The sequence below is a fragment of the Ricinus communis genome, chromosome 8 (assembly GCF_019578655.1).
Source record: "Ricinus communis isolate WT05 ecotype wild-type chromosome 8, ASM1957865v1, whole genome shotgun sequence".
Classification (NCBI taxonomy): domain Eukaryota; kingdom Viridiplantae; phylum Streptophyta; class Magnoliopsida; order Malpighiales; family Euphorbiaceae; genus Ricinus; species Ricinus communis.
In genome coordinates this window covers 15,665,045-15,736,691 of record NC_063263.1, presented here as the reverse complement: position 1 = coordinate 15,736,691, position 71,647 = coordinate 15,665,045, and the positions used below count along the sequence as shown (strand labels likewise).

The 71,647-nt window shown below is 31.9% G+C and overlaps 6 protein-coding genes across 9 annotated transcripts; 2 read left to right on the top strand and 4 right to left on the bottom strand.

Moving 5' to 3' along the window:
- Positions 1-12,080: 12,080 nt before the first annotated feature.
- LOC8264878 (phosphatidylinositol N-acetylglucosaminyltransferase subunit A) lies at positions 12,081-22,305 on the bottom strand. Of its 2 annotated transcripts, XM_048377715.1 has the most exons (10): positions 18,690-19,199; positions 18,377-18,503; positions 17,333-17,905; positions 15,934-16,088; positions 15,744-15,833; positions 14,549-14,639; positions 14,282-14,398; positions 14,077-14,180; positions 13,658-13,748; positions 12,081-13,503 (listed from the first exon to the last, which is right to left on the bottom strand). In XM_048377715.1, the coding sequence occupies exons 2-10, from the start codon at positions 18,491-18,493 to the stop codon at positions 13,402-13,404; spliced, it is 1,440 nt and encodes a 479-aa protein (XP_048233672.1). In that variant the 5' UTR covers positions 18,494-18,503; positions 18,690-19,199; the 3' UTR covers positions 12,081-13,401. The 2 variants fall into 2 exon arrangements, with proteins under 2 accessions (XP_048233672.1, XP_048233673.1); XM_048377716.1 differs by lacking the exons at positions 15,744-15,833; positions 18,690-19,199 and adding an exon at positions 22,187-22,305.
- On the bottom strand, positions 12,152-12,835 carry LOC8264877 (transcription factor PCF1). Its single transcript, XM_002529395.1, has one exon. The coding sequence runs from the start codon at positions 12,833-12,835 to the stop codon at positions 12,152-12,154; it is 684 nt and encodes a 227-aa protein (XP_002529441.1).
- Positions 19,433-22,324, bottom strand: LOC8264879. The gene is made up of 2 exons (XM_002529397.4): positions 22,187-22,324; positions 19,433-21,678 (listed from the first exon to the last, which is right to left on the bottom strand). Exon 2 carries the CDS (start codon positions 21,605-21,607, stop codon positions 19,664-19,666), a length of 1,944 nt encoding a protein of 647 aa, XP_002529443.3. The 5' UTR covers positions 21,608-21,678; positions 22,187-22,324; the 3' UTR covers positions 19,433-19,663.
- Positions 22,325-44,660: 22,336 nt separating this feature from the next.
- LOC8262033 (ruBisCO large subunit-binding protein subunit alpha-like) lies at positions 44,661-48,714 on the top strand. The gene is made up of 8 exons (XM_002534301.3): positions 44,661-44,849; positions 45,203-45,386; positions 45,873-45,994; positions 46,167-46,374; positions 46,469-46,614; positions 46,718-47,024; positions 47,116-47,567; positions 47,983-48,714. Exons 1-8 carry the CDS (start codon positions 44,796-44,798, stop codon positions 48,268-48,270), a joined length of 1,761 nt encoding a protein of 586 aa, XP_002534347.3. The 5' UTR covers positions 44,661-44,795; the 3' UTR covers positions 48,271-48,714.
- Positions 48,715-61,190: 12,476 nt separating this feature from the next.
- LOC8273256 (P-loop NTPase domain-containing protein LPA1 homolog 1) lies at positions 61,191-66,711 on the top strand. 2 transcript variants are annotated; one of them, XM_002534162.4, is made up of 8 exons: positions 61,191-61,513; positions 61,608-61,760; positions 63,209-63,471; positions 63,973-64,054; positions 64,191-64,616; positions 64,701-65,438; positions 65,628-65,738; positions 66,043-66,711. In XM_002534162.4, exons 2-8 carry the CDS (start codon positions 61,611-61,613, stop codon positions 66,421-66,423), a joined length of 2,151 nt encoding a protein of 716 aa, XP_002534208.1. In that variant the 5' UTR covers positions 61,191-61,513; positions 61,608-61,610; the 3' UTR covers positions 66,424-66,711. The 2 variants fall into 2 exon arrangements, with proteins under 2 accessions (XP_002534208.1, XP_048233676.1); XM_048377719.1 differs by lacking the exons at positions 61,191-61,513; positions 61,608-61,760 and adding an exon at positions 62,240-63,099.
- Positions 66,712-67,081: 370 nt separating this feature from the next.
- LOC8273255 (pentatricopeptide repeat-containing protein At2g28050) lies at positions 67,082-69,684 on the bottom strand. Of its 2 annotated transcripts, XM_048377720.1 has the most exons (2): positions 69,547-69,684; positions 67,082-69,161 (listed from the first exon to the last, which is right to left on the bottom strand). In XM_048377720.1, coding segments are annotated over exons 1-2 (1,119 nt in total). In that variant the 5' UTR covers positions 69,549-69,684; the 3' UTR covers positions 67,082-68,044. The 2 variants fall into 2 exon arrangements, with proteins under 2 accessions (XP_048233677.1, XP_025015724.1); XM_025159956.2 differs by having other exon boundaries at positions 67,082-69,674.
- Positions 69,685-71,647: the final 1,963 nt, after the last annotated feature.

Here is a 71,647-nt window from a genome sequence, read left to right as displayed (position 1 = left end):
TGATGTTAATCCAATGGCTAATACACAATGTTAACAGGCTTTTAATTTCTTTGGTATGTGTCTGATGGTTTCTACATTATTACTTTAAATGTATATGGAGGAATGGTAATGTATGAGTTGTATTGATGAGGCTCAAATTTTAAAAACTTCCTTTGATGAGAGCTCAAATGTATGTTGTGAATATATAGTTGTTATGCATATAAAGATTGCACCTACATGCAATTGGGTATAGCTATTTTCTTCTCCTTTTGACATCTATCTACATAAATCTTCCTTACAATCTTTAATTTTCTTTTTCAAACTATCTTTCTAATTTGAATTGATTACAACACAAGCATATAGCTAAAATAGTGCTTTTCAAAAGTTATAAGTTCTATATCTCAATTCACGAGATGTTTAAATATGAAAAGCGAGCAGAAATGCATATTAAGATATATGATATATTCATAATAAATATGATCTCACATGTTTCTAATTTTAACTTTGAAAATTCAAATTGAATATGATTAAAAATTATAAATTAAAAAAATCATAAAATCTACATATGCACAAAGAGTTGTTTTACTTTATATGGATACTGACATCTTTTTTGGTAGTCCAGAAAGGAATGAACATCAAAAGATTTTATAAATAGAAATAATAAATATATAAGAATATATATGTCAATGACGAAACAGTAAAATAATAATAATTATCTTTAAATAAGTAAAAGGACAAATTGTTTGATTTATTGATATATAAGGAGAGATTTGAAAATGCAACCTCCATTATATAAGTCTTTTGAGAGGGAAGATATATACTTATACATTAAGAAATTGAAAAAAGTTGTATAATATAAACTATTATTGGCACCAAGGTGAACCTCATATTTGATTCAGCATATAAGGATATAAGGATAACATCATAATAATGCCATGTCTAGGCCAAACAATGTTAAGGGACATTTTGGAATTAAAGATTGTAATAAATTTGAAATTGTAACACGCTAAAAATATGGTTGATAAGACAAAATATAATGTAATCAACATGTAATGTAATGAAAATTGCAATTTAATATCATGTATTATTATGTTTGTTTATCACTTTATTGTAAAATATATTTAAATTTATGATGTAAATGTAACTATAGTTTTTATTTTACTTATAATAATTAGTGTAAAATAAAATGTTAAAATAAATTATTTAAAAAATATTATTAAAATCAATATTATTTAAATATTAATAATGATTGGAATCCAGTGTGAACGATGATTGGATTGGGATTTCCAGAAATAAGCGTAAGAATTCAGTTATTACTCGCTATAATCTGATAATTAGTGACTAAATTATGGTCATCAGAGTCTAGTGACAAGACACCAGTGATGATGCAGTTAATGGTGGTTGAAACTGTTTACATCCTGCTAAACGTAGCATGGTATAAAATATAAATTAGAACTTGCATTAACCTAAAAAAACATAGGGCTTTCTCCTCCTTTTCTCTTGACTCTATCATTCAACTCAGTACCTACTACTATACGTCTGAATGAGGAATCCTGAAGTAAAGGTTTGTTGTAAAGAACCTGAAGGAAATGATTCTTGTAAAGAATCCTGAAGTAAAGGCTTCTTGATTACAAGTTAAAAGAAGTCTTCATTCACATTAGTTCTGAATAATAGTAAAGAAGTGGAAACTAAAACAAGAAGGATCCATCTTCTCTTTTTCATATTTTTTGACAACTGAAATATGTTAATTAGTACTTCTTTTTTCTAGAAAATGAGATTTTACTAATTATAATTAAAACACCAAAAGCAAAGACTTACATTTGAATAATATATTTGCATCTAACTCAAATATATCTGAGTTCAAAAATTTCCTACAATAAACTCAAATGTTAAAAAAAAAAATAAAAAAAAAATTCACAAACAATTTACAATTGGTAGAAAGGTATCATTTACAAAATAAAACCATGTCATTAAGCCAACCCTATATTCATATAGTGTCTATGGACTTCTTGTCGCTTGCCAATGTATGATTGATGATTATAGGGTACCAAGGAACTTGTCTTAATGTCTATATCACAATCCAAGTATTAATTTTATTATTGACGTCATTGTTTTAATGAAAAATTATAAAGCATACTCTGCCATCATGTTACAATGTTGTATGATCCATCGGATTAAAATGTTGTATGCTCGGAGCAAAATTTTATATTATTAGAATGCTTGTTATAGGTATAATCCATTATTTTGTAGGTTAAATTCTTCGTCTATATGTTATTTAAAGAATTAGGTTCTTTTCGGACCAACGAGAATGAAAGTAGTTTTTCGATTAGTTATTAAAAATGAATATGAATTTTCAAATTAAAAACTAGATAGGAATACTTAAAATAAAACCATCGGCCTCATTAGATATAACGCCTCATGTTGTTTCATCGAGTCACCAACTTCCCTAATTTTTCGGCCCATATATGCATACTAAAATTAGAAAGTAAGCCAGTGAAGTTTTTTGAGGAAGACCGAGTCCTAGTATTCAGTGAGATAATATTCTAGAAGAAATGGCCACCTAACACTACCGAAAATGAATAAAATAACTGAAAATAATATATCTCTTTTAGATTTTATTTCTATATGGGATGAACATTAACATGGCAAGTAAATTTTAAAATAAAAGGAAAGTTGATAAAAAGTCGGTTGGTGGTGAAATCACAAGCAACTAGTTTAGTTTCGAATAAAAGATCTATGACTATCAATAATTTTTACCGCAGTAACTTTCTCTTATCTTTTCACTCATTGCCATGTCTCCCTACCCCAAAACCACCACCAAGATATGATCTTTTCATCTATACCAACCACTCTCTATTGTCTCCTCTAAAAACTCCACTTGCCATTAAAATTGAAAATAATTAAGAAGAGCTAGTTTTTCAGTATACATACATAATGTATCAATGATGTGTAATTCTTTTAAGATTATTGTTGGCAGCCACGTAAACAGCTTCAATTTGTTTTATGTTGATGGGGATTTTAAAGAAAATAAAATCGAAGTCTTTGAATTTTCAACATAAATCATAGTTGCACAATATTTAGTAAAACATAAAGTTAAATTCAGGCACAATTAGGTAAAATTAACCCAAGAAAAGTAGATATATCAAAAACTTAGGCATTTATGTGAGAAGTTTAGGCTACTCTCCACCAACCTTATATATAAACTAACTACTAATATTTAACTATAGTTTGCCACGTAAAATTATTACAAAATTTATGTTTGTCATTTTTATAAATATTAATTTATTAAAAGAATTATTCTTTTCTCTTTTAATCTATAATTGTGATAATAACAACTTTTTAAATATTAGTTTTTACATGTACTTTTTATTATTATTTTAGTTTATTTTATTTATTTATTTTTATTTTTAAAAATTAGTTGGAACTGGAAATGTGAACCGAAACCGGCTGGCTCTATTGCTAACATCTATTTTTATATTTATATTTGATATATAAATTAACATTAATGGAAAATATTTAACATATATACTCTATTTACTATTTAATTTATATTATAAATTGTATAATTTAAAGTATAATAAGTTTAACCATAAAATATAAATATAAAATTAATTCATAAAATAATATACATAATTTATTAATAAAATATTTAATTATAAGTTATGTGCAGAGCGCGAGTATTAAACTAATTATAATTATCTTTCAAAATTATAAGTTGTTTCTTATTCTATTAGTAATAAGAGTAAAGAATTATCGTTTATAATACTAAAATACCAATACTCCTTATATAATTCTACTTTATGGATGCAACTATCATAAGGTACTATCTAGTTATTATTTAATAAAAATTGAGGATTTTAAAATATATCGAGAATCTCGATCAATAAAATCAAAAGAGAAGCTAAAAGATTATTAAAAAAGAGAAATAATTATAAATTAAATGTTTTAACTTTTGATCTTTTATTTCAATACTTAAATTATTTCTTTCAATAGAATTTCTGAACTTATTAATTTATATATATTATAATGTATTTTACAAGTTTTACAGATTAAAAGAATAATTTAATTTATTTTACACATAAAGTGACATATTATCCTTACTCTTCAATAGTTATAATCTTTTCTATTTCTTCTTTTGTTTCTGCTTTTTCTTTTCTTTTTATTAGATTTTTCTTTTGAATACTAAAAAAGCAAAGATGTTGAATTAATATCTCTCTTTTTTATTGTCTTGAGATGAAAAAATAAATTCTTATTGTTTTTTAGGTAAATGCAAGAAAATAATGAATAAGGAATAAATTTTAATTCTTTTCAATTTATTTATTTGGATGAATAAAAATAAAAGAGGATTTTATTTTAAAATTTTTAATTTTTTGAAAATCTTAAAAAATGATGCTGAAAATAAAAATGAATAAATAGAAAGAAAAAGAAAAAAGAATGAAAAAAAGAAAGAGAATACGAGATTATTTTTAAAAGAGAATATTTAATTAATTTGTTGTTTAAATAAGTCACATAAATATTTTCAATCTGCAAGATCAACTAGAGACATCATATTAGACATTTTTATTAAATTCAAATACTTAATTTAAACACTAAAATAAGAAAAACTGAAAAGTTAAACATCAAATTTGTAATTTTTTCTAAAAAGAGATGGAAGAAAAAGAAATCAAACAAAGAGAGGAGAAAAGGCAGAGAATCATCATCATCGCTGAACAAAATAGTAACTAACAAACTATCCTAATAGTTCTTGTAATAGTAAGTTATCTCTGTATCCTTCAACAACTGGATCTCTTTTTTTCTTTTTCTTTTCTGAAAGCGACAAACTAGACTATTAAATAAGAAAAGCACACACAAAATCCCACAAATGGCTATAGAAGCCATAACATTACTGCTCATTGCATCAAAAAAGAAGTGAAAGAAATGTAAGGAAAATTCCCATCTAAACCATGAAATAACTCAAACTCACCCTTCACATCTTCTCTCTTTTGCTCTAACATTGCTATTCTTGGAGTTTCTGTTTCTGTTGTTGAATGTGTTGATAAAAGTATTAATGAAGTTGAGTCATTCAAGAATCCACTAGAAGAATCAGCATTCTTTAACGAAACATGCAAATGGATTCTTTATTTTCTAATAATCCACCACTCCTCTTCAAGGAATAAGGCAAACAAGATGAAGGAACATGCAATGAAGAGTCAGCTATAGCAGTGGCGGAGGCGGCGGTGGTGGTGGGAAAGTGGGCGGAGGGAACATGGTGGAGGAGCCACTCAATGGTCTGGCCATTAGTTTGGTGGCCGAGCTCACGAGTCAGTTGAAAGATTCTGGTTGTTTTGCATATAAAGATGGAACCTACATGCTTTTCTTCTCTTGTTGAAGATATATATATATATATATATATATATATATACAGCAAAATAACAATAATTATCTTTAAATAGGTAAAATGATAAATTGTTTGATGTATTGATATATATATATAAATAAGGATAGATTTGATAATGCAATCTCGATTGTATGAGTTTTATCAGAGGAAAAATATATATACTTATCCATTAAGAAATTAAACAAAATTGTAATATATAAAATTTATATATTGGCATCAAGGAGAACCTCATATTTGGCTCAACATAAGGATAAGGTTAACATCATAATAATGCAATGTCTAGGCTGAACATAATGTTCAAGGGACATTTAGGAATTTGGTGACTGGCCACTGAATAATGACAGTAATAAGTGGTTTGTGATAGTTGAAAATGTTTACATCCTCCTAAGCATAGCCTAAATTTATGAAAAGATAAATTAGAACTTGCATTGACCTAAAAAACGTAAGGAATTTTTTTCATTTTCTCTTTACTCTTCATTTAAGCTACTACTATAAGTCTGAAATGAGGAATCCTGAAGTAAAGGTTTCTTGTATGAATCCTGAAGGAAATGTTTCTTGTAAAGAATCCTGAAATAAAGGCTTCTTGATTACAAGTCAAAAGAAGTCTTCATTCACATTAGTTCTAAATAATACAAAAGAAGTGGATACTAAAATAAGGAGGATCACAATCCAAGTATTAGTGCATGTGGACTCGTCGTCAGTTGCCAATGTTTGATCGATGTTCATAAGGTACCAAGGAACTTGTCTTAATGTCTAGATCACAATCCAAGTATTAGTCTTATCGTTGACATCATTGTTTTAATTAATGAAAAACTGTGAAACATGCTCAGCCATTAGATTATACAATGTCGTATAATTCATCGTATTAAAATGTTGTATGCTCGGAACAAAATTTATATTATCAGAAAATAGTTCATCTACTTAGATTAGCCCATCTTTCTGTAGTATATGTTGTTTGAGGAACTGGGTTCTTCTTGGTTCAAAGTGAAACGTAAGTAGTTTTCTAATTAGTTATTAAAAGGGATTACAAATCTCCAAAATATTAGATAGGAACATTTAAAATAAAACCATCAGTCTTATTAGATATAATATTTTTTGTTGTTTTATCAGGTCACCAACTTTTTTGACTTTTCGATTCATATGTTTCATATTACTCAAGTTAAATAGTAAGCTAGTGAATTTTTGAAAGAAGACCAAGTTCAAACTATCGGTGAGATATTATATTCTAGAAGAATTGGTCACTCTAACAACACCGAAAATGAATAGAATAATTGAAAATAGTATTTTTTTTTTCTTAGATTTTATTTCTATATGCGATGAACTTTAAAATGGGAAGCAAATTTTAAAGTAAAAGGCAAGTTAATAAAAAAATGGCTGGTGGTGAAATCACAAGCAACTAAGTTCGGATAAAAGATTTATGACTATCAACAACTTTTACTATTGTATTCTCTTCTCTTTTCTCTCATCACCATGTCTTCCTACCCCAAAACCACCACCAAGATATCGACTTCTTCCTCTTTCCATCTACACCAACCACTCTCTTGACTCCTCTAAAAACTCATTTGCCATTAAAACTGAAAATAATGAAGAGCTGGTTTTTGATATACATACATGATGTGTCAATGATGTGTGATTTTTTTAAAATCATCGTTGGCAGCCACGTCAAAAGCTCCAATTTGATTTATGCTGATGGGGATTTTAGAGAGAAAAAAAATAAAATCTTTGAATTTTTAGCATAAATTGAAGTTGAATAATATTTAGTAAAACATAAAGCTAAGTTCGCGCACAATTAGGTAATATTAACCCGATAAAAGTAAATATATTAAAAAATTTAGGCCATATTTATGTGAAAGGTTTAGGCTACTCTCCACCAATGGCAGAGAACCAACAACCTCCTACATAAACTTACCACTAATATTTTAGAGAAATTTACACTATATATGCTTAAAATCTAGAAATAATTACAAAAATCCAACTTATTTTATTTTGTTACACTTTTACACTTTAACATTACATATTTTTTTACAATTTTCCACTATGCTACTTGAAGTGACTCATGTTTCAATATAAGAATTAGTGGACCAGCAAATTCATGAAGTTTGATTTGAGAGGAGAGATTAATTTCATCATTTGAAATAATAGTCACATGTCATGAAGTCCTCCATTTTCTACTTCCTTGTTATGGCAAAGATTAGCAATTTGCTCATGCATAATTATTTTATTAATTTTATATTTAAGATTTTATTTTATATATTATATATTAATTAAATTACTGTAAAAATAATTTTTTTTAATTTTCTGATATCTTTATTTACACCTATATTAATTTTTTTATAAAAAAAAAATCATATTATATATTTTTAGAAAATTTCTGTATGTATTATATGCTAACGTAAATAAATATGAGAAGTATATATATTTATTAATTTTAATATTTTATATATTTTATTGTGATTTTTAAATAGTTAATACTTTATTCAAAATTTTCACTTATGTTGAGTCATCTGGTGAAATTTTTGCATAATCTTTTATTGGTTACTTTAGTATGTTGAGACTGGTATAACCCAATTAAAATCTCGGTTAAAATTGGAGGCTACCCTCTAAATTCTAGATACTAATCTATATTTACTTTACTAATATTGTTTGTCTCTTAAAAAAATATATATAAAATTATAATAAAAGTGAGGAAAGAAATGACTTTACTATTCATTCTTTTTCTTGATTCATGATTTTCACTTGTCATTTACTTTTCTGTTCATCTATGATTTGACCTTGGTAACTCGTATGTGATGTATAAATATATATGGCAGTGATGTGTAAATTGTTGATAATGACACGTCACTCTATTTTGATCGAAATCTTAATTTGGCTATAATTGCAATCAATTAGTCAAATCGGATTATTTAAGTAAAAATTAAAAGGATGGACCGAATTCACAATTGGACGTAGAGATGTGGATTTTTGGTGTCATTAAACCTTAATTCTATAATTAATTGAAAAAAATTATCAAGAAGAAAAGTAACAAAAAAATATATCGATATATTAATTTTTTTAATATATTTATTACTTCAAAATATTTTATTTTAGAAAAATATGAAAACCTCAATACAATTTGTGATAAATGTAATTTTTATTGAATTTAAATTATGAAGGTAAATGAGTGTAAAATATTTTAAAATTAAAATGTAATAAATAATTAAATTTATAAATAAAAATGAAATGATTAGTTACTTCACAGGCTATTATATTCTTTAGGAATCCAAAAATATGTGTCACAATTGCTACAAATATAACGTTTTAATTTGAAAAGATATATATTTAAAATTTTAATTTAATAAATAAGTAAGTTATAGAAAACACTCTAAAGTAAATAGCAGTTAAAACATATCACTATGACAATTTTAGAGTTTCAAGATATCAAGGTATTTTCTAGTTAACTAAAAATCTCAGCTAATTAAAACAAAACCTAACTACATTGATAATATAGGTTTAAGAAAAATATGAGAAAAAAAATGAATAAGTTTTAAAATTTAAAAATAAATGAGTAAAGAAAAAATATGAAAAAAATACTAAAATATTATTTTCTCTAAATTATTAAAAGCATTTGAAATGGAAATATTAGTATGGAGAAAAACAAGTGAAATAGAGTTGGAAATTAAGAGCGTTTTTTTATAAAAGAAAATCAGCTTAAAAAGAGATTTTTATAATTATTTCTTTTTTGAGGTAAAAATATTATTATGTTGCTTTCAAAGCAGTTTTTGTTAACAACTCCAATATTTTAGGCATCCCATAGATTTTTGCTCTTTTTTTCTATTAATTAGCCTCAGGAATTAACTAAGGTGGTGACTGTTCTTGTTTTCTTTTTCTCCCATTGGAACTGTGTCCAGCATTGTTTAATGAAACTTGTTCTGTCTAAAAAAAAGTGGTTTTATACATTTCTTTGTCTAAATATTTTGAAGTAATAAAATCACTGAATTATTATAATTATAATTATAATGATAGTAATAATTTATTAGTGATTGTTGAAAATGTTTAAACATAACCTAAATTTATAAAATATAAATAAGAACTTACAATAATCTAAAAGATATAGGGACTTTTTTTTCTTTTTTTTTACATCGTGTTTGGTTGAAATTAAAAAAAAATTATGAAATTTATTTATAAATTTAAAATTTATGTGCTTTAAATGAAATAAAAATTAATTTAGAATTTTACATATTTAAATTTGTGTAGAATTGGTTATAACTAAATTAAATTCTGATAAAATAGATAGAATTTACAAATAAATTCCATATTAGTTTGTCAATATATTCTATAACACTAAAATATCTTATTCAATTTTATCAGTTTTATTTTTTTTCTTAAATAAATTAAATTTTTTAATAAATTTCAACCAAACACGGTATTATTACTCTATATTCAAACTACTAAAATACGTCTAAAATGAGTAAAGGTTTCTTGTAAAGAATCCTGAAGGAAATGTCTCTGGCACAAAATCCTGAAGTAAAAGGCTTCTTGTTACACGTCAAAAGAAGTCTTCATTCACATTAGTTCTAAATAATATTGGAAAAGAAATGGGAACTAAAACCAGGAGGATCCATCCTCTTTTTGATATTTTTTTACAACTGAAATATATTAGTTAGTACTTTTTTTATATAGAAAAATGAGATTTATTAATTTGCAATTAGAATATACAAAACCAATGATTTTACATATATACTATGAAGTATGCCATTGTAGAACCACCCATGAGGAACTATTGTCATATTACCTCAAACTACTCCAAATTTTTCACACTATATGAAATCTGAAATTTAGATTTTAATAGGTTGAAATTTTCTAAGAAAAAATTCTAATTTCCTTTCTACACTCTAGCACAATATCGCTATTTTTGTCCAGCATAAATCAATTTAAAGTTTTTAAAAGTGATCGCCAAGAATGATTTCAAATAAAAAATAATAATTATGTGTCACTAAATAAAACTCATTAAATCAAACCTAGATTCATGTAGTATCTATGGACTCGTGGTCGGTTGTCAATGTATGAACGATAATCATAAAGGAACTTGTCTTAATGTCTAGATCACAATCCAAGTATAGTTTTATCATTAACTTCATTGTTTTAATGAAAAACTGTAGAACATATACTCAATAATTGTATTGCAATGTTGTATGAACCATCAGATTAAAATGTTGTATGCTCGGAGCATAATTTATAATATCATAATGCTTGTTATGAGTCGAGTTCATCTAATTAGAATGACTCCTTTTTTTAGATTAATTCTTCCTCTATATATTGTTTATGGAATTGGATTCCTTTTGGTTTGAAATAAAAACGATTTTTTTTTTCTCATTAGTTATTAAAAAGATTATAACTCTCTAAAATACTAGATAGGAATACTTGAAATAAAACCATTAGGTCATTAGGCTAATTTTATATAATATATGGGGTAACCAACTTTCTTGACTTTTCAACCCATAAATTCGTACTACTCAAATTAAAATGTAAGCTAATGAAGTTTTCGGAGAAAATGAAGTCCCACCCATCAATAAGATACTATCCAATAGGAGATGGTCATCTAATACCGCGGTAAATTAATACAATAATTGAAAATAATATTTTATCTCTCTTAGATTTTATTTCTATATATGATGAACATTAATATGGTAGGCAAATTTCAAAATAAAAGGCAAGTGAATAATAAGACGGTCAGTGGTGAAATTACAAACAACTAATTTCAATAAAAAAAATTTATGATTTTTAGTAATTTTTACTTGTAACTTTTTCTAGTCTTTTCTACCATCGCTGTGTCTCTCAATTCCAAATTCACCGCGAAGATATCGACATCTTATTCCTCTTTCCATCTACGCCAACCACTCTCTCCTGATTTCTCCATAAACTCTACTTGCCGTTAAAATTGAAACCTTTGCCTCCTCATTTTTTGAAAATCAGAAAGATTTTTTTCAAATTTGAATTTATTCATTAATAAAAATCTAAATTTTCGATATACATACACGATGTGTTAATAATGTGTAATTTTCTTAAAATCACTATTAGCAGCCGACTCCAATTTGATTTATCACGATGGTTATTTTAAAGGGAATAAAATCAAAGTCTTTGAAATTTTTAACATAAATTGAAGTTGAATAATATTTAGTAGAACATAAAGTTAAGTTCAAACACAATTTGGTAAATTAACCCCAAAAAAGTAGATATATTAAAAATTTTAGGCCATATTTATGTGAGTCTACTCTCCTCCAGAGGCGGAGAACCAAAAACCTCATACACTTACCACTAATATTTTAGGCATTCAATAAAATATTTGCTCTTTTTTTTTTTTAATCAGCGTCCCCAAGCCTCAGGAATTAACTAAGGTGGTAACTGTTCCTGTTAACGAAACTTGTTCTCTGTCTAAATATTTTGGAGTAATAAAAATACTGAATTATTACGATGACCATAGTAATTAAATTTATTAAATTATAATCATTTTATTTTTCAAGATGATAAGTTATTTCTTATTCTACTAGTAATAAGAGAAAGAATTGTACTTCACAGAATTCTTATAATTTTACTTTGTGTATTACAAGGTACTATCTAGTTAATAGTATTGAGAATTTTAAAATATATCAAAGAACTTAGATCAGTAAAAACAAAAAGAAAAACAATCGAAAGAATCATTAAAAAGAAAAGGGAGGGGAAAAAGAAAAAAGAAATCAAACAAACAGAGAAGAAAAGGCAGAGCATCATCACTGGATAAAATAGGTTCAAGATTCTAAAACCAGCAAACATTAATGCTCATTGCATTAACAAAGAAGTGAAAGAAATGTAAGGAAAATTCCCATCTAAACCATGAAATAACTCAAATTCACCCTTCAACTCTTCTTTCTTTTGCTCTACCATTGCTATTCCTGGAGTTTCTGTTTCTGTTGTTGATGTGGGTGTTGATAAAAGTAAAGAAGTTGAATCATTCAAGAATCCAGTAGAAGAATATCCTATTCTTGATGTTGATGATGTGGGTGTCGATAAAGGTGAGGACTTTGACTCATTCAAGAATCCACTAGAAGAATCAGCATTCTTTAAGGAAACATGCAAATGGGTATCTTTGTTTTCTAATAATCCACCACTCCTCTTCAAGGAATCAAGAGAACAAGATGAAGGAACATGCAATGAAGAATCAGCTGTAGCAGTGGCGGAGGCGGCGGTGGTGGTGGGGAAGTGGGCGGAGGGAACATGGTGGAGGAGCCACTCAATGGTCTGGCCATTCGTTTGGTGGCCGAGCTCACGAGTCAGTTGAAAGATTCTAGCTGCGCAGTCTGCCGGAATACGCACACGGGTGCCACGGCCTTCCACCTTCCTGTGCCGGTCTTTGGAGCGGGGCTTGTTGATGGAGGGGAGAAGTTGTTGGGTCTTGGTGTTGGTGGTTGTATTAGTAAAGGGTGGGGGTGGTGGAGGATTGATTGGTATTGCTTGAGAAGCCATTGTTAAAAGAAGATGATGGTGGCGTTAGGGTTTATAGAAGCCGTTTGGGATTTGCAGCGGAGAGGGTAAAAAGTAAAAACCAGGTGTTCGGATCATCCAAAACTCAGCTTTTGGTAAAGCATATAAACCCGCGTTTTCTCTATGACCAAATAGCAGTTTTTAATTCTTTTGAAATAAAAGAATTACACCATCGTAATTACTGTGGAAGAAAAAAGGGGGCACTGTTGAGTTTGTCTTTTCTTTTTTAATTTTCGCCGTTAGTCAAATGTAGCCACAATTATATTATAATTTGCACTCATAAATCAATCAAGTATTAGCAGCATAATGGTCCCCTTTATATCTACATGTGGTCTCCAATCAAATAGACCATTCACCCTGAAAGCTATCTTTGTCATCAAGTAAGCAAGTCAGAAGTTTGAGCTCCTCTGCATCTTTTCAGAAGGATGGTCCAGCATCTCAATCACCATAACTGAACTCTACCATCTTCTTCAAAAGCAGCATTCCCTCTTCTCGCAGGGATAGCGATGCACAAGAAAACCTTGTGTTACTGACTTCTGAGTAATCTCTCATCTTGAGCTTTCGCCATCGATAAAACTCATCTCCTCCCCCTCTCTGTCCTGGTGATTTGGAATAGTAAATTCAGGCACCTCTTCAATATCCTCTGCTGGCTAATGGAATACATTACATGCAGAAACAGAGAGTCAAAAATCATACAGAAAACAAAGATTTTCTAGAAAACCAAGAATCAAACTTAAAAAGAAGAAAGTGTTCCAGTATTCACAAGGATAACAGGATAGGAACACATGTAGTAAAAGGTTTTACCTGCCATAATTGCACTAAACGCAATAGCAAAGAATCAATGATCATAACCAAGCAGAAAAGCTTCCCTGCCCAAGCACCACATGAGAGGTACCTAAATGAATAAATAACGTGTGTCAGCAACCCCGCAAATTCTCGATGAACAATTGAAGTGACTTTCAAATGCTTAGACAGAGCATATTAGCAATTATAATGTTAAAGAGATCATATGAAATTATGTGGAAGAATGGATCGTGACAGCAGTTCTAATCCAATTAAGCTTCAGCGGACAACAGCATTGCAATTACATAGTTCAAATACCATAGTTTGGTACCAAATAGAAGTGCTCAAGTTCGCGACATGCAAGTAATCTATAGATGATGATCCACATAGTTAGCACAATCCTACTTAATACTTATAAAATATGAACATCAGTTGCATACCGTGAGAGTCGTTCCAAAAAATTTTGATTGGGACATTTCAAAGCACGGTCATACACAATCTCTGTCCGTTTGGCAACATCATGCCAATTGTAGAGTTTCTTCATCTAGAAGCAAACATATAGCAAAGGTTTGGCCATTGCACAAGATGGAACAGAAAAATAAAGAAGATCAAAGTTATCACAAGTGATTCACTTTATTCACTCACCCGATCATGCATAACTTTTGGATCAATTTTTGGAAGTAGACAAATTGCCTTATTAATTGCCTGTACCATATCACTAGGATCTGGTTCCGCAAGTACAATCATGTCATCAGGCAGAACCTACAGGAGAGGAGTTAACTGGTTAAGTTGTTTAGCATTTCCATAAATCTAATCTCAAACATGCTATGAACAAAATGCTGCGACCAATAGCCATAAATTATCAAATTAATAATTAAATGGAATCAAAGTAAGGTGCATAACAGTACATGCCTCTGGGACGCCTCCTACACGTGTACTGACTGTTAATAATCCACAACTAGCAGCCTCTAAAATTGCTATGCAGAATGCTTCCGTCAAAGAACTGCCAGAAGCGCAATAATGAATATGGCAACCAAAAAGATAACAATAAGAGAAACTTTAATGGACAAACAAAGCCATGCTGAAGAGATGGTACAAACAATATATGCAAAGAAATTATGCAAAATGGCCATTTCATGGATGAAAAGGAATCAGTGGTGGAGGTCTTCAGTCATATAGTGAAGATGTATACTGCCCCCACTCGGAAGCTCAGCTTGTGAATATTCTTCCCAAGAACTAGAAAAGATTGAAGATTGAACCATTCCCAAGATCCCAAATAGCCAACTCCCTATTAAAGAGTTAGAGGGGTTACATCCATCCCATATCGCCCATGAAGCAACAGGAAAATAACTTCCTAATGAGAGACTGTTAATTTGGATTCTCAGCTATCAATTGCCCATATCTGTTTGATATGGACAGCGATGGACATTATGCATCAGCGATGTTTATATAATGATGATATACGATATTTATCAATATTGAGAAATGGCATTCTGGTATATGATTTACCCTCTTGTCTTCTTCCTCAAGAAAGAAAAGGACAGGATCCATTTAGCCTAACCCAGAATTGGGATTAAGGCTTATGATACTAACATAGATGGGTGTGCTAAACACAAGGTGGCGAACCAGAAGTTGAGAAGGACAAGATCACGCATAGCAGGTGCAGGTGTGCGTTTACAAAGATGAAGATCAAAGCAGATATTCTGTCCAACAAACTCTTTCAACCATTAGGTGTTAAGGAACTTGAATTATGTAGATGCTAGTTTCCTTAAAGCTTTACTAGAGATTCTGGAAACTTTAGACTTGAGATCCTAGTTATACACTCCTGGGTATGTTCAGATAAACTAATTGCAACTATCAAGCATTAGAAAAAGGGATCACAAAAATAAAAATTGATTGTTGTTTGCATGTATGTGTGTGTGTGTGTATTGGTCTTCCTAGAAGAAAGCAAAAAACCTTGTAACATAAACACTGTGAAAGCAGTAAACTGGTATATTTTGCTATCTGTCTAAAATTATAGCTAAAACTAGAGGACCAAAAGCTTTTCACCTTTCTTTAAGGAAAATTGGCACACACCACTTATATTTATTTGCAACGTGGACCCTACCAGCTATGGCTGAGTACAATTTGTATTTGCACAAGATGATTTATACTGCATGACACAGGAAGATTAAGCCTGAAGCACCCCAATGTTATTCTTGCAACCAAGCGAAGTGACCATCAGTTACAGCTATGAGCTGATTAAGAACTTAAATGAGACTTTATATTGACCAATTCAATTATAGAAACTTGTATACCTGTTTAAAAATATATGGCCGCGAATCAGGACACATCGTACGCGAGAATGCGGTACAGCACCCAACATTTCTACGCGATCTTGAAGAGAATGCTTTTCCCTCATCTCCTCCAGCCGCACACGTTTAGGTCCATCTCCACCAACAATAAAATGAACCTTAAGACATGTTTCCAGATAAGGTGAAGGGAGCAGAGCGACTAAAGAGATACTATAATTCATGGCTAAAAATATTTTTCCATGTAGAGATAATTTGCAAATATAAGATTTTAAATTCAAAAGAGTTGATATTGAGATCAATACACAATTCATATGTAAAACCTCAGTACCACAAAGTTTTACCAATTACCAAGAACAACTAAGATATGCAAATACCAAAGTCATGAGTACTGATTATTCTATTAACACACTACTACCTTCAAATCTAATATTTTAAACAAGCAGAGGAGAAAAATATAAATCTCCAGAACAAGGAAACCTAATTGAATTGAGAACATCCTATCAGTTTACTCCTACTCACTCCATAGTATTATTCAGGGGACTCCACCAAGAAATTAATTCTCTAACCAGGTAGGTGCCTACCTGCCAAAGGAAATGGAATTCGAACCCCGTGATAAAGAAACCTTATTATTGCACCAAGGTTCACAAATGAGTAAATGTTACATATCGCAAACTTCATGAGAAAATAAAATTTACGTGAAAAACTTAGGGCCTGTTTATTTATAAAAAACTATATCGGTTTTCTAGAACACTTTTCAAACGAAAATAGAAAATAAAACTTTGTGTTTTACTTGTACTATTTTCTAAAATGAAAATAGAAAATAGTTTTTCATGTTTTCAAAATTATAACTAAACTTTGAAAAACTTTTAAAAACAAGTTTAACATGTTTTCTATATTTTTTTTATATGAGAAGTCACTTGTTTTCAAATGAAAACAAAGAGTTTTTATCTCATTTATTTTAAGTCTACCCTTTATACTCAAAATATTACCTAAATAGAAAACAAAATGTTTTTTATGAAGTAGACATGTTTTACAATTTTTCTATGAAAATGAAATTTTTTTACTTTCTTTAAGAACTAGAAAATGAAAATGGAAAAAATTTTCTACAAGTAAACAGGCCCTTACTTCTATGAAGGTTAGACTTAAATTTCCATGAGTCCTACATTTTCTTCAGCTGATTCACAAAGCTTATGTCCTAAGAAATAGAATTTATGAACCATGCTTTACACATTGACTAAAATACCATGCTTTAAATAAACAACAAAAGGATGATGTTTCACACTATTATTAACTGCTTGTTGAGAAGCAGCTATCCCGTCAAAAATTCAAGAAATTCAATCCAAATGAGGTGCAAATGCACAAATTAAATTCCAACAAGGATACCACAGTCTTAACAACTCACATTTGGAAACAAACGGCAAACTTCTGGAATGACTTCAACGAGCAAGTCTGCACCTTTCCGATAAACCAATCTACTTACGACGACAATAACAATTTCATTACCACCAGGTCGCTCCTGTGAAGGCCTGAACATAGCAGTGTCTACAGCATTTGGTATCACAGAGACCTTTTCTGGAGGTAGACCTGATCGTAACACAGTGTTTTCCTTGCTTGTATGAGAAACACAGATGGCCTGGCTCACATCTGCTAAAGTAAACTGCAATACCTTGTTCATGTGGATGCTTCCAACATCAGCAAAACCATACAATGAATGATCAGTAAAAACAACTTTGTAACCCATAGTACGTGCATGCATCAAAGCTTCATGACAAAGCGTCGAGAATGCTTGATGCCCATGCACCAATGATATTTTTTCTCGAATAAGAATAGTCCTTATGATTGGAAGTGTTGCATAAAAGGTTGGTAATGTGTTCTGCATTAGAAATGGTCTCCATGGGATATAGTATACTTTCAGGCCACCAGTCATGTATCTGACTCCAGAGCGATTCCCATAAGCATGAGTCATAACCACCACCTGAAATTCATATTTTAAAGTATTGTGCACAATCAACAATATCTAAAACCAATAAAAAAATGAGATAGGACACTGCTCCCACGTAGACATGAGACTCGACAGCTGAAACATTGAAGGAAAAATAACACAATATCCAAAAAAGAAAAATTGTAGAAGGAAATAAAGAAACAGAGAAACACTAGGAAAATTTTTAATTTTCTTTTAATTAAGAAAAGAAAGCAATTTTTGGTGATGTTCTATTTTTTAAATTATAAAGGGAAAGAAAAAGGAAGAATGCTATCAAATGAAACGAACCTTTTATTTTCAAGAGAAAGAAAGTATTTTATGATATGCACTCCCGTAATTCATTTCCCAATGAAAAGGACACATTTCTAAGATTTCTCCACATTGTCCCCATGTTCTACTAGTGGCCAAATGGACAAACAAACAGAAAGGAATAGCCTTGCAATAAACTGATTGAAAACATCTTACCTTGTGACCAAGCTTTAGCAGGCACTGAGATAGGTAATATATGTGATTTTCCACACCACCAAAGTTGGGATAAAAAAAATCTGAAACCATCAAGATTCTGTGCTTCTGATCAGCCATAATCAAGCACCTGCAATAATTAAAAAAAAAGGATAAAAAAAAATTAAAATCCCTCAACTCACGACAAGGACAGGATGCATGCATGGGGCAGAAACATGAAACACGTGGACTTCAAATTTATGTGCACATAAATCGTGAAATAGAGAGTTTGTTGTCACTCATTGAAATGAAACTCAAATGTTTCTTTTCTTCATACCTCGGTCATGGCATGATAACTTAATTAACTTCTTGATACCTTCGAAATTATAGCCCACAAAATCATCGGTCCTTTCAATTGAAAAAACAAGTTGAGATATTCACTAAACAAGTTGAGATATTCACTTACTGTCAAACGAAGTTTGTGGGTACACTATGAACCAACTTTACTATGCATACATGCGCAACAAAGGTATCAGGTTGTTAATTAATCACAAGGGAAGTTTAGAAGGCACTCATTCGCCAAAAAACAACTGAAGTACCAGATCACCATCTCTAAAAGCACAAGAGTTCAGGAGGGGGCTGGACAAATAAAACCTTGCAATAGATAAAGGACATAGTCCTGATTTTGTCCATTGCTTTCTGACAATCCTGTCCTGTATTTTCTCTCATTCATTCAGGAGCAATGCCTATTAAGATACCTATTTTTCCATTTTCCTCTCTAATGGGTCTCCTCACAGCAACCAAAAATGAACAACTTCAGAATGACATCTTAGCAAAAAGCAGGCACAATATGTATAGCAAATAGAACCACTATCCTAATTTCAGGTTATATTACCAATAGCAAACAGAATCTTCCCCCGGACAATGGAAAATCAACAACAGTAATGAATAACAGTGCTACAAACAAGTTAAAGCAAATAACTAAATAAATAAGGAAGTATCAAGTATATAATATGTTTCTCCCAGTAACATTGGATGATTGCCTCTCATATTATCTTAATCTAGGACACAAGTGGTTTAGCGAAAATTCGAACATAAAAGAGATTTTCTTCTTGTGCAATAAATTTCATTCAGTGAAACAAAATTCTCATAATCTTCTTTTTGCCCAAACAAAGAAAGGGCTACAAAAACATCATATTCCTGGTAACAACCACATATTCCTAATTCTGCATAGATAAGTAGGTTGCAGCAGCTTCAGGCTTCAGAAGATCAAAAATCTAAACCAACTGACCAAGTGACTGCACCAAGACCTCAATTAACTATAGGTTTGCTGTAATAGGCCACTCTTGCTTCAAGCACATCTGGGCAGTATCGCTCTATCAGAGCTTGAACCTGGTCAGCAAATGACATATTCCCATTCTCACCAAGGTGTTTGACCATTTGATTCCATCTCTTTCGACATACCTCACCAGGCCTATGTTCCAAAAGACTGTCCCAGTCCACATCTTCCATACAGCAAGCATCCAAATCATATAGTGCCATCACGAGGTGATAATCATCCACATCAAGCCATTTACCTTCAGCTACCATAGGTGATGTTAATTGATCATACCATTTAATGCAGCACATTGGAGTAGTTCTACTCCCCAGCTTCTCACTAATTGCTGTCCAAGAAATATTATCTCGCAACATTCCATGCTTGGACTTCCTGTTTTCCTCAAAAGCTTTCATACGCAGATCCACATTCACTAGCTCAAATAAAGTCTGGTACTCCTCCTGGGACCATTTTCCTTTCTTCCTATTGATTACTTTTATCCTACGCCATGCATCCTTTACATGAAACCTGTGTTTGCCAAGTGCATCAGCCAAAGTTCTCCAATCAGACCCATATTTTTCATGAAACTTCCGCACAACTTCATACTCGTCTTCAGTCCACGAACGCTTCTCAGCTCTTTCAAACAAGATATGAGCTCGATAATAGACACTCTCATAAGGCCTCCAAGGTAAGGCTGTTCCTATTTCCTTCCAGCAGCTCTTAATTTCAGGATACTTTTTACAATGCAGAATCATTTCAAGGCCATCTTCACCTAATTCATGATTTTTAATATATTTCAAAACAGCCTCTTTAACCATTTCATCTTCCTTACGTGAGAACCGTTTCCCTCGCACAAGTTCCTCTTCCTGAACAGTCCCATCATCACTTGGACCATCAGATGAAGGGAAAACCTCCACCTCCTCAGAAAAACTTACTTTCTTAGATGTCCCTTTCGGTGTAGACTTCTCTATAGAATTGGTGGCATCAATATCTTCGACCGTTCCCTGTACTCTCTTCCGCTTCTTACTCTTCTTCTTCTTCTTCTTCTCATCTCTGTTAAGAGCATTGACTCCTAGCTTCCCTTCTCCTTTCTTATGTCCAGCTGAATCTATGTTGCCTCCAATTCCTTCTATTGCATTGCATTTACTACCAGGTGTCTCAGAAATGGGTTTCAATGATGTAGCCTCCAAATCAACATCTCTCTGCTGCTCCTTTTTCTTCCTTTCTTTCCCTGAGGACTCTACATCAACCACGATATTTTTATCATGGTTAAAATTTTCCCTTTCAACGTCTTTTCTGTCTGTTACACTTGTTACTACTTGAGCATCACTCCCATCTTCACGCATCTTTTTTTTCTTGTTCTTTTTCTTTTTTTGATCTCCATTTTCCCCACTATTCTTCTTAGAAACATCTTCCCTGCCGGAAACCTTTTGTCCCTCATTCACCCTCAACTCATTCTCGAGGATATTGATCACAGAGAAAGATGAATCAGTTTTACCCCTGCTCTTTTTCTCCTTGTGATCTTTTTTTCTATCTTTTCCTACACCTGACTCTTGCAGGCCCATATTCACCCCTAACCCAGTTTGGTCCTCCTTCAAACCTGCTTCACTTGCACTAACTTCCCTACCATTATCAACTGCCTTATCTTGCTTCCCATCTTTATGAGATTCCATATCAGCATCACTCTTCTCTGACTTCCTCTTCTTCTTCTCCTTCTTCTTATCCTTCTCTATCTCATTGTTATTTACATTCGCATCAACCTCTTCAGCAGCACATATTTTGTTATCATTGCCCTTAGCCTCATGCTTCTTGGTTTTGGTTTTTTTCTTTTCATTACTGAGAGATAAACCTTGCCCTACACTTGCAACTGATGAATCGATCTCATCATTCTTCAATTTTTCTCTCTCCTGCCCTTTCCTTGCAACACTTTTAGTACCCATGTGGACAAGACAAGAATACACCTCGCTTGGAACCTTATTTGACTGGTTACTGCCAATCCCTCGACGCAAATCTGGAAGCAACACAGATACATACATAGAGAGAAAGTCAGATAACCAGTCAAATTAACATTAACACCCTAAGGTTAACCTTTCTGAGTTCTAAAAAGCTAACCAATTTGACTTAAATTGGTTATCCAAATCCACCATTCTAATTTCTAATTGGCCTTTCCCGGAGATTTCTCTACCTAATGCATACCGCTTAGTTTCAATCAACTCCAATTCAATACCAAAACCCCAAATTCCCAAACAAAACGATCCTAAAACCATAGAAGACTACCTAAATCCGTTAGCTCTAGTGCTCTGGCAACAAATCGAAAAAATATTGTTACACTAGCAAACAATACTTGAAATTCTATAACACACAGATCAAGACTTAGATAAAAATAGCTCAAAGCACCAAGAACCTAAATCGTAGCATACGAAACTAAAACGGTCGCAGTGCAATGATATGTAACAGTTATTAAAGAGAGTATAAATCTACTTCAACGCAATAAAAGCCAAAAGAAAAAAAAAAATTACCTGTCGTGTCAATTTATAGAATCGGCGACGAGAAAAGGAGAATGCCGTTTTGGGAGAGAGCCGCTGTAAAAAAGGAAGGAGGAGGAGGAGGAGGAGATAGATGCAAATTCAGGGCATTCGAATTTTGTTCACGTGACAAATCACGTGATGTAACTTTTCTTCTTCTTTTTTTCTTTAATTTGTGCAATTATTTTTAAATTAAAAATTGTTTATATAAATACTCCAGGATAGACAGTGGAAGATTAGGATACATTTTGATGTTTAAAACGCACGAGTTAGTGGTATTTGTTTTCAAATGGAACTATGAAATCATCACATTGTTAATGGAACAATTACATCAAGATGTCTGAATATTTTTTATTTATGGTGTCTAAAATTTTTATGTTTAAAATAACGTTCCATTTTTTAAAGAAAAAAATGTAACTGATTTTAGTGTAATTTTTATATTTATTTATAATTTTAGTATATAATTTTTTAAAAATATTAGCAATGTGTTTTGATATTTTAAAGAAATTATCATCTGATTATAATTACGTTAAAAAATAATTGACAATAAAAAATTTCTTAATTTTTATTTGAGATTTTAGAAATTTAAAGATAAAAGAGAAAGGAAAAGAAAAAAAAATTAGAGATGAATAAGAGATAAATTGTCAAATCCTTTTTTAATCCTAATATGATGAGTAAAATATTAAAGTAAATATGTGTTGTTAGATTATTTATTTATTTATTTAAACAATGTTATTTTTTATTAGGAGACGAGTCAACAACTCTAACGACTAAATTATTTATCATTATTATTATCACTAAAAGTATAGCCATGTCAATAGATTTTGACTTATAATTTCACTAATAGAAAATTAAAATAAATTAATCGTTAATTCGTGCATTGTATGGCTATTTTTATTATTTTGATTATAAAATTAAGTTTATAGATACAATTTATTAAAAATTTCAATACTTAATATTAATCTATAATATCTTAAAAAATAATAACAAACTAACTATTTTTTAATTTTTGAAAAAATTTAAATTATTAATACAATAATATAAAAACTATTTTAAAAATATTTATTGATTAGTTTCAGTATTATATAAATTAATACTATTAATATAATTGATATTACTATGTTTTAGGATTAAAATTTATTATATAATTAAAAATTAATTTATTAAATATAATATTAAAAATATAATTTAAGATGTTATTTTTTAATAATAGAATTATTATCTAATTGAAAAACTAATTAATTAGTTAATATAATATTAAAGAGTAATTAATATGACCTTTTTATGATAGAATTAATATTATTATCTAGGGTGTGGGTCGGCTAGAGGAAGAGCATTCTTTTGGATTCAGGGAAAGGTAGAAAGCCAATAGAGGATCTACATGGTTGGGGGAGAGATTGCTAATTCAATTCGATCGAAAAAACCGAACTCCAACCGAGATGTATTTCATTTATCCCAATTCTGACTATACTGACTATACCTACCGAACTGACCAGAATGATGGGAGCTAGACCTTCTCACTCTTTTTTTATTCTATAACATATTCCTTGGTCCTAATTCGTACCGTGAGGTCAGTAAAAAATCCGTCTATGTCTAAAAGGGAGGTTCATTTTTTAATAGACCGAGGAGAAGGCTAAAGTTACCTTAGAATGCCAATGCTTAGTTAATATAATATTAAAATATGATTAATATGTTATTTCTTAAAATTAGAGTTAGCGTTTAATTAAAAATATAACTTTTTAATCAATAAATTAATAAAGAAAACTATAAGATTATATATAATAAATATACATATCAAAATAAAAAATTTATATATAAAAAATTAAACACACGTATCAAAATAATTAGATATTAAAAAATAATATTATATATACATAGATTTTACATTCATTTTAAACTGCATCAGGTTTCCTATAGGCAAGTTCATTCATTTGACAGAGTCGTGGTCCGTGCTTGTCTAGAAAGATAATCTCTACCCCATCTTCACCATCACCATCAGCCATTACCCAAACCTTAAAGCAGAGATCAACATGATTCCAAAAGAGTTCGAAATTGATAAAAAACTCTTGCATGAAGATTTCTATTCAAAGAAAAACCATCTTAATAAACTCTAATATGCAATGGCTTTCTAAAGACTCATTCATCTGAATGGGTCTGGCTTTAGTAGGGATTTGCTTATCTGAAAAATCGTTTTCATATGGCAAATCTACCATATGTTGCTTTCGATTCCAAAAAGCATTTGGAAGATCAAAACAGAGTTCATTCTCAATCTTCATTTGAAAATCAGAAATTTTCCTTTGGATAAAATCATTTTGCAGTTGATCTAGGATTCTCTTCAAACCCACATCTTGTTGAAGATGAGAAAGATGGGTCTGTTTACCTTTGATCAAAGCATTGATTTCAAAATTGTAAATGGAATGTGCTTTGATAAGATTCAAATTTCTCTTTTTTGGTTTTTCTAGAAAAGGAAAAACAATCTTTGAATCTTTAGCTTTGAAAATGATTCCAGCAGTTGTCACTTTAAAGGGAGTTATCAAATTGATAAACGGAGTCCCTAAGATAACAGTTTGCTGAAGATCCTTTGTAAGAATAAAAACATTCTTTAAAGCAATGTTATTATTAAGAATTGACGGTTTACCAAAGTAATCTTAATCTTTGAAGAATTGGTCAAGTCGGCCTTTCTTTAGTTTCTTGATGAAACCTCTTAGGAACCAGTTCGCAGTTGATACAATTGAGGTCTGCTCCTGTATCAAACAACGCGATGGTTTCTATCTAGAAATCACCAGGGAAAACAAGCTTTATTTGAATCAAATATTTTCTTGAAGTAATTTCCTTTAAAACATTGATAAAGTTTTCGGGAACATTTCGGAAACTTCAAGGTTTTGAAAATCATTTTCCTCATCGGAATCGAATCACCTGCTCGCTGAGGATCGGGCTTTGAAGCAAAAACAGAATCATTTTGTTGTTTTTCTTTCAACTCTTTCGAGTTCTGTTTTGATGGATTTAATCTCCTTCCTGAGTTCCCCGAACGAGTGGGAAGAGGGTTTTTCAACTTCTTCCCTTTGTCCAAAATCATAGTAAAATCATAAGTATTCTTACTAGAAGAAGGAACTGATTCAGCTTTTAAAATCTTTTTTAAAACCCGCTTTTGAATAAGAGGATCACTAATATGCTTTTACGACCTCAAGAAGAGCTTCTTGTTGCCTAGTGAGCATATTAATGTTCTTAGAAGAGCTCTCCGAATCTGTCTCGAACAATCGATTGAGGTTTTAATTTCATCAATTTGAAATTCTTCCTCACCGTTTGAGAACTCGATTCGGATTAATCAACTAGAAGAGCGTAAATCTTTTGCAAAACTTCTTCTTCTATTTGAAGCTCAAGAAGTCTTTTGAAAAACTTACAATACTTCAAGTATGGCCTTTCTTACCACATTTAAAGCATGTAATTTTTGAAAAATCTTTTTGGAATCTTTCTTTGGAAATTTAGAATGAAATTTGGAAGAAGATGGTTTTTATAGAAATTCTCCTTGCTTTTAGAAGGCTTTCTATATTTTGAAAATCGCTTCTTTTGAAAGAATTTGAATAAGAATCAACTTTGCATTTCCTTTGCAACTGACACGGGCTCTCAATTGGGTTATACTCAATTACGAAACTACCTAGTTCCCGCCTAGTCTTTTCATTTCCCATTTCGGGCTTAAGGTCATGACAAATCTTTAAACCTTCTTTCTAGGTTAGGCTAACTAACTCACCATAAGTGTAGAAATCATAAGGGATTTGACCGTTATGGGCTTCTCTTATGGTATTCCTAACTCTTTCACCTAAAATTTTAGGTAAACCGGCTAAGAACTTTTCTTTCCAGAAAGGTTGGCTAGAATCTTCCCTAAGCATGACTCTGGTTAGGAAAGTGTCTTTGTAACTTTGGAAGTTGCTAAGCTTCTTACAGGTAAGGTTGCTAAGGAGCTCGACATTTTTGTCTTTGAGCAGAGAAGGGTCTCCTATGAAATGAAAAGAAATAGTGAGGATTAAAGTTGACACTGCATCCTCAATCGGATTTCCTATTTCATCTAGAATAGGAGTTCCTTCTACCGTGGTTTGGATAGCACCTAGGATTTGAAGTTGTTGTGCTTGAGTGAGATGATAATCCCACCATCCTTTTAACTGGCCAGAAAATCCAGCTATCAGGAGCTCAGTAATGGCTCTATCGGAGGTACCACTTTGGGTTTTGTAGGCATTGGCTGCCATGGTCATCTGTTGCAAGAGACCAAGGATGTTGTACTCAGACATTCCATCTATATTCCATTCATGGGCGGAGGCATTGAATCTAGACTGGGTTAGGATGTTGTTCCTATTTTCAATTCCTAGATCTGGAGCAGTACTCCTAGGAGTATTCCAGGTTAATCTAGGGGCTTGGATTGCCAATCTGTTGATGTTGAAGGGTTTTGGAATGGGGCTTTCAAGCCCTGAATCATCTGATTCATCGCATTGGGCTTGTCCTATTGCACTGATATTCCTACTGCTTTGAGGAGTATCTAGCACTAGATTTTTGGACGACTCAGAGGTTGCCTGCATCTAGCTGATCCTTCTACATTTAAGATTGTAGAAACGGATGCATCAGAGTTAGGATATGGTGGGATTCTTAAGGAAGTCCAAAATTCCAAAGAATGTATTATCCAGTTTACTTCTGCTCACTGGAATAATACCCAAAAGAATTATTCTACTATCAAAAAGGAAATCCTTTCGATAGTTCTCTGTATTTCTAAATTTCAAGGCGATCTTTTAAATCAAAAATTTCTTTTAAGGATTGATTGCAAGTCTGCAAAAGAAGTTTTACAAAAAGATGTCCAAAATATAGCTTCAAAACAGATTTTTGCCCGTTGACAAGCTATCTTATCTGTTTTTGATTTTGAGATTGAATTTATTCGAGGAGAATCAAATTCTATTCCTGACTTTCTAACCAGAGAGTTCTTACAAAAACAGGAGTGATACAAAATGCCAAGAAAATCAAGTCCAAAGAAGAAAAGTCTACTAGTTCAAGAAATTCAAAGTTTGAAGCGGAGATCAACATGATTTCAAAAGAGTTTTTATCAATTTTGAACTCTTTTGAAATCATGTTGATCTCTGCCCAAGGTTTTGGGTAATGGTCGATGGTGATGTAAGTAGAGGTTATCTCTATATCTTCGCCATCATTCTTTGATTCAAGAGATAAATCTCTTCAAAAGGCTTTGAATTTGATATCTCTTCTCACCTTGATTATAAAATCGATCGTGAAGAGAGGGAACTTTGAAAACTCATAAATTTATTTCTTTTGAACTTTGGGTATAGAAGGAAATAGTAAGGAGTGAAGATTTAGATCTAAATTCGTGGCGTTGTAACCAGATTCACGCTTTTAGCAGCCTGTGGGAGCTTTAAATGCTCTTGCAGAATCTGTTTTCCAGCCTATAAACTTATAGATCTAAAAATAAATTTGAATGTGAAACAATCAAGAAGTTTCCGATGTGCAGGATCCTCTTACGAGGCAAGCACAGAGCATACGCTTGATGATGGGGAAAGAAGAAGAAGATAGATAAAGAAGATAAACTTTGAATTGCTTTATTAATAATAACAGACTTTGAACATGAACATATAAACAACTTTGAAAGCTTTAAACAAACATACAACTTTGTAAAACTTTGAAACAAGAAGAATATAGACTTACAAGAGGAGTTACAAGATTTCTCTCTCTCTTACTCACTCTTTTTACTCTAATTTCTTCTGTGAGAACTAGATAACCGAAGAGCTTCTCTTTCTAGAATTCTTTCTTCTCTCTTCTAAGTTCTGAGGGATGAAAAAGGAGGACTCCTCTATATATAGAGGTCTTGGAGCTTTGGATACCCGTCACGGGCTTTGGATGCTTTGGTTAGTGGAGTAGAAATTATTCCACTTGTCTTCCACTTGTCTTTGGATTTTTGTGATAATGCTTCACACACTTTGGAGACTTGTGATAATACCAACCATCTTTTGAAAAAGTTGTCGGCCATGCTTTGAAAGAATCTTTTGCTTTTTTGACTTTTCTTTTTCTTTTGTCTTTTGTCTTTTTCTTTTCTTTTCTTTTCTTTTTCTTTTTCTTTTTCTTTTCTTTTTCTTTTCTTTTTCTTTTTTTGGGCTTTAATGTGGGCTTTTTGGCCCAACACAAACAACCTTGGGCTACCATTTCTGGTTTTCAACCCATGGGCTTTAAAGAAGGAGATAATATTTATGAGACTTTGAATATCCCATAACTATCGCTCCAATTTGAATCATCCAGATCAAATGCAGCAGTACTGTCACTAGATGAGGACGATGAAGAGGCTTTGGATTTGCCTTTAGAAGAAGCTGTTTCAGACAACTATTTTATTAGTTGCAGGAAATCTTCTTCGGTTTGGGCAGCAGCAAGCTTTGGAAGGAGAAAAGACTTTTGTGCCAAGAACGTTGTTTGTTCTTTAGGAGGAGGCAAGAAGTTATGTTTAGTCAGGAAGTTTTGGACGGCTTTTAGAGACAGTTTGTCCTGGTGGTTGAATTTATCCCACCATTTTACTTTGAATCTGCGGATAAGTGTAATTTCACCATCTGGAAGGAGGTTGAAGTGAAAGTACCATACACATACCCAGGGCAGAAAGAAGTTTGAACAAAATAGAAGAAGCGGGGGAAAACGTCTTTCTATTGAGTTTGGTTTATAATTTGCTTTGAAGAGGTTGAACAGAGGTAAGACCTCAGGGATGATGGTCTCAGTTACATTACCGTAGTAATTCCACCACTGTTTGAACCAATAAGGGATTTTAGAAGTTTGGATAAGACTGGTGTCGAAGTAGAATAGCCAGGAGTGGCTTTTTCCTTCGTTTTGGATAAGAAAGGTATTGAACCAGGCTTGCTGGTATTCCCAATAGGAGAAAGAGGTGTTTAGATTTGAAGGGTAGGTTCTTTTTAGATAAATAGGGAATGAACGAGGAGAGTGTAAATCCATACCCCAATTAGACGGGTGAAGGATTCTTTGGATTGTGCATGTTGAATATGCATGGTCTTTATGGGCTTTGTCTTTTTTGAAATGCTTGAATTTGGTACGAACCAAGTAACCTCAAGGATTGACTGTAATAAGCCCGAGGCTCAAATATTCCAGGGTTTAAAAACCAACTGGAGGGAAAATCTTTGAAACCAATTTTGAGGGGCTTTCATGCGAATCCTTCCTCAATGGTTAAAACATTTTGAAAAATAGGTTTTCCAAATACTCATTTGATTTAAAACGTTTTGATTAAGGCCAAAACAATCTCTTGAGAGTTTGGCTTTGAAAAACTATTTGAGTTTTGAGATAGGTTTGGAGGGAAAATCTCTATCTCGGTATTTTGAAAAGGGATAGATAGTATACCTTTACCCTTTGTAGAGGAAGAGGACGACTTTGGAGTCGCTTCTAGCTTTGGAATAATTTGCTTTGTAGATGGTTCAGGATTGAACCATTTGTCTTTGTATTCTTCCACCCTTTGAATGAATTCGGTCTTCACGAGCAAGCCATTCCTGAATTTGTTTGGTTTGATCGGCTTTGAAAGGATCCATTTGTTGTTGAACTAGATCCGGTTGATCAATTTCTTCTTGGATTATCTCAGTCCAAGTCCTGATGGGCTTTGAAGTTGAAAGGAGAACTTCCTTCACTGGGCTTTGAATTTGGGCCGGTTTTGAACTAGCCGTGGACTTTTCTTCTTTGGACTTCGATTTTCTTGGCATTTTGTATCACTCTTGTTTTTGTAAAAACTCTCTGGTTAGAAAGTCAGGAATAGAGTTTGATTCTCCTCGAATAAATTCAATCTCAAAATAAAAAACGGATAAGATAGCTTGCCAACGGGCGAAAATCTGTTTTGAAGCAATATTTTGGACATCTTTTTGTAAAACTTCTTTTGCAGACTTGCAATCAATCCTTAAAAGAAATTTTTGATTTAAAAGATCGCTTTGAAATTTAGAAATACAGAGAACTATCGAAAGGATTTCCTTTTTGATAGTAGAGTAATTCTTTTGAGTATCGTTCCAGTGAGCAGAAGTAAACTGGACAATACATTCTTTGGAATTTTGAACTTGCTTTAGAATGCCACCATATCCTAACTCTGATGCATCTGTTTCTACAATCTTGAATGCAGAAGGATCAGCTAGATGCAGGCAAGGAATTTCTAAAACTTGTTTTTTAATGCTTTGTACTATCTTGGTATGCTGATCAGACCAAGGAGGAGGGTTTTTCCTTAGCCTATCATGCAGGGGCTTTGCGAGACAGTTTAAATTAGGATAAAAATCCATGACATAATTTAAACTACCAAGAAATCTTTAAAGCTGAGTTTTTTCCAAAATTTTATCTGGAAACTTTGAAGTGAATGCAAGGGATCTCTCAATTGGAGTAATTGTACCCCGAGAGATGTAATGACCAAGAAATCTAATTTTCGTTTGAAAAAGAGATATCTTAGACTTTGAAACCACTAAACCATTTTTTTTAACAACATAGAAAAACGTTTCTAGGTGTTTAAAATGCTGTTCAATGAAATTTGAAAAAATTAAAACATCATCTATGTAGACAATGTAGAACTTTGAAAATGGATTAAAAATGTCATTCATGATTTTTTGAAATTCAGAAGGGGCATTCTTTAATCCAAAAGGCATCACATTCCATTCATATTGACCGAATGGGACAGTAAATGCCGTTTTGTAACGATCTTTTGGATCAATCTGGATTTGCCAAAATCCCGATTTCATGTCAAACTCTGATTCAGATGAATCAACTAGAAGAGCAGAAATTTTTTGCAAAACTTCTTCTTTTATTTGAACCTCATGGAGTCTTTTTGAAAATTTACAATACTTTGAAGTATGGCCTTTCTTACCACATTTAAAGCATGTAATTTTTGAAAAATCTTTTTTGGAATCTTTCTTTGGAAATTTTGGAAGAAATTTGGAAGAAAACGGTTTTTTATAGAAATTTTCCTTGCTTTTAGAAGGCTTTCTATATTTTGAAAATCGTTTCTTTTTGAAAGATTTTGAATAAGAATCAACTTTGCATTTCCCTTTGCAACTAGACACGGGCTCTATTAGGTTGTACTCAAACTGGTTACAGAAACTACCTAGTTCCTGCCTAGTCTTTTTCATCTCCCATTTGAGCTGTCTTTGAAGCTTAAGGTCATGGCAAATCTTTAATCCTTCTTTCTGGGTTAGACTAACTAACTCACCATAAGTGTAGAAATCATAAGGGATTTGACCGTTATGGGCTTCTCTTATGGTATTCCTAACTCTTTCACCTAAAATCTTAGGTAAACCGGCTAAGAACTTTTCTTTCCAGAAAGGTTGGCTAGAATCTTCCCTAAGCATGACTCTGGTTAGGAAAGTGTCTTTGTAACTTTGGAAGTTGCTAAGCTTCTTACAGGTAAGGTTGCTAAAGAGCTCGGCATTTTTGTCTTTGAGCAGAGAAGGGTCTCCTATGAAATGAAAGGAAATAGTGAGGATTAGAGTTGACACTGCATCCTCAATCGGATTTCCTATTTCATCTAGAATGGGAGTTCCTTCTACCGTGGTTTGGATAGCACCTAGGATTTGAAGTTGTTGTGCTTGAGTGAGATGATAATCCCACCATCCTTTTAACTGGCTAGAAAATCCAGCTATCAGGAGCTCAGCAATGGCTCTATCGGAGGTACCACTTTGGGTTTTGTAGGCATTGGCTGCCATGGTCATCTGTTGCAAGAGACCAAGGATGTTGTACTCAGACATTCCATCTATATTCCATTCATAGACGGAGGAGGCATTGAATCTAGACTGGGTTAGGATGTTGTTCCTATTCTCAATTCCTAGATCTGGAGCAGTACTCCTAGGAGTATTCCAGGTCAATCTAGAGGCTTGGATTCCCAATCTATTGATATTGAAGGGTTTTGGAAGGGGGCTTTCAAGCTCTGAATCGTTAGACTCATCGCTTTGGGCTTGTCCTATAGCACTGATATTCCTACTGCTTTGAGGAGTATCTGGTACCAGGTTTTTGGATGACTCAGAGGTTGCTAATCTACTTAGCTGTTCTCTGACTGCTTTGACAAACTCAGTTTGCTTTTGGAAATGGTCTTGGCTTGGCTTTGTAAGCTGATATGGCTTAAAAACTGGGTTTTTAAGCTTCTCTAACTGGTTCGACTCTTTTGGTTGACCAGTACTGGGGATTGGAGATGTCACCACTACAGGGGGCCTTTAAATCTGGTTTTCTATTCTAACCAGTTGCTTTCCTATAGTGTTTAGGCAGGTGTTCGAATAATTGTTCTGTTGAACAATATTCTTGACATTCTTTTCAAGGTCTTCGCCTACCAGTTTGTAAGGTGTTGCCTCTATCTCACTCTCTCCATAAGGAATGGTTATCTTCCTAAGGGGAGGATGTTCAGACTGAACAGTTAGGTTTTCTCCTACCTTCCACTCAGGGACTTTGTTCCTTACTGTGACAGGACTAATGGACTTATCCTTAAAGGGATAAAGGATGCCATTTTCTTTGCAGTAAATTTGAAACCAATCAAAAAATTTGATTTAGGCTTTGTTTTGAATGCAAAATTGATAGTATTTTTCCTGAATACTATCTTTTTCTTTTAAAAAATTCTTAAAAAACCAAAGTTTCTTAAGATGGTTTTTCTTTGAATAGAAATCTTCATGCAAGAGTTTTATATCAATTTCGAACTCTTTTGGAATCATGTTGATCTCTGCTTCAAGGTTTTGGGTAATGGCTGATGGTGATGGTGAAGATGGGGTAGAGGTTATCTCTATATCTTCGTCATCTTTCTTTGGATTCAAGAGATAAATCTCTTCAAAATGCTTTGAAATTTGGATATCTCTTTCTTCAGTCTTGATTGTAAAATCAGTCCTGAAGAGAGGGAACTTTGAAAATTCATAAATTTGTTTCTTTTGGACTTTGGGTATTTCCCAATCATCTATATGCTTTGAAAAATCTTCAATAGTGATTTCTTCACTATTTACTAGACCTTTGTACCTCGATGATTCAGAGGCAGAAGAATTTGAGAAAGAAGAAGATCTACAGAAGAAAGGTTCTAAATTCATTTTAACCTAAACCAAAATAACTTTCTAGACAAGCCCGGACCATTTCTCGGCTTCTTGCTTCGGGTCTTACATCACATAAAATGAACAGAACTTGCCTATAGGAAACCTGATGCAGTTTAAAATGAATGTAAAATCTTTATAATGTAGATATGCTTCTAATCCCAGAACCCAATAGGCTCTGATACCAAATTAGAACGAGATCTAGGAAATAGAAGGAAATAGTAAGGAGTGAAGATTTAGATCTAAATTCATGGCGTTGTAACCAGATTCACGCTTTTAGCAGCCTGTGGGAGCTTTAAATGCTCTTGCAGAATCTGTTTTCCAGCCTATAAACTTATAGATCTGAAAATAAATTTGAACAGAAACAATCAGCAAGTTTCTGATGTGCAGGATCCTCTTACGAGGCAAGCACAGAGCATACACTTGATGATTGGGAAAGAAGAAGAAGATAGATAAAGAAGATAGATAAAGAAGATAAACTTTGAATTGCTTTATTAATAATAACAGACTTTGAACATGAACATATAAACAACTTTGAAAGCTTTAAACAAACATACAACTTTGTAAAACTTTGAAACAAGAAGAATATAGACTTACAAGAGGAGTTACAAGATTTCTCTCTCTCTTACTCACTCTTTTCACTCTAATTTCTTCTGTGAGAACTAGATAACAGAAGAGCTTCTCTTTCTAGAATTCTTTTTTCTCTCTTCTAAGTTCTGTAGTGGTGACATCTCCAATCCCAGTACTGGTCAACCAAAAGAGTCGAACCAGTCAGAGAAGCTTAAAAACCCAGTTTTTAAGCCATATCAGCTTACAAAGCCCAGCCAAGACCTTTACCAAAAGCAAACTGAGTTTGCCAAAGCAGTCAGAGAACAGCTGAGTAGATTAGCAACCTCTGAGTCGTCCAAAAATCTAGTGCCAGATACTCCTCAAAGCAGTAGGACAAGCCCAAAGCGATGAATCAAATGATTCAGAGCTTGAAAGCCCCATTCCAAAACCCTTCAACATCAACAGATTGGGAATCCAAGCCCCTAGATTAACCTGGAATACTCCTAGGAGTACTGCTCCAGATCTAGGAATTGAAAATAGGAACAACATCCTAACCCAGTCTAGATTCAATGCCTCCGCCCATGAATGGAATATAGATGGAATGTCCGAGTACAACATCCTTGGTCTCTTGCAATGATGACCATGGCGTACCAATGCCTACAAAACCCAAAGTGGTACCTCCGATAGAGCTATCACGAGCTCCCGATACCGGATTTTCCGGCCAATTAAAAGGATGGTGGGATTATCATCTTACTCAAGCACAAAGAACTCCAAATCTTAGGTGCTATCCAAACCACAGTGAAGGAACTCCCATTCTAGATGAAATAGGAAATCCGATTGAGGATGCAAGGTCAACTCTAATCCTCACTATTTCCCTTCATTTCATAGGAGACCCTTCTCTCAAAGACAAAATGCCGAGCTCCTTAGCAACCTTACATGTAAGAAGCTTAGCAATTTCCAAAGTTACAAAGACACTTTCCAAACCAGAGTCATGCTTAGGAAGATTCTAGCCAACCTTTCTGGAAAGAAAAGTTCTTAACCGGTTTACCTAAGATTTTAGGTGAAAGAGTTAGGAATACCATAAGAGAAGCCCATAACGGTCAAATCCCTTATGATTTCTACACTTATGGTGAGTTAGTTAGCCTAACCCAGAAAGAAGGTTTAAAGATTTGTCATGACCTTAAGCTTCAAAGACAGCTCAAATGGAAAATGAAAAAGACTTGGCAGAACTAGGTAGTTTCAGAACCGCCTGAGTATAACCCAATAGAGCCCGTGTCTAGTTGCAAAGGGAAATGCAAAGTTGATTCTTATTCAAATTCTTTCAAAAAGAAGCGGTTTTCAAAATATAGAAAGCCTTCTAAAAGCAAGGAGAATTTCTATAAAAAACCATCTTCCTCCAAATTTCATTCTAAATTTCCAAAGAAAGATTCCAAAAAAGATTTTTCAAAAATTACATGCTTTAAATGTGGTAAGAAAGGCCATACTTCGAAGTATTGTAAGTTTTCCAAAAGACTTCTTGAGCTTCAAATAGAAGAAGAAGTTTTGCAAAAGATTTCTGCTCTTCTAGTTGATTGATCTGAATCAGAGTTCTCAAACAGTGAGGAAGAATTTCAAATTGATGAAATCAAAACCTCAACTGATTGTTCTGAGACAGATTCAGAGAGCTCTTCAAGGAACATTAATATGCTCACTAGGCAACAAGAAGCTCTTCTTGAGGCTGTAAAGCATATTAGTGATCCTCTTATTCAAAAGCAGGTTTTAAAAGAGATTTTAAAAACTGAATCTCTGGTTCCTTCTTCTAGTAAGAATACTTATGATCTTACTATGATTTTGGACAAAGGGAAGAAGTTGAAAACCCTCTTCCCATCACAGAACTCCGGAAGGAGATTAAATCCATCAAAACAGAACTCAAAGGGTTGAAAGAAAAACAACAAAATGATTCTGTTTTGCTTCAAAGCCTGATCCTCAAGCAGAACAGTGATTCTGATGCTGATGAGGAAAATGATTTACAAAACCTTGAAGTTTCTGAAAATGTTCCTGAAAACTTTATCAATGTTTTAAAGAAAATTACTTCAAGAAAATATTTGATTCAAATAAAACTTGTTTTCCCTGGTGATTTCGAGATAGAAACCATCGCGTTGTTTGATGAGCGGACCTCAATTGTATCAACTGCGAACTGGTTCCTAAAAGGTTTCATCAAGAAACCAAAGAAAGACTGACTTCAGCCAATTCTTCAAAGATTAAGATTGGTAAAACTGGCCTCAATTCTTAATAATAACATTGCTTTAAAGAATGTTTTTATTCTTACAAAGGATCTTCAAAGAAACTGTTATCTTAGGGACTCCGTTTATCAATTTGATAACTCCCTTTAAAGTGACAACTATCGGAATCATTTTCAAAGCTAAAGATTCAAAGATTGTTTTTCCTTTTCTAGAAAAACCAGAAAAGAGAAATTTGAATCTTATCAAAGCACATTCCATTTACAATTTTGAAATCAATGCTTTGATCAAAGGTAAACAAACCCATTTTTCTCATCTTCAACAAGATGTAGGTTTGAAGAGAATCCTAGATCAACTGCAAAATGATTTTATCCAAAGGAAAATTTCGATTTTCAAATGAAGATTGAGAATGAACTCGCTCCGATCTTCCAAATGCTTTTGGAATCGAAAGCAACATATGGTAGATTTGCCATATGAAAACGATTTTTCAGATAAGCAAATCCCTACTAAAGCCAGACCCATTCAGATGAATGAGTCTTTAGAAAGCCATTGCAGATTAGAGATTAAAGATCTTGAGTCTAAGGGTTTAATTTCAAAGTCTAGATCCCCTTGGTCTTGTGCAGCTTTCTATGTCAATAAGAATAGCGAAATAGAAAGAGGAACTCCTAGGCTAATGATCAACTATAAACCCTTGAACAAAACTCTTAAGTGGATTAGGTATCCTATTCCAAATAAGAAAGATCTTTTACAAAAACTGCATTCGCATTCATCTTTTCAAAGTTTGACATGAAATCGGGATTTTGGCAAATCCGGATTGATCCAAAGATCGTTACAAAACGGCATTTCTTGTCCCATTCGGCCAATATGAATGGAATGTGATGCCTTTTGGATTAAAGAATGCCCTTCCGAATTTCAAAAAATCATGAATGACATTTTTAATCCATTTCAAAGTTCGCATTGTCTACATAGATGATATTTTAATTTTTCAAATTCCATTCATCAAAGATTTTAAACACCTAGAAACGTTTTTCTATGTTGTTAAGAAAAATGGTTTAGTGGTTTCAAAGTCTAAGATATCTCTTTTCAAACGAAATTAGATTTCTTGGTCATTACATCTCTCGGTACAATCACTCCAATCGAGAGATCCCTTGCATTCACTTCAAAGTTTCCAGATAAAATTTTGGAAAAAACTCAACTTCAAAGATTTCTTGGTAGTTTAAATTATGTCATGGATTTTTATCCTAATTTAAACTGTCTCGCAAAGCCCCTGCATGATAGGCTAAGGAAAAACCCTCCTCCTCGTCCGATCGTATACCAAGATAGTCCAAAGCATTAAAAAACAAGCTTTAGAAATTCCTTGGCTGCATCTAGCTGATCCTTCTGCATTCAAGATTGTAGAAACAGATGCATCAAAGTTAGGATATGGTGGGATTCTAAAGCAAGTTCAAAATTTCAAAGAATGTATTGTCCAGTTTACTTCTGCTCACTGGAACGATACTCAAAAGAATTACTCTACTATCAAAAAGGAAATCCTTTCGATAGTTCTGATTTCTAAATTTCAAAGCGATCTTTTAAATCAAAAATTTCTTTTAAGGATTGATTGCAAGTCTGCGAAAGAAGTTTTACAAAAAGATGTCCAAAATATAGCTTCAAAATGATTTTCACGGCAAGCTATCTTATCCGTTTTTGATTTTGAGATTGAATTTATTCGAGGAGAATCAAATTCTATTCCTGACTTTCTAACCAGAGAGTTTTTACAAAAACAAGAGTGATATAAAATGCCAAGAAAATCGAAGTCTAAAGAAGAAAAGTCCACGGCTAGTTCAAAACCGGCCCAAATTCAAAGCCCAGTGAAGGAAGTTCTCCCTTCAACTTCAAAGCCCATCAGGACTTGGACTGAGATAAACCAAGAAGGAGATTAAAACCATCAAAAGACTTAGAAGAGAGAAGAATTTCAGAAGAGCTCTCACACTTCAGTTCTCACAGAAATCAGTGAAAAGAGTGAGTAGAGAGAAATCTTGTAACTCCTCTTGTAAGTCTATATTCTTCTTAAAGTTTACAAAGTTGTATGTTTGTTTAAAGCTTTCAAAGTTGTTTATATGTTCATGTTCAAAGTCTGTTATTATTAATAAAGCAATTCAAAGTTTATCTTTTTTATCTTCTTCTTCTTTCCCCATCAGCCGTATGCTCTGTGCTTGCCCGAGATCCCCACATCGAAATCGATTGTCGATTTGCCTCAAATTTATTTTCAGAGCTCCTATAAGGTTTATAGAGCCCAGCAGCAGATTCTAGCCAGCAGACGAAAGCTCCCAGCTAAAGCATGAATCATTTACAACGACCGAATTTAGATCTCAAATCTTCACTCCTTACTATTTCCTTCTATTTCCTAGATCTCGCTTTTAATTCTGGTATCGAGCCAATTGGGTTCTGGGATAAGAAGCATATCTACATTACAAATTAGAACGAGATCTAGGAAATAGTAAGGAGTGAAGATTCTGAGCTTTAAATGCTCTTGCAGAACTGCTTTCCAAACTTATAAACTTATAGATCCGAAAGTAAATTTGAATGTAAACAATCAGCAAGTTTTAAGTGCGATCCTCTACGAGGCAAGCACAGCATACGCTGACGTGGAAAGAAGAAGATAGATAAAGAAGATAAACCTTGAATTGCTTTATTAATAATAACAGACTTTGAACATGAACATATAAACAACTTTGAAAGCTTTAAACAAACATACAACTTTGTAAACTTTGAAACAAGAAGAATATAGACTTACAAGAGGAGTTACAAGATTTCTCTCTTACTCACTCTTTCACTCTAATTTCTTCTCAGAGAACTAGATAATGTAAGAGCTCTCTTTCTAGAATTCTTTCTTCTCTCAAGTTCGAGGGATGAAGAAGGAGGACTCCTCTATATATAGAGGTCTTGGAGCTTTGGATACTTGTCACGGGCTTTGGATGCTTTGCTTAGTGGAGTAGAAATGATTCCACTTGTCTTTGGAGTCTTGTGGAGATGCTTCACATGCTTTGGAGTCTTTTGATAATGTCAACCGTCTTTTGAGAAAGTTGTCGGCCATGCTTTGAAGGAATCTTTTGCTTTTTGACTTTTCTTTTTCTTTTATCTTTTGTCTTTTTCTTTTCTTTTCTTTTCTTTTCTGGGCTTTAGTGTGGGCTTTTTGGCCCAACACAAATAACCTCGGGCTACCATTTATGGTTTTCAATCCATGGACTTTTAAAGAATGAGATAATAATTATGAGACTTTGAGTATCCCATAACAATCGTCTCCCGCTGGATCATCCAAATCGAATGCAGCAGTACTAGCACTGGAAGAGGATGATGATGAGGCTTTGGATTTGCCTTTAGAAGAAGTTGTCTCAGACAACTGTTTTATAAGTTGTAGGAAATCTTCTTCGGTTTGGGCTGCAGCAAGCTTTGGAAGGAGAAAAGACTTCTGTGCCAAGAACGTTGTTTGTTCTTTAGGAGGCGAAGCTATGTTTGGTCAAGAAGTTTTGAACGGCTTTTAGGGACAGTTTGTCTTGGTGGTTGAATTTATCCCACCATTTTACTTTGAATCGACGGATAAGTGTAATCTCACCATTTGAAAGCAGATTGAAGTGAAAGTACCATACACATACCCAGGGTAAAAAGAAATTTGAATAGAAAAGGAGAAGCGGGGAAAAATGCTTTTCCATGGAATTTGGTTTGTAATTTTCTTTGAAGAGGTTGAACAGGGGTAAGACTTCGGGAATAAGAGTCTCAGGGGCATTACCGTAGTAATTCCACCACTGTTTAAACCAGTAAGGGATTTTGGAGGTTTGGATATTGGTGTCGAAGTAGAATAGCCAGGAGTGGCTTCTTCCTTCATTTTGGATAAGAAAGGTATTGAACCAGGCTTGCTGGTAATCCCAATAGGAGAAAGAGGTGTTTAGATTTGAAGGGTAGGTTTGCTTTAGAGAAGTAGGGAAGGAACGAGGAGAGTGTAAATCCATACCCCAATCAGACGGGTGAAGGATTCTTTGGATTGTGCATGTTGAATATGCAGGGTCTTTATGGGCTTTGTCTTTTTTGAAATGCTTGAATTTGGCTGAACCAGTAACCTCAAGGATTGACTAGTAATAAGCCTGAGGCTTTGAAATATTCCAGGGTTTAAAAAACCAACCTGGAGGGAAAATCTTTGAAACCAATTTTGAGGGGCTTTCTGTGCAGAATCCTTCCTCAATGGTTAAAACATTTTGAAAAATAGGTTTTTCCAAATACTTATTTGATTTAAAACATTTTGATTGCGTCAAAACAATCTCCTGAGAGTTTGGCTTTGAAAAACTATTTGAGTTTTAAGATAGATTTGGAGGGAAAATCTCTATCTCGGTATTTTGAAAAGGGATAGATAGTATACCTTTACCCTTTGTAGAGGAAGAGGACGACTTTGGAGTCGCTTCTGGCTTTGGAATAATTTGCTTTGTAGATGGTTCAAATAGGGATTGAACCATTTGTCTTTTGTATTCTTCCACCCTTTGAATGAATTCAGGGTCTTGCTGAGCAAGCCATTCCTGAATTTGTTTGGTTTGATCGGCTTTGAAAGGATCCATTTGTTGTTGAACTAGATCCGGTTGATCAATTTCTTCTTGGATTATCTCAGTCCAAGTCCTGATGGGCTTTGAAGTTGAAAGGAGAACTTCCTTCACTGGGCTTTGAATTTGGGCCGGTTTTGAACTAGCCGTGGACTTTTCTTCTTTGGACTTCGATTTTCTTGGCATTTTGTATCACTCTTGTTTTTGTAAAAACTCTCTGGTTAGAAAGTCAGGAATAGAGTTTGATTCTCCTCGAATAAATTCAATCTCAAAATCAAAAACGGATAAGATAGCTTGCCAAGCGGAAAATCTGTTTGAAGCTATATTTTGGACATCTTTTGTAAAACTTCTTTGCAGGACTTGCAATCAATCCTTAAAAGAAATTTTTGATTTAAAAGATCGCTTTGAAATTTAGAAATACAGAGAACTATCGAAACGATTTCTTTTTTGATAGTAGAGTAATTCTTTTGAGTATCGTTCCAATGAAGCGTAAGTAAACCGACAATACATTCTTTGGAATTTTGAACTTGCTTTAGAATGCCACCATATCCTAACTCTGATGCATCCTGTTTCTACAATCTTGAATGCGGAAGGATCACCAGATGCAGGCAAGGAATTTCTAAAACTTGTTTTTAATGCTTTGTACTATCTCGTATACTTTGATCGCATCCAAGGAGGAGGGTTTTTCCTTAGCCTATCATGCAGGGGCTTTGCGAGACAGTTTAAATTAGGATAAAAATCCATGACATAATTTAAACTACCAAGAAATCTTTGAAGTTGAGTTTTTTCCAAAATTTTATCTGGAAACTTTGAAGTGAATGCAAGGGATCTCTCAATTGGAGTGATTGTACCCCGAGAGATGTAATGACCAAGAAATCTAATTTTCATTTGAAAAAGAGATATCTTAGACTTTGAAACCACTAAACCATTTTTCTTAACAATATAGAAAAATGTTTCTAGGTGTTTAAAATGTTGTTCAATGAAATTTGAAAAAATTAAAACATCATCTATGTAGACAATGCAGAACTTTGAAAATGGATTAAAAATGTCATTCATGATTTTTTGAAATTCAGAAGGGGCATTCTTTAATCCAAAAGACATCACATTCCATTCATATTGACCGAATGGGACAGTAAATGCCGTTTTGTAACGATTGTTTGGATCAATCTGGATTTGCCAAAATCCTGATTTCATGTCAAACTTTGAAAAGATGAATGCAGAATGCAGTTTTTGTAAAAGATCTTTCTTATTTGGAATAGGATACCTAATCCACTTAAGAGCTTTGTTTAAGGGTTTATAGTTGATCACTAGCCTAGGAGTTCCTCTTACCTTATGTTTAGAATGAGATAAAATAAAAAGAAAACTAATTCTTTTGTTCCTTCACGTGGCATTCGCCAGGGTGATCCGCTCTCTCCCTACATTTTCATCTTGTGTATGGAGCGACTATCACATTGTATTCAAGAGGCTTTTGCATGTAATGCTTGGCAGCCTATTCAGTTAAGTAGAAATTGCCCTATGCTTTTGCATTTGTTTGCCGGTGACTTCCTCCTCTTCTTCAAGGCTTCCCTAAATCAAGTCAATGTTATTCAGTGTGTTCTTAAGAAATTTTGTATTCCTTCCAGCCAAAAGGTGAATCACTCTAAAACAACGGGTTTTTTTTCAAGAATGTCTCAGCTACCTTAAAAGCATGATATTAGCTCTAAATTTAGCTTCATTCAAATCAGTAATTTGGATAAGTATCTTGGAATGCCCTGATTCATGTTCGTCTCTCGAAGATTACCTTCTCATCCTTAGTTAATAAGGTCCACAATAAACTAAGTGGTTGGAAAGCAAATCATTTATCCTTAGCATGTTGTATTACCTTGGCCAAATCCATCCTCCAATCTATGTCTACAATTTTTATGAAAACGGCCAAGCTTCCTGCATCCACATATGATAAGATATACCGTTTGATTAGAAATTTCATTTGGGGCAGCGTTGAATCCAAGCGTAAATTGCATCTTGTCAAGTGGAACAAGATGTGCCAGATAAAAAGTCTTGATGGTCTGGGCTTAAAGCACTCTCGCCCGGCCAACGAAGCCCTCTTAATAAAATTAGGGTGGGGTCTAGCTTTCTAAAGTTGATTGTTTATGGGTTTAGATTTTACGTGGGAAGTATCTGAAAGGGGGGCAGCGCCAATGGGATCTCATAATGGTTGGTAATGTTTCTTTGACTTGGCATGGTATTTGCTCCATCTTAGAGAACGTCATCCTTAGTACAAGATGGTTTATGGGAAACGGCTGCTCCATTCGCTTTTGGGAAGATAGTTGGGTTGACGGATTGGGAGCTTTGAGGGATTTGGCCATTAGAGAACTTCCTAATACCCTTCTAAATCCTTCGATTAAGGATTTTGTTTGTAATGGCTCTTGGAGCTAGTATATTTTTCAGGAATTTCTTCCCAACTCAATGTGCTTTAAGCTTGCAGTTCATTGCCCTTTTATGCTTCATCTCGGACCATACTCAATCATTTAAGCTCCTTCTTAAAGTGGTTCCTTTTCCTGCAAATCGGCTTTTACTTTTCTATCGAGTAATAGTGGTGATGTAGAGAACAAGATCTAGGATATCATTTGAAAATGGAATGGCCCAAACATAATCAAGACCACCCTTTGGCTTCTAGCTCATGATAGTCTGACCACTGGGTCTTTATGCACTAAACGTGGTATTATTCCTTCAAGCCTGTGTTCTCGCTGCCATGTTTATGATGAAAACTCCTTGCATGCAATTGGAGACTGTACATATGCAAAATCTGTTTGGCATCAATTTGTGGAGAAAGATCTATGGCATGAGTTCTTTTCTTTAGATTGTCATTATTGGCTCCTCCGTTGTTTAAAAAGCTCTAAGTTTGCTTGTCCTCTAATTTCAGATTCGAAGCTACTTTTTGGGGTTTCTGTTTGGCAACTTTGGCTTTGGCGGAACAATTTGGTCTTCAACTTTTTCAATCCTTTAGCTACACTTACTCAGTTCATCCTTCAACTTTGTTTAACCTTTTCTCATGCTTTATTTGAACTTGATATTGTGACTAAAGTTCCTCATTCTGATCATCCCTCTCTAGTTGGTTGGGATCCTCCTCCTACTAGGTGGGTGGAATTGAACTCTGATAGTTGTCTTCGAGGCTCATGTGCGGTTACTGGAGGTTTGTTATGAAATTCATTTGGGCAGGCTTCTCTCAGAGTATTGGAGATTGCTCAGTGTTCAAGTCTGAGCTCTAGGGTTTATTATCGGGTCTAAATATGCCTTGGTCTTTGGGGTTTAAGAAACTTTGTGTTGAGCTTGACTTTAAGGCTGTTATTGATAGCTTGACGCATGAAGTCATTAATAGTCCTCCTGTGTGCAGCTTTATTATGGCGATTCTCGAGCTTATGCATAGACCTTGGCAACTTTAGTTTCGTGAAGCTAACCTGTGTGCTTATTGGTTGGCTAAACAAGCTTTTGTGAAGGATATTGGTTCTAAGATGATTCTCCAAGTGTCTGCTAGTCTTGAATCGTTGATGCTCAACGATGCCTTTGGCATCAGTTCTACTCATGCTTAAATTTTGTTTTCGAACTTTGCCTTGTATTTATTTCACCAAAATAATAGAAAATAAAGGGTTATTTCAATTTTACTTTATAAAAAGCAGAGAAAATAATAAAATAAAATAAATATATATTTTTTTATTGTTTTCTTCTTTAAATGGAAAACATATAGAAGATTGAAGGAAAAATTATACCATTTATATTAATTTTACTATCTTACATTTCTTCGATATTAACATCTCTTCATGTATTAAATAATGGTAAAACAGTAAATGCATTATATAATAATCTTTTTTCTTTCTTATTTTACTTTTCAAGTAACAGAAAAATATTTTCTTTTCTTTTTTAGCTAAACATGAAAAAGAAAAAAAATATTTTGTGATTTATTTACCGAAAAGACATTTGCAATTGCAACCAACAAGCAAAGTGGCTCGGTAGCGGCTAGCCACCAGGAACAACCAAACAAAACATCAGTGTAGAGACTACAAACTCGCAACGGTTCTAAGAACTCTAAAGAATCTTCTGGAACCTCATTTTTCAACAATAAAGCTAAACTAAACCCTAATACCTTTCTCTGCCTCCCACTTTCCTTATCCACACAACCCACCTAAACACATAAACCCTCTGCGACTCTTCTCTCTGTTTGCTGTTAAAGAAAATGGCAACTTCTAATGCTATTTCCACTGCTTCCATTCTATGCTCTCCCAAACAGGTATTCACTGGGTTGCTCTTGTTTTAGTTTAGTGAGAATTCTTCTGATTGTTTCTTGGGAAAGATAGAGAAAAGCTTGGTATTATCTTACCTGTAATTCAAGAACTTTATAGCTTTAAGATGGAGATACTGGTGCAAATTTTAGAAGGGCTTTATGGGTTTCGTTTTTGTTTGTTATGTGTTTTTATGGATAGTAAAGACCATTTTTGTCATTTGCCTGACAGCTTTTGCAAGTTGTAGTTGTTTCGTCTAGCAAGTGATATTGCTTTATAGATAGGCAATATCAGCATTTCTCTATTCAATACGTAAAGTTTTTGGACTTCTTTTGTTTACTAAATGAGCATTTACTTGCAGGGGAATTTGAGGAGGAGAACAAATCAGCAGCAGAATCAAAGGCTGAATTACGGGCAATCATCTAGAAGATTTACAGTGCGTGCTAATGCCAAAGATATCGCCTTTGACCAGAATTCCAGGACTGCACTTCAATCTGGCATTGATAAGCTTGCTGATGCTGTTGGGCTTACACTTGGTCCTAGGGGTAATTTCATCATCTTGCTTAATTTAAAGCACTAATTGTTCAAAGAGATTGGTGTAAATCTCAACAATTTTACTGGGGATTTGTAATGATGGCTATATATATGTTAAACTGATTGCTTTAAGAAACCAAGTGGGTTTTACGATTCATAAGATATTTTGTTCAACAAGTATGTTTTCTTTTTGAACCCTTTATATAGAGCCCAAAGTAGGTTGCACAACTGCCGTTTCCCATATTTATCCTTCCCAAGTGCACAGTTATTAATGGGTGTTAATTTGTTGTATAGTAATCTGATAGTTTTGAGTTTCTGTAGTACATACATAATTCTTCCCCTAGACAATTATGTGTGTTTACTTCTAGTTTTCTCAATGGTTCAAAATATACTCTTTTTTCTATAATTCCTGCGGCATTTTATACGAAGTCTCTGTTACAACATAGTCTTCTATCATTATCGAAGTTCCAACAAACAATTATGTGCACGTCTTGTAGGGAGAAATGTTGTCTTGGATGAGTTTGGAAGTCCCAAGGTAGTCAATGATGGAGTAACAATTGCCCGAGCAATTGAGTTACCTGATCCCATGGAGAATGCTGGTGCAGCTCTGATAAGAGAGGTTGGACCATGCTTCATAGAATTTCTCTCCTAGTCTACTGTCTAACTTAACAATTTACCTGTCATTTTTGTTTATGTACAAATTGCTGGTACATTATTATACATTTAGCTTTATTATGCTGTATGGATTGAGAACTAGGAAACTGATATGTTTTGGTATTTGTGGGATGAAGGTCGCAAGTAAAACTAATGACTCTGCTGGTGATGGAACGACAACTGCATCAGTCCTTGCACGGGAAATAATTAAATTAGGGCTTTTAAGTGTCACTTCTGGTGCCAACCCAGTCTCAATAAAAAGAGGGATTGATAAGACCGTACAAGGTTTGATAGAAGAGCTAGAAAAGAAGGCTAGGCCTGTTAAAGGTCGCGATGACATTAAAGGTATTATCCTCCTTGATAACCAATCAAATACATCTGTAAAACCAATTATTTTTCTCATACATGATATATAATCTATGTTGGGTTATGTCTGCAGCTGTTGCTTCCATTTCTGCTGGAAATGATGAGCTCATTGGGACAATGATTGCTGATGCAATTGACAAGGTTGGGCCTGATGGTGTTCTATCAATTGAGTCATCATCCTCATTTGAGACAACAGTAGAAGTTGAAGAAGGAATGGAGGTACTTTATTCATTCCTCTTCCATCGCTCTTCCTCTTTGGCCCATGAGCTAATTCTTGTTAGTAGATTCTAAAATGTTTTCCTGGTTCTTTGTGGGATTGCAGATAGACAGAGGTTATATCTCTCCTCAATTTGTAACAAATCCTGAGAAGTTAATTTGTGAATTTGAGAATGCAAGAGTACTAGTCACTGATCAAAAAATTACGGCAATCAAGGACATAATTCCGCTGCTGGAGAAGACCACTCAATTGAGAGCACCTTTGCTCATAATTGCTGAAGATGTTACTGGGGAGGCTTTGGCTACCCTCGTTGTGAACAAGATGCGAGGTATCCTAAATGTTGCTGCCATCAAAGCTCCTGGATTTGGTGAAAGGAGAAAAGCGTTGCTTCAAGATATTGCTATCTTGACTGGTAATGAGTTATTTGATATTTTATATTGTTTGCTAAAATTATTGGATGGTTGATTGGTTCTAATCTTCTCTCTGGGTTTTCTACATCTCAGGAGCTGAGTTCCAAGCCAGTGATCTTGGTTTGCTCGTTGAAAACACATCAGTCGAGCAGCTTGGTATTGCTAGAAAAGTGACCATTACCAAGGATTCCACCACCCTTATTGCAGATGCTGCATCCAAGGATGAGTTGCAAGCTAGGATTGCTCAATTGAAAAGGGAGTTGGCTGAGACAGATTCTGTTTATGACTCCGAGAAACTGGCTGAAAGAATTGCTAAATTGTCCGGTGGGGTTGCTGTCATCAAAGTGGGAGCTGCAACGGAGACTGAGCTTGAAGACCGTAAACTCCGAATTGAGGATGCCAAGAACGCTACATTTGCTGCAATAGAGGAAGGCATTGTCCCTGGTGGTGGTGCTGCATTGGTTCATCTCTCAACTGTTGTTCCTGCTATTAAGGAGAAGATTAAGGATGCAGATGAGCGGCTAGGTGCTGACATTGTGCAAAAGGTAGAGGTTGCTTGATTTAGTTGCATATATAATGATAATATTGTGTTCGTAACATTTTGGAGGAAGTCAGTTTGCTATAAGCTTGTTAGTAACAGGATTTAAGTGATGCTTGTTATATTAATATTCTGTTCTTTGATAAACATGAGGTTAGTACCCTTTTGGAGATCCTAGTGCCCTCCAAATTAGTCAAGAGTCGTACCATGGTTAATTGGGGGTTGGGGTTTATAGACTCTCATCTCTCATACTGGTCATCTTGCTTTTGTCTATTGCAAACTGAACTAATTCTTATGTGAAGTTGCAAGGGGTTGACTGAACAATATTGCTGGGTTTATATCCTGTTTGTATACTGTTCAAGGTCATTGGATTTTTGTCGTCTTCATGTTTGGATGATTTTACTGACTGGATTTTTCTCTAGGCACTGGTAGCCCCAGCTTCATTGATAGCTCAGAATGCTGGAATAGAAGGCGAGGTGGTTGTGGAGAAGGTAAAAGCTCGCGAATGGGAGATTGGCTATAATGCCATGACAGACAAATATGAAAACTTGGTGGAGGCTGGAGTTATTGACCCAGCAAAGGTGACAAGATGTGCCCTGCAGAATTCGGCATCAGTTGCTGGAATGGTCCTGACAACTCAAGCCATTGTGGTGGAAAAGCCTAAGCCTAGGGCACCTGCAGCTGCTCCTCCACAAGGTCTTATGGTGTAATTTCAGTAGGAAAACCTTAGTAACTAGTTAGCTTTTTCAAAGATGATGAGTGGTTTTGTTTGGGTGAGCAACCTGGTTCTCTGTGTATCTTGTTCGGCAAGACTGATAATATCATCATTTGGGAAGTAAGTATACAGATTAGGCAGGAAGAGGTTCAAAAACGTATCAGGTTATCATTTTGTATTTTTATATTTTAATCTCTTGGGATTGAATCTGAAGCTTCTGACTGGTGATGTACATGGAGGTTCATATCATGTCTTTCCTGGCTCGAGTTCTATTCAATAAATGGGGGACCAAACCAGTCCACACCACTTAAAAATGGTCGGATCCGGCTATATTTTGTGGATCCAAGAGGAATAGGCCCAACTCATTTGTAAAGGCACCAGGTGGCTGCATTGACCATGTTATTATTATTGCAAAATAATTTCCTTGCTTTCTTCTTTATCTCGAACTTATCATCTGAATGGGGTTTAAAAATTGGATTTCGGGTGAGTTTGTTTAATTGAAATAGGATATTAAATTAAAAGGAGTTTTGATTCGTTGCTATCCCTATTTATAGAATTTTATAAAGACAAAAAAAGAAAAGAGGAAAAATTAGAAATTTTGAGAAAGAAATTAATAAATTTAGCTTTTGTAGTAGAATAAAAATGAGAGGCAGCAATGATATTTGGCCAATGGACACTCTTAAAGGGAGAAGGAATGTGTTGAAAGGGCAAATGTGGACCAGGAGAGAGTGAGAGGAGTCTCCCACATTTAAAAAATGTGAATCATTTAGAGCTGCTCTCAATTTGCATTTTAATTAAATGGACTGACTACTGAAATCCCTTTCTTATTAGATAAAGTTGAAATAATTACAAAGAATCCAGCTTTTTGAAATTTTGCATTCACGCGGATTTCGGCCTTTCCTTTTCTTTTTTCTTGCTTTAACCGTTCTTTATATTTAAGAATATTCTTTTTTTCTTTTAATCTCTTTAACACTTTATTATTGAGCAATTTTAAAAAATAATCTAAATGTCGATAAAAATAAATAATTCAATCAATCACTTTTTAAAATAAAATAAAAGCTCAAACCAATAAAACTTAGAAAGCAATTTGCCTATTTTGTTTTTTTATTTTATTTTTTATTATAGACTAATATGAATTCGAAATTGAAACATTCATGTTGAATTAGTTCTTTTTTAGCACAAAAAGGTTCTAACCAAAGAAAATAAAAAAAAATAAAAAAAAAAAGAAACTCTGAAAATAATATCTAGTTGACAAGCCAACATCATTTCAGTCTATTCTTTAATGTCTCCACTCTGTACACCAATCATAAATTCTTAGGCCAATTAAGATATGGGGACAAACTGCTATGATTGGTCGGATTGCATACTAAATTTGACATCTAAAAACCCATTTTTATAGTTCTAAAAAGACGATTCTTATAAAAGAAAAACCCAAACAGCAAACTGTACGGCAAGAATTATATATGTCGGAGAAATAAATTTCCTGCGGGTGGTAGTTGATAGTGATTTTATTGTTTGGTACCTTTGGCTTTGCTTATAGTCACTCAATTATGTACTCAACACAAAACTTTTTTTAAAATATATTTTCAAATGAGTAATATGGGAATTAGCGAAAAATGTTAAATTTTAATTTCTTTTCTAATATTCTTATAAAAAAGTCATTCTAGTCTCATATAAATTTATAAATATTTATGTTATTTTAATTTAATAATTTTTTATCATAATTAAATATTAAATTAGTCAATTATATATAATACTTAATTATTGATTAATTAAATAAATTATTTTTATTTATTAAGAATTTTTTCTATTTTTAAAATTTAATTAGTGGTACATAACAATTATAAAATTCAACTAAAAATTTAATTAGTGGTACTTGACACTTATAAGATTTAACCATAAAATTTTGATTCGTATAAATAATTAAAAATTATATATAATACATTTACCATCTATATTAGTAGAATAATATAGAATAACATAAAATAAGTAAACTATTTAAAATAATATTAATTAAAAAATAGACTTATAATAATACGGTGCTACATGAGTATTCTAGCAAAATCCTGATCTGAAATATAATTTACTTAATATGTTAATCTTTCAAAGTTTAGTATTAGGGCTCAATAATAATAATAAAAAACTGCATTTGTATTTTGAACCTTCACATATTGCATGCCCTGGTACATTTATACTGAGGATCGAACTTCATGAATTTTGACCAAATTAACATAAAAATCTTGTATGCTTGTTAGTGCCGTAAACTTAGTACTTAATTGTGCCTACCGGAGGCTTAGTTGGAGGAAATCGTAAAGAAAGAGCAAGGAAACCTGCTCTTTTATCGAGATTGGTCTTATATTCTAATATTAGTAAAGGTGCGTAGTAAGGTGCTTTTTTTTTTTTTGCTCGTTAATGCTTTAGTTTTCTTTTTTAATAAGAACGTTTAGGCTTTACTAATAGAAAAAGATTTGAATCCTTTTTTTAAAAAATGGGTATTTCACTTATTCTTATCCAATGCTGAGCCGATAACTATGCATTAAAGTAAATTCTTTGGGTTTGAAGAAAAAAATAATAATTTTACTGACGATTACTTATTTGGTCAGAAGAGTCCTCCGAATATAAATATTCTATTGATTTTTTGCCTCCCTTCTGGCCTTCGAGGGAAAGCCTTTTCTACCGTGAGAGAGCTGATTGGGATTGTTTGAGCAACTCAACTATTCTACTTAAAGAGATCCATTTTCCCTACAAATTTCGCTACCATTACTGCGGGAGTGGGGCTCGGCCTCCGAACCGTACGTGAGACGAGTTTCTGCCTCATATAGCTCAAGCCGAAGACCCGGAAAAGTTTAGGAGAGATGGGAAGACCATAATTTATTTTATTTTAAAAAATTTAAATGTCATTAAATCTTGATTTTGTCGATATTTTATCTTTTCGTTAGATTTTAATATTAGTCGATTTAATAAAAAGTTTAATTGATCCTTGAATTTAATATTAAATACTAAAATCAAAAAATATATTTATTTATTAAATTAGAGCAAAAGATTTATTTCTACTTTCTAATAAAAGATACTTAACTGATACTTTTAACTTGTTTTAATTTTCTATTTTTGCACAACCTAATGATAGTTTATAAGGAATATCAATCCATAATTAATTTGATATTAATATTTATTTTTATTTTAGATTAATAAACAAATTAAAAGTAAAAATAATTTAACCTCTCCAATAATGTTTTCTTATTAACTAATTAAAATATAAAATAAATTAATTAAAAATAAAAATCTTGAACTCCTAATTATAATGAGATTTTTATATTTTTATTTAAATATTAAAACATAAACTATATTAAACTTATAAATTCTTAAATATAAAAATTAAATGAAATCAATAATATCAGCATAAATATTTTCTCAGAATATATAAAAAAATTATTTTAATAAGGTAAGAATATTATTTGAAAAAATTATTTAGCTATATATAGATTTAGATATTAAGATAAATTAACATACAGTTCTTTTAAAAGAATTGTCTTGATTTAATTATAAATTTTCTTATTAAATATTAATTTCAAGAATCAAAATGAATTCTTTTATTGATTAAATTATTTAAATAGATTAATTAATCAAAACGATGAATAGATGTCAAAGGAGCTTTCTTATTTCCCAAAGGGATCCTCCAATATCTATACATAAATGTTGGTTTTTCAAGAATATGCAAGAAAAGCAGTAGGCAATGGCATGCTGCCCCATCTTCCAACTTGCCAAGGCCATCACCATTCACCAACAACAACTTGAAAATTCAAATAAAAACAGATTCACCAAATTCAAGAAAATTTCCTTATCATCTCACAGTCTTAAGTCTTATTATTTTTGTACCACAGTGACCTTGCCGCCGGTCTACTGAGGCAACTCTAATTTAAAAAAGACTTGTGTAAGTTGGTCTCTATTCCTAGTATAAAAATTATACAAATAGAAAATTTTAATTAGGAACTGTTATTATTGAATCCATTTAATTGATGCGAATAGGACTTCTAAAATTTTGAATTATTATTGCATTGCTTTTGCATCATATTTTAAATTTGGAAATATTATTAATATCAATTTAATTGATGCAAATAGGAATTTTAAATTTGAAATTATTATTGAATTGATTTAATTATGTTGTTATCCCAATGTGTAAGAGGTAGTCATTCTTACATTTATCATAAAAACAAAAACTATTTAGAATAGAAATGATGACTTTGACTCAAGACCTCGAGATAGTGATTATTACATTTATCATAAAGATGAAAACTATTTAGCATAAGAATGATGACTTGGACTGAAGATCTCCTCTATCTACTAAAAGTAAACACTTTTACCATTTGGATCTCAAAAATAATTGATTGAATTATTGATCATATAAATTTAATTGATTGTATTAATCTTTACTATGTTAATGTCTTAAGCTGATAGTAAAATAAAGTTAGAATAGACGACGAGATTAAGGTCTCATCAAATTTCTTTTTAAAAAAAGGTAAAATAAGTATAGTTCAATTTTATAGTAACTTTTGATGTGATTATTAAAATATAATTTGGCTACTAAATATTTTCACTAATTTTTCCTATCGAAATATTTTAAATATTCTCATGAAAATAGACCGGCTAAGCATAATATTTGCTTTTGCAGTTTAAGTTATTCTCACCTAATAATATAAAAAACAGAATAACCCACTTAAAGTTGGCACAATATTCATTTTGAAGATTTAGAAATATGAAAATCCTTAAATTAGTCTTGAATTCATATTATAAAATATAAATGAAACTTACCCTTTATTTGGATTGGAGAAAAATAAGAGGAAAAGAAAATAAAGAAAGAAAATAAGAGAGGAGAATAACTCTTTTGTATTTAAAAAAGAGAGAAAACTTGGAAAGAAATAAAATAAAAGATAAAGAAAAGAGAGTGGAAAAAAAAAAAAAAAGAAGGATTCCCTCTTTTATTTTCCATCCATCCAAACAAGAGTAAAGGCAATAAATGAAGGAAAATAATCTTTATTTCCTTTCTTATTTTCTTCCCTTTCTATAAAAAAAAAAAAAAAAAAAAAAAAAAAAAAAAAGAGAACTTCAAACATAAGAGTTAAACTTACATGTAATTCAGTAAAAACAAGATTTACCAGTCACGGTTTTATCTTTGAAAGCTGAAAATCAATCATGTATTATTGGTCCCTATATATTCATGATTCCATCTCAGCGTCCCCTTGTCAATGTTCTAATTTATGATGGCGACAAGCATTTCTGTCGGATGGTGATTCTGACATGGGTCAGGTCAGCCGAATTCATGGCGCAAACGAAACTTGAAAATGACTATACAAATACCTTTTCCATATAGAATATGATTTTTCTTTAGCATAAATTGTATCAAGGTCTTTTTCTTTTTCTTTTTCACCTTGGAGTACTAGTTAGACCTTTCTAGATGAAATATAAATTCATTGCGGTATATATTTTTTGCTATATTTTTAATAGAAATAAATTAACTATTATATTGAATATAACATCGCTAAAAAAACATTTTAAAATATATATATATATAAGAAAATTTTTAGAGCGGAAATCGGGATCGTAAAATCTCAAACTAAATAATGAACTCTAGCCAAGAGCCACACCAAATATCACTTTTTTACTATAGACAAGCAACCTCAACAGAGCATTGGGCGAGCAACTCATTTGTGCCTCTAGGATGCAACCTGGTTTTTTTTTTAAAATTTAGGACATTATACAACATGTTAAAAGTTCAAACACACATGTAGCTTGTGTCTATAATGCAGAAGCACGCTGCTATCATTTAGGCACTCCATTTTATTGTATGATGGGGTACTCTACTGCCTTCATTTTAATTTCAGGTCCCAACTCTCTCACTTTCTCTTCATTTTTACGGGTAAATTGTTTGGATGATACTAAAATTTTATCACTTATATTTAAATAGTATAAATTTTTTATTTTAATATCATATCTATTAAATTTGTTTTCAATTGAAACCTATTAAAATTTTGATGATTTTTTTACTAATGTAGCAGTCGATAATCCACCTAAATACGACATTAATTAATATATCACTTACCAACTTCACTTTTTAAATATAGTCCGCAAAGTGGATTTCACCAATTGTAAATGGTAAATCTTAGGATTATTTACTTCTTCTAGTATTCTCTTTGTTGATTATGTTTAAAGAGTGCAGCCAGCAAGTGATATATTAATTAGTATCATGTTTAACAATATTGTCACTATATTAATAAAAATCATTGGAATTCTAATCAATATCATCAATTAAAAAGTAAATAATGGATACTAAAAGAAAATAAATTAAAAAAATTAATACCGGTAGAATATAAGTGGCAATTTTAATACCATTTGAGCATTTTATCCATATAAATATTAAGTACAAATTTCAAATTCTCTTATTTTTTTTAAATTATTACAAAAATTATTATTTTATTTTAACAACTGAATTTACATTGATATCAAATAATATAGTACGAAACATAACTTATGAAACAAAATTTAAAGCAAACAATTTGTTAGTCTGCTAAAATATGAGAAGAAATCCTCAAATAATTTCCTTAATAGATACATCAATGGTGTCAATATTTGATTGATAAGGCAGACAAATTCTAGTTTAACATCTATGTATCGGGTAAGAAACTTATAGGTGGCAAAATACTTTCTCAAAAGTTTTAATGCAGCCGGATATTTAAATAATTTGTTAGTTTGCTAAAATATGAGAAGAAACACAAACTAAGGAATATAAAATCGTCAAATAATTTCCTTAAGAGATATATGAAGGATGTAATTATTTGATTGATAAAGCGGACTAATTCTAGTTTAACATATGAGGTCATCTGTATATTTTGAATGCATATTCTTCTAAAAATAAACCGTTTAATTTTTAAAAATAAAATGCAAAATGAAATGGTCCATTTTTAATCAAGATGTAAATTAATGATTTTAAATAAAAAGAAAGGGAAATTATAATAGATAATGACACACAATAACATAGTAGAATAAAAGAAAAGTTGGTTGCCTATTATGGAGATAACAAAGAATGGAAAGGTCCCTATTCCCGCCGCTAATTATCATAAAATGTAATTTACTTTACGTCTATGATATAAAATAGTATTGCATTATCATCATCACCACCACCAATTGGAATTCTTTTCTTCCTAAAATTCACCAATTGGGAATTTTTGCTTTACAAAAAGGTTGTGGATACTTCTTTTTTTTTCTTTTACATTAATCATTTATTCAACAAAAGAATTAGTGTAAAATTAAACTTCAATAAATAAATAAACAAAAGGGAGCCGCAAATCGAATGGTGCCTGATTTTAGATGAGGAAGCCCGAATTTTAGTGGGCCTTTGCCTGTTTTGCCTTTTGATATTGTTCATTTGATCAAATCATGTTGGAACATATTCAAATTCATTTTAGTTTTCTTTCTTATTTTCATATTTTTTAATAAATTAGAAATACATAACAAATTAAATATATAATCTTTAAGGAAACAGTCACATTCAGTGTGTTCAGATTATAGGCATTTTAGATTTGATTTATTTTTAATTCATTATTTTAAGTCATAAGATGGATAGCTTTTGGCATTTATTTTTGAGTTTTTATATTTTATTTTGTCATGATGTATTTGTTTCATTTTACATTTTAATATTTACTGAATTCTTTTCATTATATTTTTAAATTTTTTTTTAAAAACTGGCCATTTATATTATTTATATAATTAGATTTTAGCTCATCTAATACTGAATTTTTAAAATTCTGTTCGGCGATGTGGCGGTGGCCAAACCTGATTTTTATAAAACTTTGTTGTTTTTTCCTAAGAAACAGGCATGTTGATTTTTTAAAAATAATTTATAAAAATTACTAAATAATAATTTTTTTTTTCAATTTCTTAAAAAGTCAAGAACATTTATGATATATTTACTTATAGAAAATTATATCAATTTTTTAAATAAAAATATTTACTTGTATTATTCTTTTAACATAAAAATAAAAAAAAATTCGTGTTTTCAAAATTATAACTAGATTTGAAAAAAATTTAATATATTTTTTATATAAGAAAATAATTTATTTTTAAACCAAAACAATGAGTTTTAATTCTATTTATTTTTATATTTAAAATATTATTCAAATAGAAAATAAAAAAAATCCATTTAATAATTTATGAAATTTTAGAAATATAAAAAAAATATTTTTATAAAATAATTAGAAAATAGAAATAGACAAAATTCTCTTTTAAGCCAGAAAACATTGCAAATTGAGTTTGGCAATAGCGAGTTCCATAAAGACAGTATATTTTTCTAATATAAACACAAATTTTATGTGAATTATTCCAATTAATATTTCTTTAATGGTTAGAGTTGTTTATAAAACTATACAACGGGGCTAAAGAACATAAAAGGAATAAAACGTCAAACAGAACATATTCTTTTTTTCTCACCAATTTCTTTCTTTTGTTTTCTACTTTTTTTTTTTTAATTATTTCTTAAGAAATTTGTTTGTTAATTTTATTTTCCGAAGAAGCTCCATCAAACAGTACTTATTCCTTTTGCTTTTGCGTTTTTTCTTTCTTGGAAAACGAAGGTTTCTATCAAATTGGAGCTTCTTTTACTTTCTTTTTCTCCTTACCTTTGATTTTGCTAAAATTTATATCAATGGATCATAGCATCTTGATGCATAGTTTAACTTTTTTAAAATATTTATATATTACAACTATTTATTAATATTTAAAAAGATTTATTAAATTTTTTTATGTTAATTGTAAGATGATCGTAAGTTATTAGATTTTATATTATTATTATTATTAAAAAATACTTATATCATATTTATGACTATAAGAGAAATTATTCTATTACTGATAAAATATGAAAATGAGACTTAATATATTACTAGTAGTTGATGGTTTATAGTTAGTACTGATAGCTAATATAATTAAGTGTTTGATAAATATATTGTTAATTGTTATTTTTTATATGTTGAATATAAACATCAAATGATTGTCTTTTCTTTTTCTATAAGATATATATATTACATTTTATCGAATAAGTTAAAAATATAATTGAATTTGTCTTTATAAATCTATACTTGTTTATTTGTAAAATGTAGATACTAAAAGTATCATATGTTGTTTATATTATTTTTGTAATAAAATGTAAATATAGGAAAAAAATTGTCTTCATTATATATATTTTTTTTAAAAAGAGAGAATATAATTTTTTTATTCATGGTACTATATTTAATTTTTTTATTAATTTAAAATTATTATAGCTGATTAGATATAAAGTATTAATTTTCTAAATGGATAATTGATTACTTTTAAATATACAGCTTTTGATGAATGTTTGAGATTAATACAATAATATAAAATATTTATTAATTAATTCTAGTATTATATGAATTAATACTATCAATATAATTGATATTATTATTTTTAGAATTAAAAACTTATTATATAATTAAAAAGTTTATTTATTATTCAATATAATATTAAAAATATAAAATTTTGATAAATTAAAATTATTATTCAATTAAAATTTAATTTATTAGTTAATAATATATTAGAATATAATTAATAAGTAATTTTAGAGGATGAATTAGTATTATTATCTAATTAGCAAACTATTTATTTATTAATATAATATTTTATAAGATTAATATCCTATTTTTATAACTAGAGTCAGGTATTTAATTAGGAACTTGACTTATTAATCAATAAATTAATATAAAAATTATAAAATTACACATAAACTTAAATTTTATGTGTCAAAATAGAAATTTGATATATATATCAAAAATTCTATTTAAAAATTAATATCAAAAATTCTATTTAAAAATTAATATTATATATATATAATATTACTAATTTAATGTACTTAAAGTCATAAAGTCAAATGATCTTTTATCGAACATAAAATTTGTTTATTTTTTAGAATGAAATTACTAATTATTATAAGAGTAATAACTAAATTTAGTATAATTATTTTTAATATTTCAAAAATAATTAATTATTATTATACTTACTTTAATTTCTAATATAATTTAGTTTTAAAACTTTTTAATATTTTAGAAACACTTGTCCTCTAAGGCCACATTATCATTTGAAGCAACTGCAATAAATATAAATTTATAGTTAGAAATATTTATTATATTATATTATTTTTAATAAATATTAAAACTAAATTATGCTAAAGATGAAAATTTTATTTAAATTTTTAAATATTAATATTAAATTATTTTAATACTTGAAAAGTATAAAATTAGATTACAATTTTATTTATTAATTTGACTTTTAACTATATTTAAATAAAATAAAATAATAATTAATTTTGCACCGCTGATTTCGCGGTAGATAACTTCTCGATGCGCGTGCCAAAGCCGTGTCCTCCTTTGATCTTTCCCTTTTTCTTTTTCTCTCTGTTTTATTTCTGGAAGATTTTTCTTTTTGTTTTTATTTACACTTTTATTTATTCATTATCTTTTAGTTCATAGTGATTTTCCGAGCTAATAATGTGTCAGACTCGTTAAAGGATTCACGTTTGAACGTGCGAGATCAAGTATATTTTCGAAAGATGGCTGTTATGAGAATGCCCATATCTCATGTTCTAATTACGTGCATGCCCTCTCATTATTTTTCTTCTCCTCTTTCTTAAGCTAAGAATAAAAAGTGAAAAAAAATTAAATTTTAAAAATAGTAAAATCTAAGTGTAATATATAAAACGTCCAAAGAAAAGTGTAATATATAAAAAAAGTCTTTTTCAATCTTTCAAACAAACATAAGTTCAATGTTATTTCTTTTTTCAATTTTTTTAATTCGTGGTTGAAGCCATTATTAAAATCTTTCTTCTTAGTTAATAATATGTGTGTTTTTATCACTAATAAAAAGTAATTTTACAATTTTATTATTTTCTTTTCATTTGCATTCTTCATTTCGTTATTTTTCTTAATAGATAATCAATATTTGTATGCGTGATTTCTTCTGTTAAACACTAATTATATTAATAATTTATTTTAACCAGTTTTCTATAGTTAAAATACTTTAGCATGAATATAATTATTAATTATTTATAAATATAAAACTAAATTTTTAATAAAATTGAAGAATTTTAAAACCCTAATAAACTCGACACTTTAAAATATGGTCTGCTATAACATTTAATATTATTAATAATTAGTGAAAATAAAGTTTCGACCTCAAAAAGTTTGAGTGTATAGAACTTTAAGAAAAATATGTACACATTGGCAATGTTGAGGGTACATTTTGGAATTATATAGAATGATGTTAATCAAGTCATGTGAAAGCATAAAAGCATTACCATTTAGTACTAACAAAAATGTAGTCACAAGCTTTGCCGCTTGTTTTCCATGGAATCGAAAGATTCTTATTGTATGGTTTTGGGCTCCGCTTGTTTCGCAAAAAAAAAAATAAAAGAAAGCTTCGCCTCGGAAGACTATAGGGATATCTTTTTCGGAAATATTTTTTGAAAAATATATTTTATTTTTGAGCAAGTTATTTCTTTCTTTTTTAAATAATGAAAACACTATTGAATGTCTATAAGTCATCAAAATTATATAGTAAATTTAAATTAAGTACAAAATTATAAAAAAATAATATAATTTTTATCAAAAAATATATAAATGAAATGTTAAAAGTCTCTTATAATTTAATTAAAATTTAAAATTTAAACTTTTCATATATAGCTGCATTAAACTTTTTTTTAAATATTTTAAAACATGTAAAGATTATATCAGAAAGTTCTAAATTAACTCTCTCTCTCTCTATATATATATATATATATATATATATATGACAACAAGCAAATAACCCTTAGTGAGTTTTATAATTGATACATATTTAGATAATTTTTATACAAGTTGCTTTATTATTTATAAGTTTGTAAAATTTCAAAAGTGATTTTTCCTTTTAAAAAGAGCAAGTCATTTTCCTTAAAAGCGATGTTTTAATTAAAAAAATAATATTTTATTGACTAATGTATCAAACATAAGAACAATATAGGAAATATATATATATTTTAAGAAAAATATATATTTTCGACAATTATTTTCTGCTAATTAAAGGGTTAGAAAGTTGAGCAATCGCATATGAAAATAATTTGAAAACTTTGTGATGGTTTTTCGCCCCCACCTTACTCCAACTCAAACCCACCAATTAGACAATCACATAATACTTCTTCCCCTTATTTCATTTTCTTTATTTCTCTGAATCCATGAATCCATTTTTAATTGTTTCTATGGTTAAGTTGATGTATTGTGATGTTCTATTATATTCTCAGTAAATAAAGAGCCTAATACTTTTATAAAATTCTCTTTTATTTATTTATTTATTTTCACTTATTAATTATTTCTCTTGAAAAAATATTCTAACTGCCACTTCTATAGATATTTTATTATTAAATTTACATTTTTTATTTCATCAAATATACTAATTTTTTTTATTATATTTATGAGTTTAGTAATATATATATATAAATATTAAATCAATAATTGGTGGACTACTTAATAGAAGTAATATTGATTTCCCTGTAATTTCGATAAAAAGAATTAATTCAATATTTTAGGCTTTAACCTGCGTGTTAAGATATCTTAAAAAAAAAAAAAAAAAAAAACAGGATCACAGAAATAAAAAAAGTCAATGGTAAGAGTCGTTTTCAATGTCTATGTTTTTTTTTTTTCCCAAAAATGTTTCTGTTCAATAACCAAAGAAGAAGAAGACCTATTCGTCGCCTAATCTAACTAAAAATCCTTACCCTTACATATTACCCTTATTTCCTAGTATAATTACCCATCTTACCCCTCGTTGATATCCGCGTCTGGGCCCACTTCTTCTCGCTATAAATATCAGAGCTGCAAAATCCCATCTTCGGCAATTTTCACGAAAATCAAAGTCCAAATCCGTCAGTTTAATTTATTTTATTAGAGAAATCGATTTTTGTCTCGTTTTTGTTTGTTTTTTTTGTTTTGGGCGAGAAAGTTAGTATTAAAGAGACTCGTGGAGGCTTTGTTCGTGCGATGCGTGGAGGACAGGTGACACAATAGAGAAGAGAAATGGCGAGATCTTGTATTTGCTGTAAACTCCATGTTCTTCAAATGGCGGATCTCAACTCTTATAAATTCCTAACCGTTTGATTCATCCCTGTGCTCTCGCTTTTTATTTTTCCTTCCGATTCTGTACATATTGAGGTTTCAATTCAATCTCTCTCTTACGTATTTATATATGCATATAATCTACTCGCATTGCATCAATCTGATATATTCATGGTGTTGTTGATTGCAGAAAATGGCGACGACGACGACAGAGGTGGCGAAGCTGCTGTACATAGTAGTGGTGGATGCAGAGGAGAAAGGGAAAGAGTCATTTAGATACACGCGTCCTGTTTTGCAAAGTACTCTGCAACTCATGGGATGTAAAGCGCGTCACGCTTTTAAGGTATAATAATACATTTTTATAATATTCAAGTTTATAGATACGTTACCTATAATCTCTGATCTCTGATAATTATGATGTTATAATTATTACTTTTAGAATGTTATTTTGTTGTTCGATCTGCTCTCTGGAAGTCTTGAATTTCAGCTTCTCATATATTTTTCTTAATCACTAAAAGCCTTGTCTTAATTAATTATCGATTCATTTTTTTTTCTTACAAAGTTAATTTTTTTTTTTCCATTTTTCTCAGTGTAGTTTTTCTTGATAAGAACGACCTCATTTTATCTTAGAGTGCTTTAAAAATTTGGTTAAACCATTTGAACTAGATTGTATTATGTAATTCACACATTGATGGCATTGCTAAGTCTTTGAATTTTCATAATTAAATACATAAATGGCATGGTTGATCTGATGCTTTCATACATTTACTGCATTCATTTTATTTTGTTTTATTTTATTACCTCTTTTACTTGAAAGGGATCTGGTAACTACAATTGTTTGAAATGTTAAAAGCATTTTTAGATTTGACTAATGTGTTTTATGCTGCTTTAGGGATAATTTTATTTTCTTTTTCTGGTCCTATTTTCTTTTTTAATTCTACGAGAGAAATCTAAAAGTCATATGCTGGCATGATTGGTCTTCCATTTTATGTATCTCTAATCTTAAGGCTCTGTTTGTTTCGCTGAACAATTTTTTTAAGGAAACATGTTTTTGAGGGAAAATAAATTGCACAGTTTCGTTGCAACACTGAAAGACTCCGCTATTTCATTGTGGAATTTCTTTGGGGAAAAAAATGTACTTTTCTTTCATTTAGCTAGATTATAAATTTTTTTTGGATATTTAGACCTCATATTCTCTTATTTATAGCTTGATGGGAGAGAGAAGTACACAGAAAGGGGGTTTGGTTTTTCTTCTTTTTTTTTTGGTGGGGTGGGAGGTGCAGTTGGTGGTGTGTGTGTGTTTAAATTATAGCTATTGGTAATGGCTGTTGACAGTTAGAGATTGTGGGTAGACTAATGAGTTAGTGTCTATGCAGTTCTGCTGTATGCTTTCACCCTTTTTTTTTTTTTTAGTTTTTGAACATCCAAAAGATTACTTCCTATGTGAAATGAAAATGGGAAGTCACTTTTTTTTTTCAACTGGTATAGCTTTCTCTTTGCTCGGATTATCTTTCTGCTGGCTAATTCTCCAGAGTTCCTTAAATGCTAGAAAAGAAAAAAGGGAAAAGAGAATTAATAGAAAGAGTGTACATAGAACAAAAGAAGCGAAAGATTTCATTCAGAAATCAGTATCACTTATTGGAAATTAATGTTCCATGTGTTGTGATATGCTGTTCTGTCAGGTGAATTTCTTTTTTAGTTTTGGTAATCTATTTTCGTTACTTGATACTGCTGTTGACTAGCCGATGGCCATGTCTTTTTTACTGAGTATCCTCTTTCTTTCCTTTTCAGATTAGCCAAAGGGTTTTTGAACTGATGAGAAGTGAATCTTCAAGCGATGCCCTACTTCCAAAACTGGAGGTGACTGGAGTTGATATTTCTAAAGGAAATGAGTGGAAGGAATTCAGTACCAAGTCTTTACCATTTGAGTTGTACAAAAGGCGTACAACTGTAATTGTTAGAAGAGAAGCCTTCTTAAATGTTGTTTGTGAATCTCTCACCGAATACAAGTATGTGGGTCCTAACCAGAGGGCAGACTTGGTTTTGGCATGCAGGTAAAGAGAAAAATCTTGTACCTTTTCTTAATTTTATTTTCATTTACAGTTGGGCAACAACTACACTAGTGATTCTTGGTGTGCTTGGGTTTGCATAGTGTATTTGATTCTGTCTTCATGGAGATTTTCTAGGACAATTGTTGCTGCATGTGCACTATTACAAGTCTTAATGGCTTAGGTAATCAATTCGTTTTAAGGGTTTAATGGCTTCTTGAGTTTTGTTTAGGAGTGTAGTACGAAGGCTTAGCTTGCAGAATCCCTTTAGCATTGCAGGACATGAAGGCACAAAACTTTTACGGGTTTGGAACCCTAAGTTGGGGAATGATTTATTGTCAGTATGCACACAGACAGCAATTAGTAGTGATGATATAATTGTGTAATTAATTATTTTATTCTGATAGTCTGTTTTGTCTGTTCCTCTTTGGTTTTCTTCTTACCCATTTCATGTTATTTATCTTTTCTGAATTCTCTGTTCTATGAGATACTTTGTTTGTGTGGCAGAATCAGAGAAAGGAAGGAATCTGTAACTGTGCTGTTGTGTGGAACTAGTGGTTGTGGCAAATCTACTTTGTCTGCCTTGCTGGTATGATATCCTTCACTGCAAGCGGTATTCTTGTATTGAAGTTGAGACTTGGAGGGTTTATGATTTTTGTCCTCAAAATTAAGTTTATGCCTCCATTTATTTGCATAATGTAGAGTGTTTGCCATATTTCATGCAGGGTAGCAGGTTAGGAATTACAACAGTAATATCTACTGATTCAATTCGGCACATGATGAGGAGCTTTGTTGATGAGAAGCAGAATCCTCTGCTCTGGGCTTCAACATACCATGCAGGGGAGTATTTGGATCCTGTGGCAGTTGCTGAAGCGAAAGCTAAAAAGAAAGCAAAAAAGTTGGCTAGCATTCCAAATGCACGACATAAGGATGAAGAGTATGATGGTTCTACTATGGTGAAAGCTGACAGTCAGGCCCCAGATATGGGTTCCAGTATTACCGAATTGATTAGTCCTAAACAAATGGCAGTTGAAGGATTTAAGGCACAAAGCGAGATGGTGATTGACAGTCTTCATCGTCTAATCACTGCGTGGGAAGAGAGGAAAGAATCAGTGGTTGTTGAGGGTGTTCACTTGAGCCTTAATTTTGTGGTAAGTGAATTCCTTGAGCATTCATTTTTTTCTTAGATGTCTTCCTTTTAGGAAGTATTTTCTTAATCTTATCCTTATATGCAGATGGGGCTTATGAAGAAACATCCTTCAATCATACCATTCATGATATATATCACTAATGAAGACAAACACTTGGAACGATTTGCTGTTCGTGCAAAGTATATGACATTAGATCCGGCTAAAAATAAATATGTAAAGTATATAAGAAACATCAGAACGATTCAAGATTATCTTTGCAAACGGGCTGATAAACATCTAGTCCCCAAAATTAACAACACGAATGTTGACAAGAGTGTGGCAGCCATTCATGCAACAGTTTTCAGCTGTCTTCGCAGGCGTGAGACAGGGGAGCCACTTTATGATCCTACCACACACACTGTTGCTGTTGTTGATGAGGAGTATAGGAACCAATGTGCTGCCAATTCATTGAGCTCCAAAGGAATGTTTCAGCTTATCCAGAGGAAAGGTTCTTTTAGGCATCTGATGGCTCTTGTTAATACTGACGGGTCTGTGGCAAAGGCTTGGCCTGTTGATACTGTGGATAGTAGTGGAAAGCCTGTATTGGGCTATGGAATTGACAATTGTATAGGGATCCCTATGTATGGTCCATTGCAGATCGGTAAGGCTGAACCAGTTAATCTCCAGTTTGGGCATTTTGGGATCAGTGCTTGGCCAAGCGATGGTGGCACAAGTCATGCTGGAAGTGTTGATGAATCAAGGGCTGATTGGACTGATACTGGAAGTAAATATCACTCTTCTTGTTGTAGTTCACCTCGGATGTCTGATGGACCTTCCAAAGAGGTACTTGTGAATACAATCTATCATTATTGCCTGAAGATGTTTTTCTGGGTCTCAGAAAAGGTGGCCGGTTACATTTAAGAGAATATAGAATGAAATTAGAGAGAAATTAGTAGTATAGTTGTCTTTATTTGCATTAAGATTAAATTCTATAGATTTTATTAAATGCTGATTTTGTCTTCACTTTTACAGCTGAAGGAGGAACAGTCAGTGCATGGCAGTGATGAAGAAGTTGACGACCCACCAGAGGTGGACAGTGATGAAGATTTTAGTGATGATGGAGATCAACACGTGCATGAAGAGGTACGAGTCAATGTTTTATTAAGTAGCTCATTGGGTCATCTCAGAATCTGAGAGTTCATTGCTGAAACTATCTGGAGTTTTGTTGTATACAGCTGGCCATCTTCCCAAAGAAAAATATAATAAAGTGCATGAACTTTATAAAGATCCATATTTAGGTCTATTTTGGTTGAAAAGCTATTTAGGACAACAAAGTTATTTTTCTGGTTTATGAATGTAATATATGCGTTTTAACTCTACAAAATCAAATATAGCTGAGAGCTTAAGCTTAATTCTTTTATAAGCTCTTTTAATTCCTATTGAACAGATTGGCTCAGTTGATGAGGAGTCTACGAAATCTGATGAAGAGTACGATGATTTGGCAATGCAAGATGTGCAGGAGAATGGCTATTGGTCAGATGATGATGATGAGTCCAAAGATAAGGTGGCCCCTATTTCCGGCGGCCGGTCAAGCCCTCTGAAAGGAGATAAGTACATGCAGAATCTAGACCGCTTTCTGAGGACTAGAAGTGAGCCACTGGCTGAGCCATTATGCGCTTACTCTTCTCTGCTTGCGGAAAAAGGTGGGAGGAGAATGTCCAACTCTGGCAGTGGCAAAATGAGAAGACGCTCCCTAAGCATTCCTGCCATTGGGAAACATGGGTCGGAAGTTGCCGGTCCCATTCTCTCTGGAGCTCCACATAGATAGTAGAACGATTTTGTGCTAACTACTGCTTTTCTCGGTTCTTTAACGTGTAGTTAGTTGTGGGTTATCTGGCGATCAATCCATCCTTTTCCATAGTGATTGCAGTTGCACGACTTGGATTGGCTTGATTTTGTATGTTTAATTTTTCGTTTCTTTTTGGGTGTAAGAAATCAAGCAAGTGGAGAGGTTTCAAAATTTAATGGCACAGATAGATTGGTAGGGAGCCAGCAAAGTTTAGTAGATGTAAATAAACCAGTATGATGAACAGTTGGGTCATTGTTTTCGTCTGCATCTAACATAGCAGTCTCGTTGAATCCATAATTCTAAGCATTTGACGAAAACTTCACAAGGACGTGTTACATTGGATGTATTTATATGTTCAGCTAAAAGGATACTAACTAAGCTAATGTGCATTATCGACAGAACTGAGTAGAGGTTTTTTAGCTGTGTTACTCTTTTGTGCCTTTAAGAAAAACATTATGATAGATCTTCAGATTCCCCTGAGGTAAGGCAATGATCCATTGCGGAACTGCCGGGTATGGATTTAACAATTTTTTAAGGCAAAAGAATGTTTTACCTTAAGACATATCTATATGTGCAATATAATCTATAGAAATCTTTAAGCATACCTCTCTCCTACCTCTTAAATCAAAATGAAATAAACAGGTGAGAAAAAAAATAGATACCTAATGCTCCTGTCAACATTGCAGGGCTATTTTACCATGCCGCAACTTTAAAAGACTAGTCATTACGAATACAGATCATTGTTCGATCTTAAAGCATCTCTAGCAACAGAATGCATTTCTGTCACTTGAAGAATACATAGATGACTCATTTAGAATGAAATCATTTTGAAACATGTAACACATGTATGGAAGTGTAGTCACAAGCTTAAAGAGGGAATTTTTTGTGGCCATTATTGTCTTTTCACTTGAAGTTGCTACCTTCCATTTGTAGCATGCACTTCTGGACCAGAAAATTCAGTCTAATCACCCCCAGTAAAATTCTTCATCTGACCATGTTTCCTGTACTAAATCTATATTTTGGATGCACAAGCTGAGTTTTAGCAGCACTTTCAGGTAATTGAGCTGAAAAGATGACCAAAATAATTTAATGAGCCTGTTCTGATTCAACATTTACAACGTCTGAATTATCAGCTAAACTATAGAGTATGGCGCGGCTGTCAGTGGAGTTCCAAAAATCTCAACGTACTTTAATGCTTCATCAGAATTTCCTTCCCCTCGACAACCTAAATCCTTTTCATTTCTGCATCAGCAGCTTGGGCTACACCTATTCATATACAGAGATCTCATGAAATAATTGAATCCTTCCTCTCTTTCTCAAGATGCATCAACGAGAATATTACTTTCCAGCACATAATTTTCCATAGGTGACAACTTGACATGAGCATGGACAGTTATTTTCCACTATCATCAGTATGTTCTGAGCTTCACACAGGCTCCTTTCTCCTGGAACCTATTCCCTGAAACAGCCAGAAAGTTGGAACAAAAGAGTCACCATCTCCACCAAGTTCCTTTATCTGCATCATGGGCCCAGCAGAGTTTAACCTAATCATCTCTGGTCTCATCTTTTCAACCATATGTTCAATAGCATTAATGCCACTTTAAACCAGGTTTCCATCATCAATTGTAGTCAACTTTTCAGGGCTTCCACCCCTTCTAACCATAATATTTACCAACTGCTTCGCTTCCTCAAATCGCTTTAGCTTCAATAGGTCACCTACTATTTTGCAACACTTGTATGTATCAGCATCAAATCCTCTCATCTCCATCTGAAGTTGTAATTCAAAAGCTTCATCTACCATTCCCTTGTTGCAATATCCATCAATCAATTTATTGAACATAACCTGATCTAGCTCAATTCCTTTGCTCTGCATTTTACTTACATAAACCATTGCGATCTCCATCTTTCCAGCATCGCAGATGCCATTTATTAGTGCCCATAATGTATCAACATTTGAGCTAACACCTCTACTGGTCATCTTGTCAAATAGTGAAAATGCTCTATCTATTAAACCTAGCTTACAGTACCCATTTAATATCAGATTATACATGTGGGTATCTGCTTTCATATCTCTATGATGCATCTCCAAAATCAATTTCTCAGCTTCTTGAAATTTGCCAAAGCTAGTGTACCCATCAACTAAAATTTTATATGTATTAACATTAAATGCCTCTCCTTCCTTTTTCATCAAATCCAATATAGAAGCTAACTCATTGAAATTCCATCTTCTAGCACAAGCATTTATCATTACATTATATGTTACAATGTTAGGTTTAGTTCCACTGGTCACCATTTTCTGCACCAATTCTCTACACCTCTTAATCTCTCCAGTCTCACACAACACATCAACCACAATGGTCAATGAATAGACAGAAACCTCAACACCGGATTTTATCATCAAATTAAAGAACTCAAGACTTGACCTTATTTGGTTTTTTCTCTTAAGTGCAAGCAAATGCATAGTACAAGTTCTCTCATCAATCTCAATTCCATTATTCTTCATGTGATCAAAAGTCTCAATAACTTGACCAAACTTTTTATTATCAGAGTAGACCTTAAGCATTAAATTGAATAACTTTGCTATAACTTTTGGCTCCAAACAACAACAATGCTCAATAGTAGAAGCTAAAAGAGGAAATGGATACCTGTGATAATCCTCAATTGACACAGATTTTAAAAGATTCTCTGCATCAGAAAACTTTCGCGCCTCTAAAAGCCTGGAGATTAGAGTCAAATAGGCTTGAAGATCAGGTTCAAATGAGATTAAAGATTGATTTTTTACAATAAAATTGAAGAAACATAAGCATTTTAATGGATTGTGAAGTGGGTTTGATAGAATTTGTTGTAGTTTTGTTGGATTGAGATCTGAAAGAACTGTAGAAGAAGGGGAAATTAGGGTCTTAGAAATGGAGTAGGGAATTCCTTGATAGGGTTTTGAAAGGTGAGTTCTTTTCACAGTTTTTAGGGTTTTCAGAAAGTTTTCGATTGACATTTTTGTATTGAAGAACTTGAATTGGGCAGATTGTATGATTGGATTGTGACACGGAGGATAATAATTTGGATGAAAGAAAATACAAAAAGAAAAAAAAATCTAAAACATACATCTCGATCTGATAGAATTAATCATATTTCATAGAAACAACTTTTTTATTGCCTTCTTTAAATATAACTGGTTAATCTTCTAAGGAACATGTTTGCTTTGATCGTTCTGAGCAGATACTTTTTGATGTGATAAAAACATTGATTTAACAAAAATATTTTGAGAATCAAGGAGAAAATTACCTTTTAATTATTCACAACACAATACGTCATCATAGAAACTATGAAAAATTAGAATTATTATTTTATATCAACTTTTCATATTTAGTTTAAAAATAATTATTTACTCGTATATTTTATATTAATTTATATTATTTGAACATAAAGATAAATGTATAAAAATATATAATTCTTAATAATAATAATTTACCATATTTTCAGGCTTTTTTTTAATAAAATATAATTTATTATATTATTAGAATATCTTAAAACTTTAAAATATAGAAAATTAATTTATTATATAAGTCAGAAATACAGAACTATATTTATCATTATTTTTACACTTTTATAAATGTTATACTATGAATAAAAAAGTTGATGTAAGTTTTAATATTCTAAAAGTCAAAGAGAATTAATTCTCTCCAAATATGGCACTAGAAGATCTTTCAAAGGACATTTAAATAATAAATTCTTTTTGGAATGTAATTTTTTAAATTTTTTTAGAAATTAATTATCTGTTATTTGAAGTATACTATATATTATTTAAATGTATTTTTTTTTATAAATACTTTTACATGAGATTTGCTTTGTTGATTGTTAGAATAACAATAAATAATTTTATGTTATTCTTTTAGTCTTACTATTGGAGAGAATACATATAAAATTATTATTATTTTTATAAAGTGATAGCAATAGAAAGAAAGGAAAACAAAAGAAGAAAGAAAAGACTTTCTATTTTGTGAGTACTGTGATAAAGTGGTAACAATAATATCCTTTACATATTATATTGAGTTAATTTCTTAATTCTGTGAAAAGATTATTAAAAATATTATAAAGGAAAAGAAATTATGTATTTTGCATGAATTACATATATATTCTAAAAATCATAATTTTATATCATCTAAATTCAAACACTTTAGGACAGTTTTAAGGTTGAAAACTAAAAATTACTGTGAATTAGTACTAGTGAACTGTTTATAAAAAGGATGAACATATCTATGAAATGAAATACAGCTGTTAATTTTAAGGATAATAACACCTCAATTTCTCAGCAAAGCAACATACTTTCATTGAATGGCTATAAATAATCATATTCCAATTTTAAATGGGCAACTAATTATTGATTTCATATAAATACATGCATCCCATGTTTCCATTTTCTTTAGGGAAATGTTTCCACCATTTTGACATAGCCTAATTACTAAATAAATCCTTATTTCTTTTATGTTTTTAATAAATTTATTCAATTCTTTTAAAATTTATAAAATTATTTCAATACTTATATTATTCTTTTTTATATATACTATTGAATGAAATTATCAGATGATTTTTACTGATGTGACACTGCAGACTATTAACATAACATAAAACTATGAGTTAGCAAAAGAATGCTGAGTCACTCACTACCTCAAACTCACCATTTGACCATAATTTTCCTTTGTTAAAAAGACAATGATTCCCTCTCCTCCACCATTGCCATTTTCTTTTTTTGAAGAAATTTGTATAAACTTGTATTGATAAAACAGTGATGAGTATATTACAATTCTAAGTTTATTTACAACTAATGAAGAATTTATATTGATGCTTGTATATGTCCAACGGCTATTTTCTGAGAGGGGAAAGGTAGAAGTGACCTTTCCTGCTTTGCAGAGAAGGTTGCTCCCTTTCGCCCTTGGTCAGTGATGAGAAGCCTGCACAAGCAATCCAGCTTGTGCAGTCTTTGAGACCATGCCTTCCATGTCATTATTTTTATTTTCTTTAACACTCCCCCTCAAGCTGGGTTCATATAGATTTATTGAACCCATCTTGCTGAGAATGTACTTATGACTTTGCTTGTCCAAGGCTTTTGTAAATATGTCTACCAATTGATCTTGACTCTTGACGTAAGAAGTTTCAATTTCTCCTTTTTGAATCTTTTCTTGAATGAAATGACAGTCGACTTCGA

Bases quoted from the DNA above. Each gene is read 5' to 3' on its own strand.
- LOC8264877 (XM_002529395.1), bottom strand. From the start codon at position 12,835: ATGGCTTCTCAAGCAATACCAATCAATCCTCCACCACCCCCACCCTTT.
- LOC8273255 (XM_025159956.2), bottom strand. From the start codon at position 69,436: ATGTCAATCGAAAACTTTCTGAAAACCCTAAAAACTGTGAAAAGAACT.
- LOC8273256 (XM_002534162.4), top strand. From the start codon at position 61,611: ATGGCGACGACGACGACAGAGGTGGCGAAGCTGCTGTACATAGTAGTG. The intron at 63,472-63,972 runs GTAAAGAGAAAA...TTTGTGTGGCAG, and splicing joins GACTTGGTTTTGGCATGCAG to AATCAGAGAAAGGAAGGAAT. The intron at 64,055-64,190 runs GTATGATATCCT...TATTTCATGCAG, and splicing joins CTACTTTGTCTGCCTTGCTG to GGTAGCAGGTTAGGAATTAC.
- LOC8262033 (XM_002534301.3), top strand. From the start codon at position 44,796: ATGGCAACTTCTAATGCTATTTCCACTGCTTCCATTCTATGCTCTCCC. The intron at 45,995-46,166 runs GTTGGACCATGC...TGTGGGATGAAG, and splicing joins GTGCAGCTCTGATAAGAGAG to GTCGCAAGTAAAACTAATGA. The intron at 46,615-46,717 runs GTACTTTATTCA...GTGGGATTGCAG, and splicing joins AAGTTGAAGAAGGAATGGAG to ATAGACAGAGGTTATATCTC.
- LOC8264879 (XM_002529397.4), bottom strand. From the start codon at position 21,607: ATGGGTACTAAAAGTGTTGCAAGGAAAGGGCAGGAGAGAGAAAAATTG.
- LOC8264878 (XM_048377715.1), bottom strand. From the start codon at position 18,493: ATGGCTGATCAGAAGCACAGAATCTTGATGGTTTCAGATTTTTTTTAT. The intron at 14,640-15,743 runs GTAGGGTCCACG...CGCTTCTGGCAG, and splicing joins ATTGTACTCAGCCATAGCTG to TTCTTTGACGGAAGCATTCT. The intron at 13,749-14,076 runs GTATGCAACTGA...TTATTCATTTAG, and splicing joins TTTTTGGAACGACTCTCACG to GTACCTCTCATGTGGTGCTT.